Source organism: Rhinolophus sinicus, chromosome 3, assembly GCF_057876585.1.
Source record: "Rhinolophus sinicus isolate RSI-liver-muscle chromosome 3, RSI-T2T, whole genome shotgun sequence".
NCBI classification, from domain to species: domain Eukaryota; kingdom Metazoa; phylum Chordata; class Mammalia; order Chiroptera; family Rhinolophidae; genus Rhinolophus; species Rhinolophus sinicus.
Genome location: NC_142503.1, coordinates 130,671,944 through 130,726,289, shown reverse-complemented (window position 1 = coordinate 130,726,289; position 54,346 = coordinate 130,671,944). Strand labels below are relative to the sequence as shown.

The following is a 54,346-nucleotide window of genomic DNA, read 5'->3' as shown; positions in this document are numbered from 1 at the left end:
GCCATATCTGAGTCTCCATCAACCTAGCTAACACTGTTTGACCCATGCTGGTGATTCCCTGAGACACTACTCCACCCAACTTTCAAGCACACACAAGCTTCTTTCAGTGGCTTTTCCATGCAAATGGCCTGTCTTGGCTCATGCTATGGAGTTTCCTAAAATCTCTCAAAGGTTCACATAACCCAAACAAGCAGCAGCTGACTTCAGTATGCCCTGTTTCTCTTGCCAAGCAGGCTCAAGCACAGCACTAGTGACAGCTGACCTCAGTTCATAGCTTGGCTTCTCGAGGCACCTCCAAGCCTAGTACAGGTGGTGGCCACCTGTGAGCTGCTTTTTGGTTAATGCCATGTGGCCCTAAGCAGGGGACAGGCTATGGCTCAACTTGGCTTAGGGTGGGACCCCTCCCAGGAGGGCCTGGAGCTGGCACACCCACTGGCCAGCTTTGGACCAAGCCAGAGCATCACCAAACCACTTCCAAAGATGACACACCTGAAGGGCAGACTGGGAAGGCACCAGAGCCCTGTTAAAGCAAATCCTGCTCTGCATGTTCAGCTACTGCACAACAGCTCCTCCACTTTAGTCTCAGCCAGTTCTCATAACAAATAAGCCTGAGGGTCAATCCCTCCCATTAACATGCAAAGAAAAACCAAGGCTCAACTATAACAGGAGGACAAGCACAACCTACACAAAAGACACACCCTGGAGCTCAGGTAACCAGAGAGACTATGCCACCGAGCCCCACAGCACACCTACCACACAAGAACGGTGTACTAAGACTAGGAGACATAACAGCCTTACCCAGTACATAGAAACAAACACAGGAAGGCAGCCAAAATGGGGAGACAAAGAAACATATCCCAAATAAAAGAACAGAACAATGCTCCAGAAAAAGAACAAAACAAAATGGAGACAAGCTATCTACCAATGCACAGCTCATAATACTGGTTATAAGGATGCTCAGGGGTATCAGTGAGAACTTCAACAAAGAGATAGAAAACACAAAACAAAATTAATCAGAAATAAAGAATATAATAACTGAAATAAAGAATATGTTAGAGGGAATCAACAGTTGAATAGATGAAGCACAGGATCAAATCAGCACAATAGAAGATAAGGAAGCCGGAAACACCAATCAGAACAGCAAAAAAAGAAAAGAATCCAAAACAATGAGGAGAGTGTGAGGGGCCTCTGAGACAACATCAAGTGTACCAACATTTGCATCATAGGGGTACCAGAAGAAAAAAAGAGAAAGCAAGAAATTGAAAACCTAAGTGAGGAAATAATGATGAAAATCTTCCCTAACCTGGCAAAGGAAATACAAATACAAGTCCAGGAGGCACAGAATCCCAAACAAGATGAACCCAAAGAGGCCACACCAAGACACATCATAATTAAAATGACAAATGTTAAAGACAAAGAGAGAATCTTAAAAGCGGCAATAGAAAAGGAGTTAGTTATCTGTTAGGGAGCGCCCATAAAACTGTCAGCTGATTTCTCAGCAGAAATGTTGCAGGCCAGAAGGGATTGACATGAAATATTCAAAGTGATGAAAGGAAGGATCTACAACCCAGCAAAGCTATCATTTAGAATTGAAGGACAGATAAAGAGCCTCCCAGAAAAGATAGGGCTAAAGGAGTCCATCACCACCAAACCAGTACCATAAGAAATGCTAAAGGGATTGCTAGAAGAAGGAAAAGGAGGAGGAGCAGGAAGAGCAGGAGGAGATTTAAAAATATGAATAATAAAATGGCAATAACTACATATCTATCAACAATTACTTTAAATGTAAATGAAATAAATGTTCCAATCAAAAGACAGCATGGCTGAATGGCTTAAAGAAAACAAGATCTGTACATACGCTGCCTACAAGAGACTCACTTCAGATCGAAAGACACACATAGACTGAAAGTAAAGGGATGGAAAAAGACATGTCATGAGAATGGAAATGAAAAGAAAGCTGGGTTAGCCATATTTATACCAGACAAAATAGACTTTTAAACAAAAACTATAACAAGAGACAAAGACCCAGTAATCCCACTTCTGGGTGTTTATCTGAACAAACCCAAAACACTACTTCAAAAGGACATGTGCCTCCATATGTTCATTGCCACATTAATTACAATAGTCAAGATAGGGAGGCAACCTGGATGTCTATCAATGGATCAATGGATAAAGAAGAGGTGGTACATATGAGTATATACAATAGAATGTTACTCATCCATAAAAAAGAATGAAATCTTGCCATTTGCAACAACATGAAAGGACCTAGAGGATACTGTGATGAATGGAGCAAGTCAGACAGAGAAAGACAAATGCCATATGATTTCACTTATATGTGGAATTTAAAGAACAAAATAAACAAGGCAAAAACAAACTGATAAATACAAAGAATATTTTGGTGGTTGTAAGACAGGAGGAAGGTTGGGGGGTGCAAAAGGGAAAGGGACAAAGAAGTACAAATTGATAGTTAGAAAATAGTCATGGGAGTGTAAAGTATAGCATGAGGAATATGGTCAATAATTTTGAAATAATTGTGTATGGTTTCAGATGGGTACTAGATTTATTGGGGTGATCACTTTGTAAGTTATATAAATGTCTAATCACTATGTAGTACACTTGAAACTAATCTAATATTTTATGTCAGCTGTAATTGAAAAATAAAAATTTATCAAAAAAACAATCCAAACATTCAAAAAATAATAAAATTAATAAAATAGAGAATAGAAAATCAACAAATAAACAAAATAAATCAAAATAAATTAAAAATAAATAAAACCAAGTGTTGGATTTTTTAAAAGGTCAACAAAATTGACAAACCTTTTGTCAGATTGACTAAGAAAAAAACAGAGAAGACGCATATAAAATCAGAAAGTGGGGACTTCACAGCTGATTTTTTTTAGAGATAAAAATAATTACAAGAGAGTACAATGAACAACTGTCCATTTTTAAAAAATGGTGAACCTAGATGAAATGGACAAATTCCTGGAAATACACACCTACTAAGATGAATTATGAAGAAATAGAAAACTTGAATAGACATTAACCAGTAAGGAGATTAAATCAATAATCAAAAATCTCCTAACAAACGAAGCCCAGGTCCAGATGGTTTCACTGGTGAATTCTATCGAACACATTTTTTATGGTGTTTGCCAGGAGCTGGTAGGAGGGGGCAAATTAGGAGATGTTTAATGATGGGTAGAGCTTCCAGTTTTCAAGATAAATAAATTCTGGCAATGAATATACTTAATACTTTAATAATACTGAACTCTGTACTTAAAATTGGTTAGGATGGTAAATTTTGTTATGTGTATTTTAATCACAATAAAGGACAAACAAAAAACTGAAAGCTAGTGGGAATTGGGACAGCCGCTATGAAAAACATAAGGACATTCCCCCAAAAATTAAGAACAGAATTACCATACAACCCAGCAATCCCTCTTCTAGCTATTGAGCAAAAAAATCTAACAAAATTTATACATAAAGATATATGTATCCCTATGTTCATTGCAGCGTTATTCACAGTGGCCAAGACATGGAAACAACCAAAGTGTCCTTTGATAGATGACTGGATAAAGAAGGTGTGGTACATATATACAATGGAATACTACTTGGCCTTAAGAAAAGATGAAATATTGCCATTTGCAACATGGTTGGATCTTGAAATTATCAGGCTAAGTGAAATAAGTGAGACAGAAAAAAATCAAGAACCATCTGACTACACTCATATCTGAGATATAAAAATCTACCAAATATTTAAAGAAAAATTAACAATAATCTTCAAACCATTCAAAAAACTGAAGAGGAGAGAATACTTTCAAACTCATTCTATGAGGCCACCATTACTCTGATATCAAATCCAAAGACACTACAAAGAAAGAAAACAACAGACCAATATTCCTTATGAATACAGATTTGAAAATACTAGGAAACCAAAATAAACGGCATATTAAAAGAATTATACACCATGACCAAGGGGGATTTATTCCTGCAGGGTTCAATACATGAAAATCAATCAGTGTAATATATCACATTGACAGAATGAAAGAAAAATAATGTAATTCTGTCAATTGATGAATAAAAGGCGTTTGACAAAACTCAACACACTTTCATGATAGAAACCCTCAAACAAACAAGGAATAGAAGGAAACAACTTTAACATAATAAAGCTCACATAGGAAAAACCCACAGTAAACATAATATTCGATTATTTAAAAGGACAAACAAAAAACTGAAAGCTTTTCTTGAGATCAGGAACAAGACAAAGATGCTCAGTTTCACCACTTCTATTCAACACACTATTGAAGTCCTAGGAAGAACACTTAGGCAAGACAAAGGAATAAAAGGTATCCAAATTGGAAAGGAAGATATAAATGTATCTCTGTTCACAGAAGATGTGAACCTGTATGTAAAAAAACACACATACAAAAAGAAAAGTGTTAGGACTTGTAAACAAATTCATTAAAGTTACAGGATACAAAATCAACAAACAAAGATTAGTTGCATTTTATACACTAACAGTGAACAACTTGAAAAGGAAATTAAGAAAACAATTTAATCTATAATAGCAACAAAAAGAATAAAATACTTAGGAATGAACTTAACCAAGGAGGCAAAAGACATTTACACTGAAAACACCAAAATATTGCTGAAAAAATTAAAGATGACACAAATAAACGGAAAGACATCCCGTGTTCATGGACTGCAGGACTTACTATTGTTAAGATGTCAATACTACCCAATGTGACTTACAGAGTCAATGCAATCGCTATCAAATCCAATGAAGTTTTTTGTAGGAATAGAAAAATCTATCCTAAAATTCATGTGCAATCTCAAGGGGCCCCAAAAAGCCAAAACAATTTTGAAAAAGAAGAGCAAAGTTAGAGGCCTCACACTTTCTGATTTCAAAACTTACTACAAAGCCACAATAATCAAAACGATGTGGTACTGGCATAAACACAGACATGTTGACCAATGGGATAGAATAGAGATCCCAAAATAAACCCTCACACATATGGTCAAATGATTTTCCACAAGGGTGCCAACACCCTTCAATGGGGAAAGGACAGTCTTTTTTGCAGATGGTGCTAGGAAAACTGGATGTCACTTCTAGGTATATACCAAAAAGAACTGCAGAGAATCAAATATATATTTGTACTTAGCAGTGTTATACACAATAGCCCAAAGGTGGAAACCACCCAAGTGACCTTCAACAGATGAATGGATAAACAAAATGCAATAAATATATACAATGGAATATTATTCAGCCTTTAAAAGGAAGGAAATTCTGACACATACTACAACATGGATGAACCTCGGTAAAAATAAACCCATCACAAAAGGACAAATTTCGTGTGATTCTACATATATGAGGTACCTAGGGTAGTAAATTTACAGAGACGGAATGTAGCATGGTGGTTGCCAGGGGCTAGGGGAGAGTGGAATGGAAAGTTATTGTTTAATGGGTAAAGTGTTTCAGTTTGGAATGATGAAAACTTCGGGAGGTGAATGGTGGCGATGGCTGCACAACAATGTAAATGTACTTACTGCCACAGAACTGTACACTTGAAAATGGTTAAAAAGGGTAATATAGGGAGATTAAATAATAAAAGTACTTAAATAGTAGAGAAGAAAATAAATAAAAAGAAATAAGGAAACAAAAAACAGGACAAATAAAATACAAATAGTCTACCTATCAGTAGCTAAGGACTGGAAACAAAAATTAACAGATGGCAAGTGTGAGAAGAAAATACACTCTTAAGGAGCATAAACAATATACATTGTAAACTTTCTCTATATTTCACAGTGAAAAAGACTTTTCATGAAAACAGAAATTCTCTGAAAATTCACACAGACATCTCACTGTTGTCTTTAAGACACTATTCCTGCCATTGCTCTGGGAGCCAATCTAACCTACACTATATGAAAACTATGGGTAAGGAAAGGATGTTACACCAAGGAGTCTTGAGTGAGTCTTAAACCAGCCTAAGGGGAGACTGAAGACTTCACAATAATCTCTAAGATGAAACTTTAATTGCACCCTTGAGAGTCTCAACAATACATCCCTCCCCTTCGTTCACCTGCACCCCCTTTTTGGAAATCTCCTCATAAGGTTCATACCCCCATTTCTTTCAGCTACTCTATAGGAAAAGTAGCCAATATATAAAACTCACTCGTTGAATTTTCTCTACTGGGTGAGATAAGTGAAATATCTGGGTGCCTGGGGGGTGATTGAGTTCTCTTATATAGCCCTTGATGAAGATATCACTATGTCAAATGAGCTCATGCCTCAAGGACTCGTTACAGGGCTGTGCTGCTTTTCACTGCTTATCATATTGCCCAGCAGATATACCCTGTGCTATAACCGTTTCTTTTGAGCACTTGAGGAGGGGAGGAAAGAGAGTTTCAGCAGTTTAACTTTGTGTGTCATAGGTGTCTCAAGGTCAGGCCCCTGGGCTGTGATTCCATATAAAGGAAAGAGAACCATCAATGAGAAGATACAGACTCAGTGTTTATTCCCAGCTTTGTACACACTCAGCCCTACTATGAAAGGTAAGTAACTTGTCTCCCTGTCTAGGCATCACTGCATTTCTTCTATGACATCTACAAACGGATCCTTGCTCTGGTGGAATATCACTTAAATAATAATATATTTTTGCAAACTTTTGTGGGTTTTATGTTTCTGAGTATTTGGTTTCACCCAATGTCTCCAGTAATATAACAATAAGTTATGTTATATGAACTGTTGACTCCAGTGCCCCACTACTCAGATCTCCCTCAGCTTAATAATCCCTGAAACTGTCTTCCCTACTGATTCACACAGGAATGCCTCATTATGCATACATTTGATAAATTACATCACTTAGTATTAGAAAACTATTTACTGTTGTGCTCAGTAGCTCATTTTCTACAATGCCTCCAATTAAATAGAACTTATTCCCACTTATCACATAAGTAATACAATGCTTTTTCTTTAATAATTTAGTTTCTGTATCTTGATTGTTAACATTGCTATGTTTTAGTGTCTTCTTCCTTTCCATCAGACCAAGCTGTATGTTCTTAAGTGCCAGAATGTAAGCGGAGGTCAGTAAGATAAATCTAAGCAACCAACGAGAGCTGCTCATAGCTTCACTACGTGATACATTAGAACGGAGTGGCTTTTTAACCAGTGTTTTCGGTTCACTTAAATTTGTTTTTCATTTAACTTTTTAAATTATTATGCTACAGTATTTTTATCCTTGTTACTTTGTAATCATATTTGTTGGCACTATTATTATTAACAACAACAGCTATGAATTTTTCCAGGTCCAGTATATTCCAGGAACTGTGCTAGGTATATGTATTCAACAGTGTTTTCACAAGAGCCCTGAAAAATATGTGTTAACTTACCCAAAGGCACGCAGTATTTGAACCCAAATCATTGTGACATTATCGTTTATTTTCCTTTAAGTACAGTGCTATAACAGGACTACTCAGTTAAATATTACTGGATTGAGTCAATCAGTTGTGAACCTGATCCAACTGTGATATGCCAGACTGCCAAACCAAACAGATTGCCTGAGTGGATGTTCTCTTCTGTCCTCACCAATCCATGTGCTTTCCCCCTAAAATAACGTTCTCAGTCCTTCCTAAAAAGGCCCATTTTTCTTTCTAGGTTATATGTGTAGCTGCTTCACTCCACTACTGGACCATGCAAACAAAGAATTTACATTGATCTTCTGTGTGCAGGACAGATATGACAAACGTTTGGGAGGGAAAATCAGGAAGATTTGTGATTGATTGCATATGCGAGGTGATAGAATTAGAAACTGCCTTGAATGACTCTCAAATTTCTGGCAATGACTTTAGCAAATGCTAAACCGGTTGCTGAATTCACCAAGAAACAAATACAAAAGGGAGAGGGAGCTCTTATGAAGGGAAAGATAGAATAAGAAGTACTGAGCAGAATGGTGATTAAATATAAAAGACGGTAAATGTCTAGGGAGGCTTATGTTTACAATGGACACTCAAACGTGACAGGGATATGAGGCAAGGTGGGATTAGTGCGCCACGGGTTGAAATGTGGCCTCGCTACAAGTTTGGTCAGTACACTGATAACAATCTAAATCTATACTAGGGAGTTGATTAAATCTATAGAAAACAATACAGCCATTGAATTGATGAGGTAGAGCTAAATTTTTGACAAAAATATATTAAGTTAAAGAACAGGTTATAAAACTGCATGTTTTGAAAATCTCATTTTAATTTTTAAGAAGAAATGCAATTAGTTCCCCCAAAGAGTTCAAACTTGTTTGCTCTGTGAAATGGAATTATTTTTTTCTGTTTCTATATTTTCCATGTATTATTTTTTAAAGTATTTTTACTATGGAAATAAATTTCACTTTGGTAAATTTTGAACATTATAGCATTAATAAACAGCTCAGAGTGCACAATGGACATTCACAGCTCTAGAGTATCTGAGAAGTCAAGTACTTTCCAGTTGTGGGGAGATGTCAAAAAAAATAGTTGTTCCACTCCTAATTCTTTTGTTTGTTTGTTTGTTTGTTTGTTTGTTTTTCAAAGTTTATTGGGGTGACAATTGTTAGTAACATTACATAGATTTCAATTCTGATTTCAATTCATAGTGTACACTTCTGTATTACATCATCTATAAATTCCATTGTGTTCACCACCCAGAGTCAGTTCTTCTTCCATCAACATATATATGTTCTCCCTACCGTCATCTTCCACCCCGCTCCCCCCTTACCCTCTGGTAACCACTAAACTATTGTCTGTGTCTATGAGTTTTTGTTTCTCATTTGTTTGTCTTGATTTTTTGTTGTTTTTGGTTTACATACCACATATCAGTGAAATCATATGGTTCTCTGCTTTTTCTGTCTGACTTACTTCGCTTAGCATTATACTCTCAAGATCCATCCATGTTGTCACAAATGGTCCGATTTCATCTTTTCTTACCACCAAATAGTATTCCATTGTGTATACATACCACAACTTCTTTATCCATTCATCTATCGAAGGACATTTGGCTTGTTTCCATGTCTTGGTCACCGTAAATAAAGCTGCAATGAACATTGGAGCACACGTGTCTTTATCTCTAAATGTTTTCAGATTTTTGGAGTAGATACCCAGGAGAGGGATTGCTGGGTCATATAGTAATTCTATTCGTAATTTTTTGAGGAACCTCCACACTGCCTTCCATACCTGCTGCACCAGTCTGCATTCCCACCAACAGTGTATGAGGGTTCCTTTTTCTCCACAACCTCTCAAAACACTTGTTACTATTTGTCTTGTCAATGGTAGCCATTCTGACTGGGGTGAGATGATATCTCATTGTAGTTTTTATTTGCATTTCTCTGATGATTAGTGATGTTGAGAATTTTTTCATATGTCTATTTGCCATTTGTATGCCCTCTTTGGAAACATGTCTCTTCAGGTCCTCGGCCCATTTTTCAATTGGGTTGTTTGTTTTTTTGTGGTTGAGTTGCATGAGTTCCTTATATACTTTGGATATTAGCCCTTCATTGGAGGTACTGTTTGCAAAAATCTTCTCCTATTCAGTTGGTTGCCTCTTTATTTTGTCGATGGTATCTTTTGCTGTGCTGAAGCTTTAAGTTTCATATAGTCCCATTCGTTTATTTTAGCTTTTACTTCCCTTGCCTTTGGAGTCAAATTGATAAAATGCTCTTTGAACCCTAGGTCCATAAGTTTAGTACCTATGTTTTCTTCTATGCAGTTTATTGTGTCAGGTCTTATGCTTAAGTCTTTGATCCATTTTGAATTAATTTTGGTACATGGTGACAAAAAGCAGTCCAGTTTCATTCTTTTGCACCTGGCTATCCGATTCTCCCAGCACCATTTATTGAAGAGGCTGTCTTTTCTCCATTGTATGTTTTTTGCTTCTTTTTCAAAAATTATCTGTCCATATTTATGTGGTTTTATTTCTGGGTTCTCAATTCTATTCCATTGGTCTATGTGTCTGTTTTTCTGCCAATACCATGCTGTTTTGATTATTGTAGCTCTGTAGTACAAGCAAAAGTCAGGGAGTGTGATACCACCAGTATTGTTTTATTTTCTTAAGATTGCTTTTGCTATTCGGGGTCTTTAGTGATTCCAAACAAATCTGATGATTTTTTGTTCTACTTCTTTAAAAAATGCCATTGGGATTTTCATGGGGATTGTGTTAAATCTGTATATTGCTTTGGGTACTATGGCTATTTTAACTATGTTGATTCTTCCAATCCATGAGCAACGAATGTCTTTCCATTTCTTTGTGTCTCCTTCAATTTCTTTCAAAAATGTCATAGTTTTCAGCATATAGGTCCTTCACATCCTTGGTTAAGTTTATTCCTAGGTATTTTATTCTTTTTGCTGCAATTGCAAAAGGAATTGTTTTTTGTATTTCTTTTTCTGAGACTTCATTGTTAGTATATAGGAAGGCAATGGACTTTTGTGCGTTGATTTTGTAGCCGGCAACTTTACTGTATTCGTTGATTGTTTCTAATAGCTTTTTGGTGGAGTCTTTAGGGTTTTCTATATATAGCATCATGTCGTCTGCAAAGAGTGATAATTTAACTTCTTCATTCCCAATTTGGATGCCTTTTATTTCTTTCTCTTGCCTGATTGCTCTGGCAAGGACTTCCAACACTATGTTGAAAAGCAGAGGTGATAGGGGACAGCCCTGTCGTGTTCCTGAACGTAGAGCAATGGGCTCCAGTTTTTCACCATTAATTATGAGATTAGCTGAGGGTTTGTCATATATGGCCTTTATTACGTTAAGGTATTTTCCTTCTATACCTATTTTATTAAGTGTTGTAACCATAAATGGATGTTGTATCTTGTCAAATGCTTTTTCTGCATCAAGTGATATAATCATTATTCTTGGCTCATAATTTCTGTCTTTTAATAGTTTGAATATTTGGTTCCATTCCCTCCTGGCTTGTAGAGTTTCTGCTGAAAAATCTGATGATAATCTAATGGGCTTTCCTTTGTAGGTTACCATCTTCTTTTCCCCGGCTGCCTTGAGGATTCTTTCTTTGTCGTTGATTTTAGACAGCTTCAATACAATATGCCTTGGAGAAGGCCTGTTGGGATTGAGGTAATCAGGTGTTCTGTTTGCTTCTTGGATTCGAGGATGCAGTTCTGTCCACAAGTTTGGGAAGTTCTCATCGACAATTTATTTAAATATATTCTCTGTTCCCTTCTCTCTTTCTTCTCCTTCTGGTATGCCCATTATTCTTATATTGCTCTTTCTGATGGAGTCAGAAAGTTCTTGTAGAGGTTTTCGTTTCTTTTAAGTCTCAAGTCTCTTTCTCTGCCATCCATGTAATTTCCAGGTTTCTATCTTTGGTGTCACTGATTCTTTCCTCCATCTGGTCAACTCTACTACCTAAGCTGGCTATTTCACTCATAATTTCTTCTATTGAGTTCTTAATCTCCAGAAATTCTATTTGGTTCTTTTTTAAAATTTCAATCTCTTTCGTAAAATGCTCATGTTGTTCGTTGATTGTGTTTCTGAGTTCATTAAACTGCCTATCTGTGTTTTCTTGCATCTTGTTGAGTTTTTTCAGAACTGCAATCTTGAATTCTAAGTCATTTAAGTCACATATTTCCATATCTTTAAGTTCCTTTTCTGGAGACTTTTCACTTTCTTTCTGAGCTGTCTTGTTGCCTTGGTTATTCATGGCAATTACCGATTTATTATTTCTCTTCCTAGACATCTACAGGAGTGGCTTCTGCAACAGGTTGATAGGAAGAGGTCTTTCTTTTGTTTGCCAGTAATTATTGGTAGAAATTTTTTTTTTCTCCGACTGCTGCCTTTTTTTTCTCTCCCACACGGTAGTGCTATATTTTCTCTGCACTATTCCAGCTTCTCATACAATGGGGGGATTACATTGGAGACAGGCTTCTCCTCTGTTAATAGTTTGCCTGGGTCACAGGGCACAGTGTACGTGTGGGTATGCGGAGAGCTTTTAAAGTTCCAAAGCTCTTCCTGCACCAGATTCGGAGCTTGTATGTTTAAGGAGTTCTGTTGACTCCTGCAGGGATCCACCCAGATAGGTGGGGTAAGGGGCGGGGTGAGTTGTAAGACGTGGCCCAGAGCAACGGCAGCGACCACCACCACAGCAGATCCTGCTTCCACAGCTCCCTCCCCTTTGCCAGAACTAGTTGGGCTGCGAATCCGTATCTGTGCTCCACAGTTGTCAGAACAGCAAATATTGTGTTCGTTTGATCTGACACTGCTACTGTTCCGCTTCTGGCACCGGGCAGTTGGGGGCGGGGTGAACTCTGGGAGGGTAGGGAAGGGGCGGCTGGTCTCAGTGCCTAAGGCTTCCATTCTCTGCTGGGCAGTGAGGGCTTAAACCACCATTTTCAGCCTTCTTCCCTCAGTCTTTTCTCCGAGGTCTCTGCTGTGAGCGTTGGGTTCAGCCGTGTTATATGCTGTCCCCTCAGCCCTGTGGGCCATAAACAGAGCACAAGCAGTCCAAGTTCTTCCCTCTCCTGCAGCTGCGGTAGTTCTGGGATGCAGTGAGCTCGGAGCACTGAGCTAGGTCTGTGTCCTGCACCTGCGTGGCTCCGTCTCCGCACTTCAACCTTTCCTCCTCCCCTGCTCATGCGATTTGCCCACCTTTAGGTGAATTCAGTAGTGTGCCTCTTCGTCTTGCCTGTCGGCTGTGCAGGGAGTCCTTTGTGGAGTTATAGTTTCCATTTGTTGTTAATTCCCGGGGAGATTAAGGAGGCTCACCTCATGCTGCCATTTTGATGACGTTCTACTCCTAATTCTTGGTTAAAAAAAATTAATTCAGACTGTTAATTCAGTTGTTAATTCAGCTGTTCTATCAGAAATAATTAACTATGAGTGGGTAAAAGAAATACAAACTGATAACCACTTTGCTGTCTTTCATAAAATGCATTGCTTCTAAATTTCCAAATGTCAAAGGGAAGAGAGGATTTTTTGAACCTAACCCATTGATAAGGAATATCCAAGTATCCAAAGATATTTCTATATTTAAAATATTGATGGTAGCCCACCTGGTCAAATATCTTGAACTTTAAACAAAAAAATTTTAGGACATAAGCGAACTTTAGAAATAAACCTGGACCAGTAGTTCTAGGAAGGTAATAGGAAAAATCCAACTTTTTATAGTGTTGTCTCAACTCCTAATTCAGCCAATATGAGAAAGATCTTTCTCGTCTTGGCATATCCTAAAGTAACCCCTCTATTCGTTATTTACTTTAGGTAAAAGCAAGATGATGAATTGACAAGTTATGGTGTTTAGGCTTCATTCCCAGCCAAAGATGAAGGCACATACTTTTATATACTCATATGTGGTGATGGGAGGAGAACTGACTCTGGGTGGTGAACACGTAATGCAATATGTAAACGATGTGTTATAGAAATGTACACTTGAAATCTATATAATTTTACTAACAAATAACATCCAAATAAATTTCATCAAAAAGATTTTTGTTAAAGTATAGCTAACACAAAATATTATACTACAAATATTTGATTCCCTTTTCCCTCTTCTACGCTTCCCCTTCCCCCCAACCCTATGGTAACCACTAAACTGTTATCTGTCTGTAAGTATCCCTAGCATAACAATAAACATCTCAGAGATAAAAATTAAAAGTTATGTAATGCAACTCCCATTTTATATTTAAGAAACTAAAATTTAGAGAGGTTACTATTTTAATATGGTCAGACTATGATGTTAACATTATCTTTCATGATATATATCCAGGTGGCCTTATGTGCTATTTTTTAAGGTAGTTTTTTTCTAGCAAACTTAATGGTTTTACTCATGAAATTGACACACAATGGTATTAGAGAGAATGAATCAACAGTTTACGTTGATTCAAATAATTTGAATCAACTGTCAAATAATTTTTAAGTGATATCAAAAGTCCCACATTTTCCCTGCTCCAGAATCACAGGATCTAACAAGACAACTGCCTAAAAGCAGTTGCATTAGGTGATTGCTCATGGAGAACTTAGGAAATGCACTTACCCATTCATCCATACATAGATATACAAGGTGTGACCACAAACTATGGTGAATGTTTAAATTCTTAAAGTTTTTATTACAGTAAAAGACACATTACCATTAATTCCCCACAAAATACTTCCCCTCACTTTGAACACACTTATCCCATTGTTCTTGCCACTTTCTGAAGCAGTTCTGGAAGTCCTCTGTCATGAATTTCTTGAGTTGTGCTGTCGCGGCTGCCTCCATGTCCTAAATTGACTCAAAACGTTTACCTATCATGGTCATTTTTTAGTTTGGGGAAGAGCCAGAAGTTGCACGGTGACAGATCCGGCAAATAAGGTGGATAAGGACACACCGTAATGTTTTTATTTGACAGAAATTGCCATACCAGAAATGATGTGTGACACGGAGCGTTGTCATGATGGAAAATGAAGTAAAGACACAAAAGAGGACTTCCAGAGCTGCTTCAGAAAGTGCTAGAATGATGGAATAAGAGTGTTCGAGTGAGGGTGTGTGTTTTGAGGGGGATTAATGGCAATGTGTCTTTTACAGCAACAATTTTTTTTAATTTAAGCATTCACTGTATTTTTTAATCACACCTCATATATTATAGAAACCCTTCTAAGTACAAGGATCATGTGTATCCCAGTCACCACTGTGACACTGCTGTTTGACATAGCAATAACCCAAGCCTCCGCTCAAAAAGATGTTTGCCAAGAAGAGAGCTAATCCAGTATATTTAGTTTAAAAGAAAAGAAAAAGAGAATGATACAATGTAATGTCAGTTTACATTGCATTCTCCTGCCTGAAGTAAGCAAGCGAGGTACGGATCTATTTTGTTCACTGCTATATCCCCAGTAGCTTAAAAAGAAATACCTAGCAAATAGTAAACATTCAATAAATATTAATTTAATAATGAACAAATCAACAAATGTCAGTTTCTTGTTTGGACAAAGCAAATGAAGTCCCTGTGCTACTCCAGGGATATTCAGTAATTATGGGCCTTTTCACAGCTCACAGACCCATGAAAATCGCCAGCAACTCCAGCACCATCACTGGCTTCATCCTCCTGGGCTTCCCTGGCCCCAAGGAGAGGCAGGTCCTCCTCTTTGTGCTCTTCTCTGTTGTCTACCTCCTGACCCTCATGGGCAATGGTACCATCATCTGTGCTGTGCGCTGGGATCAGAGACTCCACACCCCCATGTACATCCTGCTCGCCAACTTCTCCTTCCTGGAGATCTGCTATGTCACCTCCACTGTCCCCAACATGTTGGCCAACTTGCTCTCTGATACCAAGGTCATCTCCTTCTCTGGGTGCTTTCTCCAGTTCTACTTCTTCTTCTCCTTGGGTTCCACAGAATGCTTTTTCTTGACTGTTATGGCATTTGACCGATACCTTGCCATCTGCCGGCCTCTACATTACCCCACTCTTATGACTGGACATCTCTGCAACAATCTTGTCATCAGCTGCTGGGTACTTGGTTTCCTCTGGTTCCCAGTCCCGATCATCATCATTTCCCAGATGTCCTTCTGTGGATCTAGGATTATTGACCACTTCCTGTGTGACCCCGGTCCTCTGTTAGCCCTCACCTGTTCTAGAGTCCCAATAATGGAGTTGTATTGGACAATCATAATTTCTATGATCCTATTTATTCCTTTCCTCTGCATCATGGTGTCCTATGCTTTGGTCCTAAGAGCTGTGCTGAGGGTCCCTTCAGCAGCTGGCCGAAGAAAGGCTTTCTCCACCTGTGGGTCCCATCTGGCTGTGGTTACACTCTTCTACAGCTCAGTGATGGTCATGTATCTGAGCCCAACATCTGAGCATGAAGCTGGAATGCAGAAGCTTGTGACTCTGTTTTATTCTGTGGGAACCCCATTCATTAATCCTGTGATCTATAGTCTAAGGAACAAAGATATGAAACATGCCCTGCAGAAGCTTCTGGGAATATGAAAATCAGAACCTTCATCAAAAAAACAAAAGAAAAAAAAGAAGAAGCAGGAGGAGGAGGAGGAGGAGGAGGAGGAGGAGGAGGAAGAGAAGGAGGAGGAGGAGGAGGAGGAGGAGGAGGAGGAGGAGGAGAAAAAGAACTATTATCGCTAAAGTTTTCAAGAATTGGAACCTAAAGGACAGTCCCCCACAATTCATGGGTTTCTTGGGGAATCTATGAAGCAGTCTGCCTTTTCACAACTATTATATTTGTATTCTTTATTGTTCTTTTATTTAGCAAAATTTAATAAATACCCTCAATATTTCAGGTACAGAGCTAAAAAAATGAATCAGATAAAGTGGGTAAGTCATATTTCAGTCCCTCATGAAGTTGACAATGTAGGATAGGAAAAAAATTCAATTGTGACAAGTCCTATGTCCAAAAGAGTGTCAACCTAACAAAAGCTTCAGGCTGTTATAAAGAATAAAAAGCATTTATTTGAGCAAAAGAGAGACTGCAATCCTGGAGACACAGATTCAGGTAGCAACTCAAATTGTGCTATAAAGAGAACAAAAAGGTATGTTTTATAAAGGCAAAAAGCTACAAGTACTATTCCCATTTAGGCCCTCTATTCAAATGAAGGATGCTGGTTAGGTTAACAGGGGTTGATTAGTTTTCTTATGCAAATAATGATGCTAGTTGGTGAAGCAAATTGGCCCCTTTCAAGGTGAAGAATGACCCCATATAAGGAGAAGGTGAAGTCCAAGATGTGGTTACATAGCTAGCTTGAAAGTTCAAAAGTTTGTGGGCGGAATGTGTGTAATGCAGACATCATTATGGCCTCTATTATGGTTCCCTTGACATAAATGACTTTATCGTGGCAATTTCCAGTCCCAAATTGAAGGGGAGAAGATTTAGTTAAACCAACAATAATGGGATTTAAAACCAGAAAATGTTGATGGGGAACCTGATACCAGAAGAGAATATGAAAAATAGGTGGTATCATTCTATAGTTGATAGTCTCGAACTAATCAGTAACACAGACATTCTAGGAAGAAGGTCTGTAAAATCCTGACTTGGAAGCTCACCCGCAATCAGCTTGGATGCAGAATGAGCTAATGTCTCCTGCACATTCTCTACTAGAAAATGGTTTTATGTCTGAGACATCTCTGCCACTGAGCAGTACTGGAAAATGTACATAGCAGAGTGATCTTTGTGGTTCTAAGTGTAGTGGCCCCGTTGTGCTCAACAGTGGAGAGCGTCAATCAAGCTGTGTCCTCAGAAGGTATATTATCTTCTTAAACTTCTTTCCCACTAAGAAAGCTTATTGCTGATAACCAATTAAGAGAAAGAATCAGAGATGTGTCAGATGAATTCATTATTTCTTTACCTGGAAAGTCTTCACACATGCTTCATCTTCCACAGTTACTAGTCCTTATTGCCTTGATCACAGCCTTGTGGCTGTGAAAGAAAGCGCACAGGGTATATTTTTTCCATGTTGCTTCTATTAAGTCTAGGTGGTTGATATGAAAGATGATTTTGGAATGAACTAAATTCACATTTTCCTTTAGAGTATGTACAGTGTATACTCATATAATAACATCACAACAGGACTATGCTTTTTGAACCATAAAAGGAGACGACACAAAATCTCAGTCATATTGGGGATCCCCTCTTATAGCTTAGGAATGATGCAACTACGGAATACCACTCTTTGTGTTCTCAATTTCTATTTTATTTAGCTTTCCCTTTTGCCACATTAAAATGGTTTTGTTTAGCTTTATCTACCCATGGTGCAATTTTAATATTCTGCAGCTTATATTTTTAAATTAAGACTTAAAATGCTTCAACATGACCACTCCTTATCAGTGTTAGAGTTACCAAAGCTTAAATCAAACATCCTTTTGGAATAAATGCCTAGATTTCTATGTAATTATGCTTGTTAGGTAGAAGAGGAGAAGAAATTGAAGGTACAGTTGTGATGACTTGGGCCATCACACATCACAGATGTAACGGAGCACTACCGTACAGATTCCTGCATACTTACTGGGAACTCTCTAGAACAACATTTCATTAGACTAAAAAGCACATTTTCACCATTTTATATCTCTAAAAGTTACATGCAGTTTATAATTGGTGATGTGTCATAGTTTCATTGGCAGAAAGGTTTTTCTATCTTAGGGACGTATAAAGTAGTGTTATGTGTTACAATTGATTGTGTTTTAGATCTGAAGAAATACTGCCAGTGTGTTTCTTATTTTGTGAGGTTTTTCCTATGACAATATTATGATGAGAAGGTAACATGTGTGAAATAATATCACTTGAAATTTAAAACTCTAAAATGCATTTCCTAATTTTATTATTGAAAGGTTATATTTAAACTTTGAAGATTGTTTTAATAATCATTTCTTACATACCTTAATTCTTCTAAGACTGCATAATTGTTTAACCTATAAAACTTCAATAAACTGTTTCACTAAAGAATCCAAACTTGTAAGGCCTATTTTCTGTTTTCTTGTTTTAAAATTTCTTGGATATATATGTGTCTTTTATATCTGTAGGCGGAGGCGCAAAGAAGTTGAAGTTCTTCCGTTCTCTGTTAAATGAACACCATTAACTCTAAGGTCTGCTAGGTGTTAGAGAATGCCAAAACTATAAATAATGCACTTTCAATTTACTGCTCATGAAAACACTTTGGAGAAAAAAACCTTGAACTAGACTTTTTTGAATGTTCCTATTCTTTAAAACAGCCTTTAGAGTAAATATAAATAAACAGGTTCCAGCTAAAGAAACATCATGAAAGAAGGCATGAAAGGAATTGTCAGATTTCAGGAAAGGCCGTTACTCAAGTACTTATGCTTTGCACAAGTGATTTATTGGTGAATAGAAGTTTTATAAACTGTAGTTCAGTGGGAGAGTTTAAATACATGTGGTGCGGATTTATTTGATAAAGCAAAGAATCTTGGTGATATTGATCAGTGCTCTATAATGCATATATGTTTGTGTCTATGTTCATACATGTTGACTTTCCTTAAAATTACATGCAACTTTAAATAGAGGCAACATAGCAAGGTCAATGATTATGATCTTGGACTCTAAAGCCAGACAATCTGTGTCAATTGGACAAGTTTCTTATCTTTTCTGGAGAGTACATGGGAATTGTTTTACTGTGTTTTAAATGATTTTCTAAGTTGGAATTGTTTCAAAATGAAAAAGAAAAAAGAACAATAAAATAAGAGCTTACTCTAAAAGTGATCTTGAGGCACTGAAAATGAAAGTTCTTCATCTCTTAATAAGTGTTAGTAATCTGACTGTTTTTCATGTGAAATAGGCTTTTATACGAGAGTAAAGTGACAAACTCAATATACTAAAGTAGTTTTCTAAAAGTCAAATCACTCCTTGAGTAAATAAGGAGTGATTTGACTTTCTCGTTTTATTTTCTTTTAAAAATAAGTAAACAAAATTTGTTTACTTATTTTTATAAGGACAATAAAACAAATTATTTTCAGTTGTTACCCAGAGCTTATTAATAAACACTAATCTGAGTGGCTATGCTAGTTTAGTATCATAATTAGCAATAAGAATACAAAAACAGAAAACTTGTCCATGATCTGATCTTTTCCACCTATTAACATCAATGAAAAGGAGACAGCAGAAATGGTAGAGCAAAAGTGTTTTGTATTTTCTCCTAAAAGTGGTGGGGTGGAAAATGTGAAGAATATGTATAGATGATATATTTATAGACATTTTTAAGAGTGAAATAGTTGTTGATGTTTTTGTTTCACAAACTTTTGTAATTCACCATTCCAAACAAAGTGAATTAATCCCTCCATACTTTGGCTCTGCTTATAATCCCTCCATCCTTCAGCAAACACAAAAATCGTCATCCTATATCTACTCCTTCATTCCTTTACGATTACTGTAGCACCCATCTGACAAAATCAATATTTAAATTATTCAGAAGTTTAATTGGAAAAACAAAAGTTTAACTGGTTGTTTGAAACTTAAAACAAATCTGTTCATCTAAAGTATTACAAATGGTAGTTAGGCTATAATGTACCTGTCCTGGTGTCTTTGTTGGTTTCCCCTGAAGTAAATCCTGAGACTAGCACTAGTTGTTTATTTGGGTCATGGAGGGAACATTGATAGAGAAAAATGAAATGAGGAAGGGAAGTCATCCAACAAAGGGTGCATTGTCAAGCCAGCTACTACTGTGGGTAACTGGAACTAATCCCTCCAGAGAACCCCAGGGTAGTCAAGTAGACATCTCAAGGTTATCCTGCTATAAGGGCAAGGGAGTTGAAATATTGATATCCCAATTCCCATCTGTCCATGTTGACAGCTTCTGGGGGTTGAGGTCTTTAACTTCCCAGCACTTCTGGCCTGGAGGAACAAAGCGCAGGCAAGCAAAGCAGGTTTCCAAGTCAGAGGAAAAGAAAAAAAAAATAACTTAGGTGAACAGACAAGTGTTAACAGGAGCGAGCTTGTAAGCTGGCAGGAGGGAACTTAAACATTAACCGCTTGGCTCTGACGTCCCTAGGCGGCACTGCACTCCTTGGTTCTTATGGTTAGTAAAATAATTAAAATGACATAAGGCAGGGCAACAGGAGAAAATCAGGTTTTAATACTAACACACGGGGAATTCACATAAGCATGAAAACTCCAGAGACAGTAGGCAAAATTAAGTCTCTAAGTCATTCTGGACTGAGACTGAGGAGGTAGGAGTCTGGGACTTCAAAGGAAAATAAGGCAATTCATAAGAAGTTGAAAAGAGTTACTCTTTAATAACAAAATATTTGCTGGGCCACCTAGAAATAATGGGTCACAGAGAAGACTTTGATCCAAGGGGGCCTGCTACCGTGTTTCCCCGAAAATAAGACCTGGCCAGACAATCAACTCTAATGCATCTTTTGCAGCAAAAATTAATATAAGACCCAGTTTTATTTTACTATAAGACCAGCTTTTTAATATAATATAATATAATATAACATAACATAATGTAATACCTGGTCTTATATTAATTTTTGCTCCAAAAGACGCATTGGAGCTGATTGTCCGGCTAGATCTAATTTTCGGGGAAACATGGTAGGTTCCTCCCTATAATATGAACCACACCTAGTTCATGTTATATTATGGTTATCTGTGGTGATATTTCTTCCAGAATAGGACTTATGTCTTAAATTCTTTTAGGTAGTTTAAGGGAAGATCAAAGGTTCTTCCTGAGTCTTTTCTTTTTTGAAAATAAAATAATTCTCATGCCAGAGAGACACTCTTTGCAGTGGTAAATTTTCCTTCCCTACTGGTTAGGCCACAATGTACCTGTCCCTGTGTCTTTGTTACTTTAATAGACTTTCCCTTGGACTTCTGGTAGGTGCTGCTCTAAGTCAGCCTGGAGGTTGATTAGATCTATTTTCTACTCTACAGGAAAACAAAGGCAGTAGACATCAGGGTCAACAAAGAAGGCAGGCCCCAAGGAAAGGGAAGAACTAACACAGAACAGTCTCCTAACACTGTTCTCATTCTGGCAGTGAAAAGTTGAACCCGTGGAGCAGGGCTTACTCTCTGGAGGCTCTGCTTATACTCCCTCCATCCTTCGGCAAACACAAAAATCATCACCCTGTATCTACTCCTTCATTCCTTTACAGTTACTGTTGAGGAGACCACCTCCCCTTCTAGGAAGATCAGACACCAACAGAAAAACTTCAGATTTAGATTCTCCTCTGTCCATAAGAGGAGACGATGTGATGCTTAAAGGAGAAAATAAACAGGAAAGAACTAGAAAAGCTACCACCCTCTAAATAAGGCTTCCTTTCACTTTGCTCTGGCAATATACTATATGGCTAACGATTCCTAAGCATTACTGTGTGCCAGGCCTCGACAAGTAATTCCACATATGTTATCTCATTCAGAGTCCTCAATTCTTTGGTGGAAAGTGTTGCTGTGCCCATTTTACAGTTAAAGGAACTGGGAAATAGTTTATATAATTGACTTGACAAAGTTTCCACAATTGTCAAATATGAGTTGTAATTCAAAACCTAAGCTCTTTACTCCCGATCCTTTGTGCCTTAGCTGCCTACCACTTCTCAAAAATGGGACAATGGTTCTTATTTTCAAGGGCTTTGCAGAATTGGAACAGGTGTAAAAATCTCCTGTCCAGACCAAAAAATGTAGATGTGGTGCTATGAGAGCAGGCCAATCATACTTCCACACCATTGTGCCTTCTTGGACTAGCCTTAGGAAAAAAATAAAATATCAGAGAAATAACTTTCTCCATCTTATATACGAGTATTATAGCTAATAACAAGGCTAACCTAGATTGGGTCTATCCAAATCTTTCCTAGATATAATGGGGGTGAGGATGTAGATTCTTTTGTTTGGCTTTGTTAATTAACTCAGTGCAAGCATCCCGTATAGTAAACACAGCTTTGACGCCATTGTATGCAGATTCTCACTTAGCCACAGTACTTTCTGCAGCTGATTCAGAACTGTCAGTTTGGAGAGCTCTGGCTTAGCCTACTGCCAGGGAAACACCACTAGGGCTCTCTGTACAGAGGAGCCAGGTAACACAAGGTGAATAACAATACTTGTTAGAAATTTTTTTTTTTTTTACCCACTGTCAGGTCCAGCATGCCATGGTGATGGCACACAGAGAATCATTTTTCACATCCGTCTTGTTTTGTAGGGCAGCTTTGTCAGACTCTCAAAGTTAGAGAATTACGGGGAGGGAGTTGGCCTGGATCTTTTGGCTTCTTATATAGGTGACAAACTTATCCAATTGATGTTTTCATCTAAGAAATAAATGTAACTAAAATATCACCTTTAGATCTATAAAGTCTTGATATCATGTGTACCTGTGATGTACCGGCCATAGAAGTAAGCATTTTACAGTAAAAAGTGATTAAAAATCATATAACCCTATTCCTTTTATATAAAGAAAACAAAGCTCATAGAGATTTTAAAACCCCACTAGAGCCACTAAGCAAATTTGTTCTGATGCTCCACTTAGAATTTCCATCCTTCTCTCTCTCTTACTTCAACATCCAGAGCTATGGGACCATAATTCCCTTAAGCAATCAGAGAGGTAACCATCTGGGGTGGACATGTTCTACCACCCAGAGCATTCCATCTCCCATTAATTCCTTTGGATGCAATTCTTCTCAAGTCTGGGCCAACACTCTGATCACCACAGGTCATTTGGACATTCTTACACGTATTATATCCTAAATTTTCATCTTACAGTTTTTTTGAAGTTTAAATTAAGTAACTGGTAAATATCTACTATCTATCTATATTCTCTATGTTTGTAACAATCACTTCTTTAACAAATATTTACAAAATTCCTACTATCTTCCTCAGACTGTGCTGGACACTGCGGATAAAAACTGAACGTGAAAGACAACAAGAGCAAAGACACTGAGTCAGGAAAGTACTTGATTGTTTCTAGAAACTGAAAGAAGCCTAATGTTATATTACTGAAGTGTTGTGTGGAGGAGGGAAGGTGTGTATGAGAGAGAGAGAGAGAGAGAGAGAGAGAGAGAGAGAGAGAGAGGAATTCTGATGGCTTTAGAAACTTCCTTTTGCAATTTAGTTGAAAGCTGGCCCGACAGGAGTGCTAGCTCAGCAGAACAGGCTGATTCCAGCTGCTGACCCCTCGAGGTCTCCTCCCTTCCAATAAGTTCAGTTGCTAACTAAGGAGCTTCCATTATTCCATGGTCAAATGGATGGCCCTTGCTTTCCTGTCTTTATATTACTAAATGCATACAGCAGAACTCAGCAAACTATGACCAGTGGGCCAAATCTGGCCTACTCCCTGTTTTTGTACGGCCAGTGAGCTAAGAATTTTTAAATTTTAAATTTTAATTTAAAAATCGATATAAGCATAACATTCTGTGACACATGTAAGTTATATGAAATTCAAATGAGCACATGTCTATTTATTTCTTCTCTTGGTTCTTCACCATTTGCCCTGTTTCTTAGCATGCCTCAATGTTTTAATTGAATGCTGAACATTGTATTTTAAAATCTGTAAAGACAATGAGTACAGTAACTGAACACAAGTTAGTTTTTCTTCTGGCAATACATAAAGTAGAGGAAGATGACTTTAATCTCATTTAAGGACTACGTTTAGGTATTATAAAAATAGTGTATGCCAGTGTTGCTCTTACTTCTGGGATGTAACCCTTACTCTAAGAAAAGCCTTTCTGAGATCTCACTGCAAGCCTGGACTGTTTTCAGGACGCTTCCATCTCGACAGGCCTTGACTTCCTATTTCTGTACTCCAAGAACACCATGACTCCTGAAACCTCCGCTCAGGTCTTTAGAATCTCAGTTTCTGCTTTCTGCTAGATTTCTTGAAAGTTCATTTTGCACACGAATGGCTTAGAAATCCAAAAATGCTTTGAAAAGAGATTACACCATATTTTGGGCCTCACTTCGCTGTGCTCCTTCTCTCTCCGGGATTTTTTCTCAAAACCCAGCTAGTTTCGCAGCCACAAACACCAGACCCTTTATCTCCTCAGGTCAGCGCTTTCTGCTTTCTGCTGAGACTTTATTCTTCCTTCCTTCCATTCCTTCCCGCATGCCTCCTTATTCCCATACTCTTCCTACCCAGTGAATTGTCATGTCCTCAGGGAAAAACGCCCAAGTGAATGTGGAACTCATCTCTCTGTTCCTTCCTTCTTGAAATTGTATCCCCTCAAGTATTGCTGTCCACTGCCTTCAAATGGTTCTTTATGTATTTTATCCAAATTGTATAGTTACTTTCAGTTAAGGGTTAGATTAATACAATCTGCTTGGTCATGGCCATAAGCAGAAATTCTTTTCTACTATATCAAAATTCCACAAATTCTCACTTTCAGAAGATAATCTTTTAACCATGCAAGATGCACACATCAGAGCAGAGACAAGTGCATATAGGGACTGGTATAAACACAGCCGAGGCCATAGACCTGTTTTTCTTTTCATTGCAATCAGCTCCAGATTCCTGAGGACTCTACCCTTCTAAGCGAGGTTGGGGGTTGGAGAGGGGTGCTTGCAATAAAATGAGAGGTAAAACCAGGACCACAGAGAACAGATTTGGGCCATATGTTTTAATGGGATGTACTCAGCAATTGTAGATCAGTAAAAATATTTTCTCAGGATTTACATTAGTAACCTGGGCTAGTTCTCCTTGAACTCCCTCCCAGGCCTTTAATAGGTCATCCTACTATTGAAGTGTCTTTACCAGTTCAATTATCTGATTCTGCAGATGAAGAAAGTAAGAATTGGGAATCAGGAGTGAGCTACTGAGGATAATAACTTTAATGGTAAAAAGCAAAAATTTCCCATCCACCACCACCACCATTTTCACTAGACCAAGTTGCTTTTCTTTAGTAACTAATCCTATATTTCTATCTATAGGAATTCTCAATTATTTGCCTGTCTTACTTTAAGATTTTTCAATTATTTGTTAGTTAAACAATGTTTGTTTCCTTAAAATACATAAAGCTGTGTAACAGTATGAAAACAGAATATCATCCCAAAAGGAACGTAAGCAAAAGGATATAAATAAATAACATACAGAAAAGATTCTTAAACATATGGAAAGAATAATAACTCTTTATAAATAGATAAACACAGAATAAGCCTATAATGGTATTTCAACTTAACCCATTAGAGTGACAACGATCAACCTGTGTGATAATACACTGTATGGGAGTATAAGTTCTATTAACTATAACGGACAACTAGGCAACTTCTATCAAACTTTAGAAGGCATGGGCCAGCCCGGTGGCTCAAGCGGTTAGAGCTCCATGCTCCTAACTCCAAAGGCTGCCGGTTTGATTCCCACATGGGCCAGTGGGCTTTCAACGACAAGGTTGCCAGTTCAATTCCTCGAGTCCCACAAAGGATGGTGGGCAGCGCCCCCTGCAACTGGCAACGGCAACTGAACCTGGAGCTGAGCTGCAGGGGCCCTCCACAACTAAGACTAAAAGGACAACAACTTGAAGCTGAACAGCACCCTCCACAACTAAGACTGAAAGGACAACAACTTGACTTGGAAAAAAGGCCTGGAAGTACACACTGTTCCCCAATAAAGTCCTGTTAAACAAAATAAATAAATAATTTAGAAGGCATATGCCCTGTAACAAATAAAGCAACTCAACTTCTAACGTATTTAGCCTGTAGATATTCTCATACATTAGGAAATGATGAAAGTACAAGAATATTTACTGTGGCATTGTTGTAATAGCAAAATGTTGAAGAAAATATCAGTTCCCATTAATAGAAGACTAATAAAATAAGCTATGATTCAGTCACACAATGGAATACTATGTCTTCAATTTTATAAAACATGAAGTAACTCTATATGTAATGTTATATAATATACCCAAGACATACTGTTGAATGAAAAAAAAAAACATGGTGAGTAGGAGAGTAGAGCTACCCTTTATGTAAACATGTAGACTAGCTCCTGAAGGGGATCCAAAAATTGCTAACAGGGGTTGCTGAAGGTGAGAATTTGGTGTCTGAAGAACAAAAGAGTAAAGGAGACTCATTTTCCTCATAGCTCCATTTGAACTTATTAAATTCTTTGCCATGTGCCTGTATTATTTCTTTAAAAAATAAGTAATAATACAATTGTTTTTAAATGAAGATTAACTTTCTAGAGGAATTTTCTGATAATTAGATTTAGAAGATCATTTTCTCCCCACAATTCTAGGATTCCTTAGGAGCTTATTCATTTATAGAAAAGTTGAAGCACCGTCCTAAGAACACCTTAACATTATTTCACTCAGACTTTTTGATTCTTGAGAGAAAACATAAGAAATGGCTTTCTTCTCTTAGGTCTTACACAAATACACTGTTACAAGCTATCACTAATTTATCACATTTATATTTAGATAGCCTCTCCTTCATTGTTCAGTTACATATTTTTTGTGTTGTTACTGAGCACCTACAATACCAGACATTGAACCAGGATATACAACAGTATATAAGACACATTTTCTTCCCCCATAAGACTCACAGTCTCATGGTAGAAATGTACAGTAAACTTGCAAGGGTTTTCTTTTTATTAAATAGCACAAATGCAATAAGTGAGGAAAGACTAAATACTATGGGAGATCATGAGAAGCAGCATGTGTGTAAGCATATGTGCCATGTGAAAAAGGACTCAAGCATAGTTAATTACAGGGCATTAGCTTTTGGCAAGCTCACCTTAGAATACACAATAGAAGTGCTTCTAGAAATTCTCTGTGAGCCACTATATCACTAACCACTCCTAGAGATTATTAATGAGTTCCCAAAATAAGTATGACTATAAAATATAATGTAAATTAAAGTCCAAATTGGAATATTATTTTAAATAAACATAAGCTTTAGTAATAGAAAGCTGGGTTACTTCAATCTAGCATCCTGTTAAGAATAAATAAAAATATCAAATTAAAAAATATAAAACTTGAAGTATTGACAAACTGAAGACAGAGTAGGAAAATTATAAGCCAATTTTTTTATAGACATCGAAGTAGCGAGCCCTAAAGTCATTTGTGTTCTGAGAGCACTTGTTTATAATTCCAATCCTTATGTTTTTTGACAATGCCCAGCTGGAGAGATGGAGATGAGCACCTAAGACTCACATGAAGTTGGAGCCCTTAGTGCTCTTCATCCTCAAGTAAGTATGAACCAGAACTAAATCTGACACCACTCGGAAGGACAACTGAAATTTAGCAATCCCTGAAGTTTGTGGCCATGGTTTATCTGGTGCCTAAATTTACACACACCATTTACTCCAATTTCCCCATTATATTGCCTCTTTTGGGTTGAAAGGCATTTAACTTTCCACTAACGACCCTGCAGTTCCTTCCCTTGGTCTCGCTTCATGAATGGGCACACACATACACACACCTCACAATACCATGGTTCTTAATGAAATTTAAAAAATTTTTAATTCTCCAGGATAAATGATATGTCACACCACAAAATAGTCAAAATATTTTGAAAAATTGAAATCATACAACCGTTTCAACTTACAATGTAGTAAAACTAGTATTCAACAGCAGAAAGAAAATTAGAAAATCTGCAAACAAACACAAATTAAAAGGCACACTCTTAAACAAACTATAGGTTGAGGAAAAAATCACAAGAGAAATTGTTTTTTAAATCTTGAAATAAATGAAATTGAAAACACAACATACTAAAACTTATGGGATGCAGAGAAAGCAATGTTAATACACAAATTTAGAATAGTAAAGCCTTACATTAACAAATAAGGTACACCTGAACTCAAAAAACCTAACTTTATACCGTAAGGAACCAGAAAAAGATGAACAAACTAAACCCAAAGCTGGCAAAAGGAAGAAATTAAAGATTAGAGCAGAAATAAATCAAATAGAGAATAGGATTTCCAGTCAAGATGACAAAGTAGGTCAATGCTGTGGTTACCCCCTCTATGACCAAATCAAAATTACAACTAAACTACAGAATAACCATCATTGAGAATCACCTGAAGTCTAGGAGAATCACCTGAAGTCTAGCTGAATCGATTTCTACAGACTACAACTTCAACTACAGACATACAGAAGAAGCCACCTCGAGACTGGTAGGAGGGGCAGAGATATGGAACTGTCTGGGAACAGCCTGGTCCCACACCACAAGTGACCATTAAAAATTTGGAGGGATGTCTCAGCATAGGAATTCCCCACCAGAGGAGCGATGGGTTTCAGCCCCATGCCAGGCTTCCCAATCCAGGGTTCCAGTGCTAGAAAGAGAAGTCCCCATAACTTCTGGCTGTGAAAACCAGCCAAGGTGTGGCTGAGTGAGGTGGATGACAGCCGCAGCCCCAGGTGCTCCTCTTAAAGGGCCCATACACAGACTTACTCACTGATGGACTCATTCACTCTGAGCTCCAGTGATGCAGCAGCAGCTCAAAGGGTACCAGGGACATACGAGGAGGAACTAAGCTCTCTGGCTACAGGGCGAGGGTTGGAGGAGCAGCTTTCTCCCAAACAGAAGTGCTGGTGGAATCCATTGTTTCTTTGTTGATCCTCTCCTCTCCAAGCATGCAGATGCAGGAGGTTGCCATGTCTAAGTCTCCATCAACCTAGCTAACACTGTTTGACCCTTGCTGGTGATTCCCTGAGACACTACTCCACCCAACTTTCAAGCACACACAAGCTTCTTTCAGTGGCTTTTCCATGCAAATGGCCTGTCTTGGCTCATGCTATGGAGTATCCTAAAATCTCTCCAAGGTTCACATAACCCAAACAAGCAGCAGCTGACTTCAGCATGCCCTGTTTCTCTTGCCAAGCAGGCTCAAGCACAGCACTAGTGACAGCTGACCTCAGTTCATAGCTTGGCCTCTCGAGGCACCTCCAAGCCCAGGAAAGGTGGTGGCCACCTGTGAGCTGCTTTTTGGTTAATGCCATGTGGCCCTAAGCAGGGGACAGGCTATGGCTCAACTTGGCTTAGGGTGGGGCCCCTCCCAAAGGGCCTGCAGCTGGCACACCCACTGGCCAGCTTTGGACCAAGCCAGAACATCACCAAACCACTTCCAAAGATGACACACCTGAAGGGCAGACTGGGAAGGCACCAGAGCCCTGTTAAAGCAAATCCTGCTCTGCACGTTCGGCTACTGCACAACAGCTCCTCCACTTTAGTCTCAGCCAGTTCTCACAACAAATAAGCCTGAGGGTCATCCCTCCCATTAACATGCAAAGAACAACCAAGGCTCAATTATAACAGGAGGACAAGCACAACCTACACAAAAGACACACCCTGGAGCTCAGGTAACCAGAGAGACTATGCCACCGAGCCCCACAGCACACCTACCACACAAGAACGGTCTACTAAGACTAGGAGACATAACAGCCTTACCCAGTACATAGAAACAAACACAGGAAGGCAGCCAAAATGGGGAGACAAAGAAACATATCCCAAATAAAAGAATAGCACAATGCTCCAGAAAAAAGAACAAAACAAAATGGAGACAAGCTATCTACCAGATGCACAGTTCAAAATACTGGTTATAAGGATGCTCAGGGGTATCAGTGAGAACTTCAACAAAGAGATAGAAAACACAAAACAAAATTAATCTGAAATAAAGAATATAATAACTGAAATGAAGAATACGTTAGAGGGAATCAACAGTTGAATAGATGAAGCACAGGATCAAATCAGCACAATAGAAGATAAGGAAGCCAGAAACACCAATCAGAACAGCAAAAAAAGAAAAGAATCCAAAACAATGAGGAGAGTGTGAGGGGCCTCTGAGACAACATCAAGGTACCAACATTTGCATCATAGGGTACCAGAAGAAAAAAAGAGAGAGCAAGAAATTGAAAACCTAACTGAGGAAATAATGATGAAAATCTTCCCTAACCTGGCAAAGGAAATACAAATACAAGTCCAGGAAGTACAGAATCCCAAACAAGATGAACCCAAAGATGCCACACCAAGACACATCATACTTAAAATGACAAAGGTTAAAGACAAAGAGAGAATCTTAAAAGCGGCAAGAGAAAAGCAGTTAGTTATCTGTTAGGGAGCTCCCATAAGACTGTCAGCTGATTTCTCAGCAGAAACGTTTCAGGCCAGAAGGGATTGACATGAAATACTCAAAGTGATGAAAAGCAAGGATCTACAACCCAGCAAAGCTATCATTTAGAATTGAAGGACAGATAAAGAGCCTCCCAGAAAAGATAGGGCTAAAGGAGTTCATCACCACCAAACCAGTACTACAAGAAATGCTAAAGGGATTGATAGAAGAAGGAAAAGGAGGAGGAGCAGGAAGAGCAGGAGGAGATTAAAAAATATGAATAATAAAATGGCAATAACTACATATCTATCAACAATTACTCAAAATGTAAATGAAATAAGTGTTCCAATCAAAAGACAGCGTGGCTGAATGGCTTAAAGAAAACAAGATCTGTACATACGCTACCTACAAGACACTCACTTCAGATCGAAAGACACACATAGACTGAAAGTAAAGGGATGGAAAAAGATATGTAATGAGAATGGAAATGAAAAAAAAGCTGGGTTAGCCATATTTATACCAGACAAAATAGACTTTTAAACAAAAACTATAACAAGAGACAAAGACCCAGGATTCCCACTTTTGGGTGTTAATCCGAACAAACCCAAAACACTACTTCAAAGGGACATGTGCATCCGTATGTTCATTGCCGCATTAATTACAATAGTCAAGATAGGGAGGCAACCTGGATGTCTATCAATGGATCAATGGATAAAGAAGAGGTGGTACATATGAGTATATACAATAGAATGTTACTCATTCATAAAAAAGAATGAAATCTTGGCATTTGCAACAACATGAATGGACCTAGAGGATATTGTGATGAATGGAGCAAGTCAGACAAAGAAAGACAAATCCCATATGATTTCACTTCTATGTGGAATTTAAAGAATAAAATAAACAAACAAGACAAAAAAAAACTGATAGATACAAAGAATATTTTGATGGTTGTAAGACAGGAGGATGGTTGGGGCGTCCAAAAGGGAAAGGGACTAAGAAGTACAAATTGATAGTTAGAAAATATTCACGGGAGTGTAAAGTATAGCATAAGGAATATGGTCAATAATTTTGAAATAACTGTGTATGGTTTCAGATGGGTACTAGATATATTGGGGTGATCACTTTGTAAGTTATATAAATGTCTAATCACTATGTTGTACACTTGAAACTAATCTAATATTTTATGTCAGCTGTAATTGAAAAATAAAAATTTATCCAAAAAAAATCCAAACATTCAAAAAATAATAAAATTAATAAAATAGAGAATAGAAAATCAACAAATAAAATAAATCAAAATAAATTAAAAATAAATAAAACCAAATGTTGGATTTTTTAAAAGGTCAACAAAATTGACAAACCTTTAGTCAGATTGACTAAGAAAAAAAGAGAGAAGACGCATATAAAATCAGAAAGTGGGGACTTCACAGCTGATTTTTTTTACAAATAAAAATAATTACAAGCGAGTACAATGCACAATTGTCCGTTTTTAAAAAATAGTGAACCTAGATGAAATGGACAAATTCCTGGAAATACACAACCTACTAAGATGAATTATGAAGAAATAGAAAACTTGAATAGACATTAACCAGTAAGGAGATTAAATCAATAATCAAAAATCTCCTAACAAAAAGAAGCCCAGGTCCAGATGGTTTCACCGGTGAATTCTACCGAACACTTTTTTTATGGTGGTTGCCAGGAGCTGGTAGGAGGGGGCAAATTAGGAGATGCTTAATGGGTAGAGCTTCCAGTTTTCAAGATGAATAAATTCTGGCAATGAATATACTTCATACTTTAACAATACTGAACTGTGTAGTTAAAAATGGTTAGGATGGTAAATTTTGTTATGTGTATTTTAATCACAATAAAAGAATTTTTTAAAGGTTTGAGAACAGCAGTTTAAGTGTTGTGTGTTTTTTCTACTTGTTTTTCAGAACTTAAAATTTTTTAGAGATATATTATTTAATCTATATGAAAGTATGTAACATGCTGGCAGTGTGAAAAGACTGATTCTTAAAATAATAGTGTTTTCAAATGTAGAATTCAATATTTTATACTTCCTTTAATAAAATCAAAAGTATTTAAACTTGACTTGAAAATGTTTTTCGTGGTTATTAAGGAATGTAGCAAAGTTTTTTCACTTTTCACTATCTTTTTTTTAAAAAAAAATAAAAGTAAATTTTGTCTCCTGTACTGTTGCTACAAGGCTAGTGGGAATTGGGACAGCCACTATGAAAAACATACGGACATTCCCCAAAAAATTAAGAACAGAATTACCATACAACCCAGCAATCGCTCTTCTGGGTATTGACCAAAAAAATTTAACAAAATTTATACATAAATATATATGTATCCCTATGTTCATTGCAGCGTTATTCACAGTGGCCAAGACATGGAAACAACCAAAGTGTCCTTCGATAGATGACTGGATAAAGAAGGTGTGGTACATATATATACAATGGAATACTACTTGGCCTTAAGAAAAGATGAAATATTGCCATTTGCAATATGGGTGGACCTTGATTATCAGGCTAAGTGAAATAAGTGAGACAGAAAAAAATCAAGAACCGTCTGACTACACTCATATCTGAGATATAAAAATCTACCAAACATTTAAAGAAAAATTAACAATAATCCTCAAACTATTCAAAAAACTGAAGAGGAGAGAATACTTTCAAACTCATTCTAAGAGGCCACCATTACTCTGATATCAAAGCCAAAGACACTACAAAGAAAGAAAACAACAGACCAATATTCCTTATGAATACAGATGTGAAAATACTAGGAAACCAAATTAAACAGCATATTAAAAGAATTATACACCATGACCAAGGGGGATTTATTCCTGCAGGGTTCAATACATGAAAATCAATCAGTATAATATATCACATTGACAGGATGAAAGAAAAATAATGTAATTCTGTCAATTGATGTATAAAAGGCGTTTGACAAAATTCAACACACTTTCATGATAGAAACCCTCAAACAAACAAGAAATACAAGGAAACAACTTTAACATAATAAAGGTCACATAGGAAAAACCCACAGTGAACATCATGTTCAATGGTTTAAAAGGGCAAACAAAAAACTGAAAGCTTTTCTTGAGATCAGGAGCAAGACAAAGATGCTCAGTTTCACCACTTCTATTCAACACAGCATTGAAATCCTAGGAAGAACAATTAGGCAAGAGAAAGGAATAAAAGGCATCCAAATTGGAAAGGAAGATGTAAATGTATCTCTGTTCACAGAAGATGTGAACTTATATGTAAAAAAACACACATACAAAAAGAAAAGTGTTAGGACTTGTAAACAAATTCATTAAAATTACAGGCTACAAAATCAACAAACAAAGATTAGTTGCGTTTTATACACTAACAGTGAACAACTTGAAAAGGAAATTAAGAAAACAATTTAATCTATAATAGCAGCAAAAAGAATAAAATACTTAGGAATGAACTTAACCAAGGAGGCAAAAGACATTTACACTGAAAACACCAAAGTATTGCTGAAAAATATAAGATGACACAAATAAACGGAAAGACAGCCCATGTTCATGGACTGCAGGACTTAATATTGTTAAGATGTCAATACTACCCAATGTGACTTACAGAGTCAATGCAATCTCTATCATGGCCAATGAAGTTTTTTGTAGAAATAGATAAATCTATCCTAAAATTCATGTGCAATCTCAAGGGGCCCCAAAAAGCCAAAACAATTTTGAAAAAGAAGAGCAAAGTTAGAGGCCTCACACTGTCTGATTTCAAAACTTACTACAAAGGCACAATAATCAAAACAATGTGGTACTGGCATAAACACAGACATGTTGACCAATGGAATAGAATAGAGATCCCAAAATAAACCCTCACACATATGGTCAAATGATTTTCCACAAGGGTGCCAACACCCTTCAATGGGGAAAGGACAGTCTTTTTTGCAGATGGTGCTAGGAAAACTGGATGTCACTTCTAGGTATATACCAAAAAGAATTGCAGAGAATCAAATATATATTTGTACATAGCAGTGTTGTTACACACAATAGCCCAAAGGTGGAAACCACCCAGGTGACCTTCAACAGATGAATGGATAAACAAAATGCAATAAATATATACAATGGAATATTATTCAGCCTTTAAAAGGAAGGAAATTCTGACACATACTACAACATGGATGAACTTCGGTAAAAATAAGCCCATCACAAAAGGACAAATTTCGTGTGATTCTACATATATGAGGTACCTAGGGTAGTAAATTTACAGAGACGGAATGTAGCATGGTGGTTGCCAGGGGCTAGGGGAGTGGAATGGAAAGTTATTGTTTAATGGGTAAAGTGTTTCAGTTTGGAATGATGAAAACTTCTGGAGGTGAATGGTGGCAATGGCTGCACAACAATGTAAATGTACTTACTGCCACAGAACTGTACACTTGAAAATGGTTAAAATGATTATATATATATCCATCAAAAAGGGTAATATAGGGAGATTAAATAATAAAAGTACTTAAATAATAGAGAAGAAAATAAACAAAAATAAATAAGGAAACAAAAAACAGGACAGGTAAAATACAAATAGTCTACCTATCAGTAGCTAAGGACTGGAAGCAAAAATTAACAGATGGCAAGTGTGAGAAGAAAATACACTCCTAGGGAGCATAAACAATATACATTGTAAACTTTCTCTATATTTCACAGTGAAAAAGACTTTTCATGAAAACAGAAATTCTCTGAAAATCCACACAGACATCTCACCGTTGCCTTTAAGACACTATTCCTGCCATTGCTCTGGGAGCCAATCTAACCTACACCATATGAAAACTATGGGTAAGGAAAGGATGTTACACCAAGGAGTCTTGAGTGAGTCTTAAACCAGCCTAAGGGGAGACTGAAGACTTCACAATAATCTCTAAGATGAAACTTTAATTGCACCCTTGAGAGTCTCAACAATACGTCCCTCCCCTTCGTTCACCTGCACCCCCTTTTTGGAAATCTCCTCATAAGATTCATACCCCCATTTCTTTCAGCTACTCTATAGGAAAAGTAACCAATATATAAAACCCACCTGTTGAATTTTCTCTACTGGGTGAGATAAGTGAATTATCTGGGTGCCTGTGGGGTGATTGAGTTCTCTTATATAGCCCCTGATGAAAATATCACTATGTCAAATGAGCTCATGCCTCAAGGACTCGTTACAGGGCTGTGCTGCTTTTCACTGCTTATCATATTGCCCAGCAGATATACCCTGTGCTATAACCGTTTCTTTTGAGCACTTGAGGAGGGGAGGAAAGAGAGTTTCAGCAGTTTAACTTTGTGTGTCATAGGTGTCTCAGGGTCAGGCCCCTGGGCTGTGATTCCATATAAAGGAAAGAGAACCATCAATGAGAAGATACAGACTCAGTGTTTATTCCCAGCTTTGTACACACTCAGCCCTACTATGAAAGGTAAGTAACTTGTCTCCCTGTCTAGGCATCACTGCAGTTTTTTCTATGACATCTACAAACAGATGCTAGCTCCGGTGGAATATCATTTTAATAATAATATATTTTTGCAAACTTTTGTGGGTGTTATGTTTCTGAATATTTGGTTGCACCCAGTGTCTCCAGTAATATAACAGTAAGTTATGTTATATGAACTGTTGACTCCAGTGCCCCACTACTCAGATCTCCCTCAGCTTAATAATCCCTGAAACTGTCTTGCCTACTGATTCACACAGGAATGCCTCATTATGCATACATTTGATAAGTTATATAACTTGGTATTAGAAAACTATTTACTGTTGTGCTCAGTAGCTCATTTTCTACAATGCCTCCAATTAAATAGAACTTATTCCCACTTATCACATAAGTAATACAATGCTTTTTCTTTAATAATTTACTTTCTGTATCTTGATTGTTAACACTGCTATGTTTTAGTGTCTTCTTCCTTTCCATCAGACCAAGCTGTATGTTCTTAAGTGCCAGAATGTAAGCGGAGGTCAGTAAGATAAATCTAAGCAACCAACGAGAGCTGCTCATAGCTTTACTACGTGATACATTAGAACGGAGTGACTTTTTAACCTAGTGTTTTAGGTTCACTTAAATTTGTTTTTCATTTAAGTTTTTAAATTATTATGCTACAGTATTTTTATCCTTGTTACTTTGTAATCATATTTGTTGGCAGTATTATTATTAACAACAACAGCTATGAATTTTTCCAGGTCCAGTATATTCCAGGAACTGTGCTAGGTATATGTATTCAACAGTGTTTTCACAAGAGCCCTGAAAAATATGTGTTAACTTACCCAAAAGCACGCAGTATTTGAACCCAAATCACTGTGACATTATCGTTTATTTTCCTTTAAGTACAGTGCTATAACAAGACTACTCAGTTAAATATTTCTGGATTGAGTCAATCAGGTGTGAACCTGATCCAACTGTGGTATGCCAGATTGCCAAACCAAACAGATTGCCTGAGTGGATGTTCTCTTCTGTCCTCACCAATCCATGTGCTTTCCCCCTAAAATACGTTCTCAGTCCTTCCTAAAAAGGCGCACTTTTCTTTCTAGGTTATATGTGTAGCTGCTTCACTCCACTACTGGACCATGCAAACAAAGAATTTACATTGATCTTCTATGTGTCCAGGACAGATGTGACAAACGTTTGGGAGGGAAAATCAGGAAGATTTGTGATTGATTGCATATGCGAGTTGATAGAATTAGAAACTGCCTTGAATGACTCTCAAATTTCTGGCAATGACTTTAGCAAATGCTAAACAGGTTGTTGAATTCACCAAGAAACAAATACAAAAGGGAGAGGGAGCTCTTATGAAGGGAAAGGTAGAATAAGAAGTACTGAGCAGAATGGTGATTAAATGTAAAGGAAGGTAAATGTCTAGGGAGGCTTATGTTTAGAAGGGACACTCAAACGTGACAGGGATATGAGGCAAGGTGGGATTAGTGCGCCACGGGTTGAAATGTGGCCTCGCTACAAGTTTGGTCAGTACACTGATAACAATCTAAATCTATACTAGGGAGTTGATTAAATCTATAGAAAACAACGCAGCCATTGAATTGATGAGGTAGAGCTAAATTTTTGACAAAAATATATTAAGTTAAAGAACAGGTTATAAAACTGCATGTTTTGAAAATCTCATTTTAATTTTTAAGAAGAAATGCAATTAGTTCCCCCAAAGAGTTCAAACTTGTTTGCTCTGTGAAATGGAATTGTTTTTTTCTGTTTCTATATTTTCCATGTATTATTTTTTAAAGTATTTTTACTATGGAAATAAATTTCACTTTGGTAAATTTTGAACATTATAGCATTAATAAACAGCTCAGAGTGCACAATGGACATTCACAGCTCTAGAGTATCTGAGAAGTCAAGTACTTTCCAGTTGGGGGGAGATGTCAAAAAAAATAGTTGTTCCACTCCTAATTCTTTTGTTTGTTTGTTTGTTTGTTTGTTTTTCAAAGTTTATTGGGGTGACAATTGTTAGTAACATTACATAGATTTCAATTCTGATTTCAATTCATAGTGTACACTTCTGTATTACATCATCTATAAATTCCATTGTGTTCACCACCCAGAGTCAGTTCTCCTTCCATCAACATATATATGTTCTCCCTACCGTCATCTTCCACCCCACTCCCCCCTTACCCTCTGGTAACCACTAAACTATTGTCTGTGTCTATGAGTTTTTGTTTCTCATTTGTTTGTCTTGATTTTTTGTTGTTTTTGGTTTACATACCACATATCAGTGAAATCATATGGTTCTCTGCTTTTTCTGTCTGACTTACTTCGCTTAGCATTATACTCTCAAGATCCATCCATGTTGTCACAAATGGTCCGATTTCATCTTTTCTTACCACCAAATAGTATTCCATTGTGTATACATACCACAACTTCTTTATCCATTCATCTATCGAAGGACATTTGGCTTGTTTCCATGTCTTGGTCACTGTAAATAAAGCTGCAATGAACATTGGAGCACACGTGTCTTTATCTCTAAATGTTTTCAGATTTTTGGAGTAGATACCCAGGAGAGGGATTGCTGGGTCATATAGTAATTCTATTCGTAATTTTTTGAGGAACCTCCACACTGCCTTCCATACCTGCTGCACCAGTCTGCATTCCCACCAACAGTGTATGAGGGTTCCTTTTTCTCCACAACCTCTCAAAACACTTGTTACTATTTGTCTTGTCAATGGTAGCCATTCTGACTGGGGTGAGGTGATATCTCATTGTAGTTTTTATTTGCATTTCTCTGATGATTAGTGATGTTGAGAATTTTTTCATATGTCTATTGGCCATTTGTATGCCCTCTTTGGAAACATGTTTCTTCAGGTCCTCGGCCCATTTTTCAATTGGGTTGTTTGTTTTTTTGTGGTTGAGTTGCATGAGTTCCTTATATACTTTGGATATTAGCCCTTCATTGGAGGCACTGTTTGCAAAAATCTTCTCCTATTCAGTTGGTTGCCTCTTTATTTTGTCGATGGTATCTTTTGCTGTGCTGAAGCTTTAAGTTTCATGTAGTCCCATTCGTTTATTTTAGCTTTTACTTCCCTTGCCTTTGGAGTCAAATTGATAAAATGCTCTTTGAACCCAAGGTCCATAAGTTTAGTACCTATGTTTTCTTCTATGCAGTTTATTGTGTCAGGTCTTATGCTTAAGTCTTTGATCCATTTTGAATTAATTTTGGTACATGGTGACAAAAAGCAGTCCAGTTTCATTCTTTTGCACCTGGCTATCCGATTCTCCCAGCACCATTTATTGAAGAGGCTATCTTTTCTCCATTGTATGTTTTTTGGTTCTTTTTCAAAAATTATCTGTCCATATTTATGTGGTTTTATTTCTGGGTTCTCAATTCTATTCCACTGATCTATGTGTCTATTTTTCTGCCAATACCATGCTGTTTTGATTATTGTAGCTCTGTAGTACAAGCAAAAGTCAGGGAGTGTGATACCACCAGTATTGTTTTATTTTCTTAAGATTGCTTTTGCTATTCGGGGTCTTTAGTGATTCCAAACAAATCTGATGATTTTTTGTTCTACTTCTTTAAAAAATGCCATTGGGATTTTCATGGGGATTGTGTTAAATCTGTATATTGCTTTGGGTACTATGGCTATTTTAACTATGTTGATTCTTCCAATCCATGAGCAACGAATGTCTTTCCATTTCTTTGTGTCTCCTTCAATTTCTTTCAAAAATGTCATAGTTTTCAGCATATAGGTCCTTCACATCCTTGGTTAAGTTTATTCCTAGGTATTTTATTCTTTTTGCTGCAATTGCAAAAGGAATTGTTTCTTGTATTTCTTTTTCTGAGATTTCATTGTTAGTATATAGGAATGCAATGGACGTTTGTATGTTGATTTTGTAGCCAGCAACTTTACTGTATTCGTTGATTGTTTCTAATAGCTTTTTGGTGGAACCTTTAGGGTTTTCTATATATAGCATCATGTCATCTGCAAAGAGTGATAATTTAACTTCTTCATTCCCAATTTGGATGCCTTTTATTTCTTTCTCTTGCCTGATTGCTCTGGCAAGGACTTCCAACACTGTGTTGAAAAGCAGAGGTGATAGGGGACAGCCCTGTCGTGTTCCTGAACGTAGAGCAATGGGCTTCAGTTTTTCACCATTAATTATGAGATTAGCTGAGGGCTTGTCATATATGGCCTTTATTATGTTAAGGTATTTTCCTTCTATACCTATTTTATTAAGTGTTGTAACCATAAATGGATGTTGTATCTTGTCAAATGCTTTTTCCTCATCAAGTGATATAATCATTATTCTTGGCTCATAATTTCTCTCTTTTAATAGTTTGAATATTTGGTTCCATTCCCTCCTGGCTTGTAGAGTTTCTGCTGAAAAACCTGATGATAATCTAATGGGCTTTCCTTTGTAGGTTACCATCTTCTTTTCCCCGGCTGCCTTGAGGATTCTTTCTTTGTCGTTGATTTTAGACAGCTTCAATACAATATGCCTTGGAGAAGGCCTGTTGGGATTGAGGTAATCAGGTGTTCTGTTTGCTTCTTGGATTCGAGGATGCAGTTCTGTCCACAAGTTTGGGAAGTTCTCATCGACAATTTGTTTAAATATATTCTCTGTTCCCTTCTCTCTTTCTTCTCCTTCTAGTATGCCCATTATTCTTATATTGCTCTTTCTGATGGAGTCAGAAACTTCTTGTAGAGGTTTTCATTTCTTTTAAGTCTCAAGTCTCTTTCTTCTGCCATCCATGTAATTTCCAGGTTTCTATCTTTGGTGTCACTGATTCTTTCCTCCATCTGGTCAACTCTACTACCTAAGCTGACTATTTCATTCTTAATTTCTTCTATTGAGTTCTTAATCTCCAGAAATTCTATTTGGTTCTTTTTTAAAATTTCAATCTCTTTCGTAAAATGCTCATGTTGTTCATTGATTTTGTCTCTGAGTTCATTAAACCACCTATCTGTGTTTTCTTGCATCTTGTTGAGTTTTTTCAGAACTGCAATCTTGAATTCTAAGTCATTTAAGTCACATATTTCCATATCTTTAAGTTCCTTTTCTGGAGACTTTTCACTTTCTTTCTGAGCTGTCTTGTTGCCTTGGTTATTCATGGCAATTACCGATTTATTATTTCTCTTCCTAGACATCTACAGGAGTGGCTTCTGCAACAGGTTGATAGGAAGAGGTCTTTCTTTTGTTTGCCAGTAATTATTGGTAGAATTTTTTTTTTCTCCGACTGCTGCCTTTTTTCTCTCTCCCACACGGTAGTGCTATATTTTCTCTGCACTATTCCAGCTTCTCATACAATGGGGGGATTACATGGGAGACAGGCTTCTCCTCTGTTAATAGTTTGCCTGGGTCACAGGGCACAGTGTACGTGTGGGTATGCGGAGAGCTTTTAAAGTTCCAAAGCTCTTCCTGCACCAGATTCAGAGCTTGTATGTTTAAGGAGTTCTGTTGACTCCTGCAGGGATCCACCCAGATAGGTGGGGTAAGGGGCGCGGTGAGTTGTAAGACGTGGCCCAGAGCAACGGCAGCGACCACCACCACAACAGATCCTGCTTCCACAGCTCCCTCCCCTTTGCCAGAACTAGTTGGGCTGCGAATCAGTATCTGTGCTCCACAGTTCTCAGAACAGCAAATATTGTGTTCGTTTGATCTGACACTGCTACTGTTCCGCTTCTGGCACCGGGCAGTTGGGGGCGGGGTGAACTCTGGGAGGGTAGGGAAGGGGCGGCTGGTCTCAGTGCCTAAGGCTTCCATTCTCTGCTGGGCAGTGAGGGCTTAAACCACCATTTTCAGCCTTCTTCCCTCAGTCTTTTCTCCGAGGTCTCTGCTGTGAGCGTTGGGTTCAGCCGTGTTATATGCTGTCCCCTCAGCCCTGTGGGCCATAAACAGAGCACAAGCAGTCCAAGTTCTTCCCTCTCCTGCAGCTGCGGTAGTTCTGGGATGCAGTGAGCTCGGAGCACTGAGCTAGGTCTGTGTCCTGCACCTGCGTGGCTCTGTCTCCGCACTTCAACCTTTCCTCCTCCCCTGCTCATGCGATTTGCCCACCTTTAGGTGAATTCAGTAGTGTGCCTCTTCGTCTTGCCTGTCGGCTGTGCAGGGAGTCCTTTGTGGAGTTATAGTTTCCATTTGTTGTTAATTCCCGGGGAGATTTAAGGAGGCTCACCTCATGCTGCCATTTTGATGACGTTCTACTCCTAATTCTTCGTTAAAAAAATTTAATTCAGACTGTTAATTCAGTTGTTAATTCAGCTGTTCTATCAGAAATAATTAACTATGAGTGGGTAAAAGAAATACAAATGGTAAATACTTTGCTGTCTTTCATAAAATGCATTGCTTCTGAATTTCCAAATGTCAAAGGGAAGAGAGGATTTTTTGAACCTAACCCATTGATAAGGAATATCCAAGTATCCAAAGATATTTCTATATTTAAAATATTGATGGTAGCCCACCTGGTCAAATATCTTGAACTTTAAACAAAAAAATTTTAGGACATAAGGGAACTTTAGAAATAAACCTGGACCAGTAGTTCTAGGAAGGTAATAGGAAAAATCCAAGTTTTTATAGTGTTGTCTCAACTCCTAATTCAGCCAATATGAGAAAGATCTTTCTCGTCTTGGCATATCCTAAAGTAACCCCTCTATTTGTTATTTACTTTAGGTAAAAGCAAGATGATGAATTGACAAGTTATGGTGTTTAGGCTTCATTGCCAGCCAAAGATGAAGGCACATACTTTTATATACTCATATGTGGTGATGGGAGGAGAACTGACTCTGGGTGGTGAACACGTAATGCAATATGTAAACGATGTGTTATAGAAATGTACACTTGAAACCTATATAATTTTACTAACAAATAACATCCGAATAAATTTCATCAAAAAGATTTTTGTTAAAGTATAGCTAACACAAAATATTACATTACAAATATTTGATTCCCTTTTCCCTCTTCTACGCTTCCCCTTCCCCCCAACCGTATGGTAACCACTAAACTGTTATCTGTCTGTGAGTATCCCTAGCATAACAATAAACATCTCAGAGATAAAAATTAAAAGTTATGTAATGCAACTCCCATTTTATATTTAAGAAACTAAAATTTAGAGAGGTTACTATTTTAATATGGTCAGACTATGATGTTAACATTATCTTTCATGATATATATCCAGGTGGCCTTATGTGCTATTTTTTAAGGTAGTTTTTTTCTAGCAAACTTAATGGTTTTACTCATGAAATTGACACACAATGGTATTAGAGAGAATGAATCAACAGTTTACGTTGATTCAAATAATTTGAATCAACTGTCAAATAATTTTTAAGTGATATCAAAAGTCCCACATTTTCCCTGCTCCAGAATCACATGATCTAACAAGACAACTGCCTAAAAGCAGTTGCATTAGGTGATTGCTCATGGAGAACTTAGGAAATGCACTTACCCATTCATCCATACATAGATATACAAGGTGTGACCACAAAATATGGTGAATGTTTAAATTCTTAAAGTTTTTATTACAGTAAAAGACACATTACCATTAATTCCGCACAAAATACTTCCCCTCACTTTGAACACACTTATCCCATTGTTCTTGCCACTTTCTGAAGCAGTTCTGGTAGTCCTCTGTCGTGAATGTCTTGAGTTGTGCTGTCGCGGCTGCCTCCATGTCCTAAATTGACTCAAAACGTTTACCTATCATGGTCATTTTTGAGTTTGGGGAAGAGCCAGAAGTTGCACGGTGACAGATCCGGCAAATAAGGTGGATAAGGACACACCGTAATGTTTTTATTTGACAGAAATTGCCATACCAGAAATGATGTGTGACACGGAGCGTTGTCATGATGGAAAATGAAGTAAAGACACAAAAGAGGACTTCCAGAGCTGCTTCAGAAAGTGGCTAGAATGATGAAATAAGAGTGTTCGAGTGAGGGTGTGTGTTTTGAGGGGGATTAATGGCAATGTGTCTTTTACAGTAACAATTTTTTTTAATTTAAGCATTCACTGTATTTTTTAATCACACCTCATATATTATAGAAACCCTTCTAAGTACAAGGATCATGTGTATCCCAGTCACCTCTGTGACACTGCTGTTTGACATAGCAATAACCCAAGCCTCCGCTCAAAAAGATGTTTGCCAAGAAGAGAGCTAATCCAGTATATTTAGTTTAAAAGAAAAGAAAAAGAGAATGATACAATGCAATGTCAGTTTACATTGCATTCTCCTGCCTGAAGTAAGCAAGCGAGGTACGGATCTATTTTGTTCACTGCTATATCCCCAGTAGCTAAAAAAAAAAATACCTAGCAAATACTAAACATTCAATAAATGTTAATTTAATAATGAACAAATCAACAAATGTCAGTTTCTTGTTTGGACAAAGCAAATGAAGTCCCTGTGCTACTCCAGGGATATTCAGTAATTATGGGCCTTTTCACAGCTCACAGACCCATGAAAATCGCCAGCAACTCCAGCACCATCACTGGCTTCATCCTCCTGGGCTTCCCTGGCCCCAGGGAGAGGCAGGTCCTCCTCTTTGTGCTCTTCTCTGTTGTCTACCTCCTGACCCTCATGGGCAATGGTACCGTCATCTGTGCTGTGCGCTGGGATCAGAGACTCCACACCCCCATGTACATCCTGCTCGCCAACTTCTCCTTCCTGGAGATCTGCTATGTCACCTCCACTGTCCCCAACATGTTGGCCAACTTGCTCTCTGATACCAAGGTCATCTCCTTCTCTGGGTGCTTTCTCCAGTTCTACTTCTTCTTCTCCTTGGGTTCCACAGAATGCTTTTTCTTGACTGTTATGGCATTTGACCGGTACCTTGCCATCTGCCGGCCTCTACATTACCCCACTCTTATGACTGGACATCTCTGCAACAATCTTGTCATCAGCTGCTGGGTACTTGGTTTCCTCTGGTTCCCAGTCCCGATCATCATCATTTCCCAGATGTCCTTCTGTGGATCTAGGATTATTGACCACTTCCTGTGTGACCCCGGTCCTCTGTTAGCCCTCACCTGTTCTAGAGTCCCAATAATGGACTTGTATTGGACAATCATAATTTCTATGATCCTATTTATTCCTTTCTTCTGCATCATGGTGTCCTATGCTTTGGTCCTAAGAGCTGTGCTGAGGGTCCCTTCAGCAGCTGGCCGAAGAAAGGCTTTCTCCACCTGTGGGTCCCATCTGGCTGTGGTTACACTCTTCTACAGCTCAGTGATGGTCATGTATCTGAGCCCAACATCTGAGCATGAAGCTGGAATGCAGAAGCTTGTGACTCTGTTTTATTCTGTGGGAACCCCATTCATTAATCCTGTGATCTATAGTCTAAGGAACAAAGATATGAAACATGCCCTGCAGAAGCTTCTGGGAATATGAAAATCAGAACCTTCATCAAAAAAACAAAAGAAAAAAAAGAAGAAGCAGGAGGAGGAGGAGGAGGAGGAGGAGAAAAAGAACTATTATCGCTAAAGTTTTCAAGAATTGGAACCTAAAGGACAGTCCCCCACAATTCACGGGTTCCTTGGGGAATCTATGAAGCAGTTTGCCTTTTCACAACTATTATATTTATATTCTTTATTGTTCATTTATTTAACAAAATTTAATGAATACCTTCAATATTTCAGGTACAGAGCTAAAAAATGAATCAGATAAAGTGGGTAAGTCATATTTCAGTCCCTCATGAAGTTGACAATGTAGGATAGGAAAAAAATTCAATTGTGACAAGTACTATGTCCAAAAGAGTGTTAACCTAAGAAAAGCTTCAGGCTGTTATAAAGAATAAAAAGCATTTATTTGAGCAAAAGAGAGATTGCAATCCTGGAGACACAGATTCAGGTAGCAACTCAAATTGTGCTGTAAAGAGAACAAAAAGGCATGTTTTATAAAGGCAAAAAGCTGCAAGTACTGTTCCCATTTAGGCCCTCTAGTCAAATGAAGGGTGCTGGTTAGATTAACAGGGGTTGATTAGTTTTCTTATGCAAATAATTATGCTGGTTGATGAAGCAAATTGGCCCCTTTCAAGGTGAAGAATGACCCCATATAAGGAGAAAGTGAAATCCAAGATGTGGTTACATAGTTAGCTTGAAAGTTCAAAAGTTTGTGGGCGGAATGTGTGTAATGCGGACATCATTATGGCCTCTATTATGGTTCCCTTGACATAAATGACTCTATTGTGGCAATTTCCAGTCCCAAGTTGAAGGGGAGAAGATTTAGTTAAACCAACAATAACGGGATTTAAAACCAGAAAATGATGATGGGGAACCTGATACCAGAAGAGAATATGAAAAATAGGTGGTATCATTCTATAGTTGATAGTCTCGAACTAACCAGCAATACAGACATTCTAGGAAGAAGGTCTGTAAAATCCTGACTCGGAAGCTCACCCGCAATCAGCTTGGATGCAGAATGAGCTAATGTCTCCTGCACATTCTCTACTAGAAAATGGTTTTATGTCTGAGACATCTCTGCCACTGAGCAGTACTGGAAAATGTACATAGCAGAGTGATCTTTGTGGTTCTAAGAGTAGTGGCCCGTTGTGCTCAACAGTGGAGAGCGTCAATCAAGCTGTGTCCTCAGGAGGTATATTATCTTCTTAAACTTCTTTCCCACTAAGAAAGCTTATTGCTGATAACCAATTAAGAGAAAGAATCAGAGATGTGTCAGATGAATTCATTATTTCTTTACCTGGAAAGTCTTCACACATGCTTCATCTTCCACAGTTACTAGTTCTTATTGCCTTGATCACAGCCTTGTGGCTGTGAAAGAAAGCACACAGGGTATATTTTTTCCATGTTGTTTCTATTAAGTCTAGGTGGTTGATATGAAAGATGATTTTGGAATGAACTAAATTCAAATTTTCCTTTAGAGTATGTACAGTGTATACTCATATAATAACATCACAAGAGGACTATGCTTTTTTGAACCATAAAAGGAGACGACACAAAATCTCAGTTATATTGGGGATCCCCTCTTATAGCTTAGGAATGATGCAACACGGAATACCACTCTTTGTGTTCTCAATTTCTACTTTATTTAGCTTTCCCTTTTGCCACATTAAAATGATTTTGTTCAGCTTTATCTACCTACGGTGCCATTTTAATATTCTGCAGCTCATATTTTGAAATTAAGACTTAAAATGCTTAAACATGAAACTCCTTATCGGTGTTAGAGTTACCAAAAGCTTAAATCAAACATCCTTTTGGAATAAATGCCTAGATTTCTATGTAATTATGCTTGTTAGGTAGAAGAGGAGAAGAAATGGAAGGTACAGTTGTGATGACTTGGGCCATCACACATCACAGATGTAACGGAGCACTACCGCACAGGTTCCTGCATACTTACTGGGAACTCTCTAGATAACATTTCATTAGACTAAAAAGCACATTTTCACCCTTTAATATCTCTAAAAGTTACATGCAGTTTATAATCGGTCATGTGTCATACTTTCATTGGCAGAAAGTTTTTTTTTTCTTAGGGACCTATAAAATAGTGCTATATGTTACAATTGATTGTGTTTTAGATCTGAAGAAACACTGCCAGTGTGTTTATTATTTTGTGATGTTTTTCCTATGAGAACATTATGATGAGAAGGTAACATGTGTGAAATAATATCACTTGAAATTTAAAACTCTAAAATGCATTTCCTAATTTTATTATTGAAAGGTTATATTTAAACTTTGAAGATTGTTTTTAATAATCATTTCTTACATACCTTAATTCTTCTAAGGCTGCATAATTATTTAACCCATAAAACTTCAATAAACTATTTCACTAATGAATCCAAACTTGTAAGGCCTATTTTCTCTTTCCTGTTTTAAAATTTCTTGGATATATATGTGTCTTCTGTATCTGTCGGCGGAGGCGCACAGAAGTTAGAAGTTCTTCCGTTCTCTGTTAAATGAACACCATTAACGCTAAGGTCTGCTTGGTGTTAGAGAATGCCAAAACTATAAATAATGCACTTTCAATTTACTGCTCATGAAAACACTTTGGAGAAAAAAACCTTGAACTAGACTTTTTTGAATGTTCCGAGTCTTTAAAACAGCCTTTGGAGTAAATATATATAAACAGGTTCCAGCTAAAGAAACATATCATGAAAGAAGGCATGAAAGGAATTGTCCGATTTCAGGAAAGGCTGTTACTCAAGTACTTATGCTTTGCACAAGTGATTTATTGGTGAATAGAAGTTTTATAAACTGTAGTTCAGTTGGAGAGTTTAAATACATATGGTGCGGATTTATTTGATAAAGCAAAGAATCTTGGTGATATTGATCAGTGCTCTATAATGCATATATGTTTGTGTCTATGTTCATACATGTTGACTTTCCTTAAAATTACATGCAACTTTAAATAGAGGCAAAATAGCAAGGTCAATGATTATGATCTTGGACTCTAAAGCCAGACAACCTGTGTCACTTGGACAAGTTACTTATCTTTCTGGAAAGTACATGGAAATTCTTTTACTGTGTTTTAAATGACTTTCTAAGTTGGAATTGTTTCAAAATGAAAAAGAAAAAAAGCAGTAAAATAAGAACTGACTCTAAAAGTGATCTTGAGGCACTGAAAATGAAAGTTCTTCATCTCTTAATAAGTGTTAGTAACCTGACTGTTTTTCATGTGAAATAGGCTTTTATACGAGAGTAAAGTGACAAACTCAATATGCTAAAGTAGTTTTCTAAGTCAAATCACTCCTTAACTAAATAAGGAGTGATTTGACTTTGTTGTTTTATTTTCCTTATAATAATAAGTCAACGAAATTTACTTATTTTTATAAGGAAAATAAAACAAATTATTTTCAGGTGTTACCCAGAGCTTATTGATAAACACTAACCTAAGTGGCTATGCTAGTTTAGTTTCATAATTAGCAATAAGGAAAAAAGAAAACTTGCCCACGATCCAATCTTTTCCACCTATTATCATCAATGAAAAGTAGATATCAGAAATGGTAGAGCAAAAGTGTTTTGTATTTTCTCCTAAAAGTGGTGGGGTGGAAAATGTGGAGAATATGTATTGATGAGATATTTATAGACATTTTTAAGAGTGAAATTGTTGTTGATGTTTTTCTTTCACAAACTTTTATAATTCACCATTCCAAACAAAGTGAATTAATCCCTCCATATTTTGGCTCTGCGTATAATCCCTCCATCCTTCAGCAAACACAAAAATCGTCACCCTATATCTACTCCTTCATTCCTTTACGGTTACTGAAGCACCCATCTGACAAAATCAATATTTAAATTATTCAGAAGTTTAATTGGAAAAAAAAAAGTTCAACTGATTCTTTGAAACTTAAAACAAATCTATTCATCTAAAGTATTACAAATGGTAGTTAGGCTATAATGTACCTGTCCTGGTGTCTTTGTTGGTTTCCCCTGAAGTAAATCATGAGACTAGTACCAGTTGTTTATTTGCGTCATGGAGGGAACATTGATAGAGAAAAATGAAATGAGGAAGGGAAGTCATCCAACAAAGGGTGCATTGTCAAGCCAGCTACTACTGTGGGAAACTGGAACTAATCCCTCTAGAGAACCCCAGGGTAGTCAAGTAGACATCTCAAGGTTATCCTGCTATAAGGGCAAGGGAGTTGAACTATTGATATCCCAATTCCCATCTGTCCATGTTGACAGCTTCTGGGGGTTGAGGAGGTCTTTAACTTTACAGCACTTCTGGCCTGGAGGAACAAAGACCAGGCAAGCAAAGCAGGTTTCCAAGTCAGAGGAAAAGAAAAAAAAACTTAGGTGAACAGACAAGTAAAGAGTTTGTGAGCTGGCAGATGGGACAGGCAAGGAGTTTATAGGAGCGAGCTTGTAAGCTGGCAGGAGGGAGCTTAAACATTAACCGCTTGGCTCTGACTCCCTAGCCAGCACTGCACTCCTTGGTTCTTATGGCTAGTCGAATAATTAAAATGACATAAGGCAGAGCAACAGGAGAAAATCAGGTTTTAATACTAAGACACGGGGAATTCACATAAGCATGAAAATTCCAGAGACAGTAGGCAAAATTAGGTCTATAAGTCATTCTGGACTAAGATGGAGGAGGTAGGAGTCTGGGACTTCATAGGGAAATAGGCAATTCATAAGAAGTTGAAAAGAATTACTATTTAATAAAAAAACATTTGCTGGGCCACCTAGAAATAATTGGTCACAGAGAAGACTTTGATTCAAGGGGGCCTGCTACCGTGTTTCCCCGAAAATAAGACCTGGCCAGACAATCAGTTCCAATGTTTCTTTTGGAGCAAAAATTATTATAAGACCAAGTTTTATTTTAGTATAAGACCGGCTCTTTAATATAAGATAAAATAATATAATTAATATAATATAATACAATACAATACAATATAATATAATACAATACAATATAACATAACATAAGTCCTAAGCAGGGGACAGGCTGTGGCTCAACTTGGCTTAGGGTGGGGCCCCTCCCAGGAGGGCCTGGAGCTGGCACACCCACTGGCCAGCTTTGGACCAAGCCAGAGCATCACCGAACCATTTCCAAAGATGACACACCCAAAGGGCAGACTGGGAAGGCACCAGAGCCCTGTTAAAGCAAATCCTGCTCTGCATGTTCGGCTACTGCACAACAGCTCCTCCACTTTAGTCTCAGCCACTTCTCACAACAAATAAGCCTGAGGGTCATCCCTCCCATTAACATGCAAAGAAAAACCAAGGCTCAATTATAACAGGAGGACAAGCACAACCTACACAAAAGACACACCCTGGAGTTCAGGTAACCAGAAAGACTATGCCTCCGAGCCCCACAGCACACCTACCACACAAGAACGGTCTACTAAGACTAGGAGACATAACAGCCTTACCCAGTACATAGAAACAAACACAGGAAGGCAGCCAAAATGGGGAGACAAAGAAACATATCCCAAATAAAAGAATAGCACAATGCTCCAGAAAAAGAACAAAACAAAATGGAGACAAGCTATCTACCAGATGCACAGTTCAAAATACTGGTTATAAGGATGCTCAGGGGTATCAGTGAGAACTTCAACAAAAAGATAGAAACACAAAACAAAATTAATCTGAAATAAAGAATCTAATAACTGAAATGAAGAATACGTTAGAGGGAATCAACAGTTGAATAGATGAAGCACAGGATCAAATCAGCACAATAGAAGATAAGGAAGCCAGAAACACCAATCAGAACAGCAAAAAAAGAAAAGAATCCAAAACAATGAGGAGAGTGTAAGGGGCCTCTGAGACAACATCAAGGTACCAACATTTGCATCATAGGGTACCAGAAGAAAAAAAGAGAGAGCAAGAAATTGAAAACCTAACTGAGCAAATAATGATGAAAAACTTCCCTAACCTGGCAAAGGAAATAGACAGAATACGGGAAGCACAGAATCTGAAACAAGATGAACCCAAAGATGCCCACACCAAGACACATCATAATTAAAATGACAAATGTTAAAGACAAAGAGACAATCTTAAAAGCGGCAAGAGAAAAGCAGTTAATTATCTTTTAGGGAGCTCCCATAAGACTGTCAGCTGATTTCTCAGCAGAAACGTTTCAGGCCAGAAGGGATTGACATGAAATACTCAAAGTGATGTAAAGCAAGGACCTACAACCAAGATTACTCTACCCAGCAAAGCTATCATTTAGAATTGAAGGACAGATAAAGAGCCTCCCAGAAAAGATAGGGCTAAAGGAGTCCATCACCACCAAACCAGTACTACAAGAAATGCTAAAGGGATTGATAGAAGAAGGAAAAGGAGTAGGAGCAGGAAGAGCAGGAGGAGATTAAAAAATATGAATAATAAAATGGCAATAACTACATATCTATCAACAATTACTTTAAATGTAAATGAAATAAATGTTCCAATCAAAAGACAGCGTGGCTGAATGGCTTAAAAGAAATAAGATCTGTACATACGCTGCCTACAAGAGACTCACTTCAGATCGAAAGACACACATAGACTGAAAGTAAAGGGATGGAAAAAGATATGTAATGAGAATGGAAATGAAAAAAAAGCTGGGTTAGCCATATTTATACCAGACAAAATAGACTTTTAAACAAAAACTATAACAAGAGACAAAAGACCCAGTAATCCACTTCTGGGTGTTAATCCGAACAAACCCAAAACACTACTTCAAAAGGACATGTGCATCCATATGTTCATTGCCGCATTAATTACAATAGTCAAGATAGGGAGGCAACCTGGATGTCTATCAATGGATCAATGGATAAAGAAGAGGTGGTACATATGAGTATATACAATAGAATGTTACTCATCCATAAAAAAGAATGAAATCTTGCCATTTGCAACAACATGAATGGACCTAGAGGATATTGCAATGAATGGAGCAGTCAGACAGAGAAAGACAAATGCCATATTATTTCACTTCTATGTGGAATTTAAAGAACAAAATAAACAAACAAGACAGAAAAAAACTGATAGATACGAAGAACATTTTGATGGTTGTAAGACAGGAGGAAGGTTGGGGGGGTGAAAAAGGGAAAGGGACTAAGAAGTACAAATTGATAGTTAGAAAATATTCATGGGAGTATAAATTATAGCATAAGGAATATGGTCAATAATTTTGAAATAACTGTGTATGGTTTCAGATGGGTACTAGATTTATTGGGTGATCACTTTGTAAGTTATATAAATGTCTAATCACTATGTTGTACACTTGAAACTAATCTAATATTTTATGTCAGCTGTAATTGAAAAATAAAAATTTATCAAAAATGAATCCAAACATTCAAAAAATAATAAAATTAATGAAATAGAGAATAGAAAATCAACAAATAAATAAAATAAATCAAAATAAATTAATAATAAACAAAACCAAGTGTTGGATTTTTTAAAAGGTCAACAAAAGTGACAAACCTTTAGTCAGAATGACTAAGGAAAAAAGAGAGCAGACGCAAATAAAATCAGAAAGTAGGGACTTCACAGCTGATTTATTTAGAAATAAAAATAATTACAAGAAAGTACAATGCACAATTGTCCGTTTTTAAAAAATGGTGAACCTAGATGAAATGGACAAATTCCTGGAAATACACAACCTACTAAGATGAATTATGAAGAAATAGAAAACTTGAATAGACATTAACCAGTAAGGAGATTAAATCAATAATCAAAAATCTCCTAACAAAAAGAAGCCCAAGTCCAGAGGGTTTCACTGGTGAATCCTACCAAACACTTTTTTTATGGTGGTTGCCAGGAGCTGGTGGGAAGGGGCAAATTAGGAGATGTTTAATGGGTAGAGGTTCATTTTGCCAGATGAATAAAGTCTGGCAATCAATATACTTCATACTTTAACAATACTGAACTGTGTAGTTAAAAAATGGTTAGGATGGTAAATTTTGTTATGTGTATTTTAATCACAATTAAAGAATTTTTTTTAAAGATTTGAGAACAGCAGTTTAAGTGTTGTTGTTGTTTTCTACTTATTTTTCAGAACTCAAAATTTTTTAGAGATATATTATTTAATCTATATGAAAATATGGAACTTGCTCGCAGTGTAAAAGACTAATTCTTAAAATAATAGTGTTTTCAAATGTAGAATTCAATATTTTGTACTTCCTTTAATAAAATCAAAAGTATTTAAACTTGACTTGAAAATATTTTTCATGGTTATTAAGGAATGTAGCATAGTTTTTCACTTTTTACTATCTTTCTATTTAAAAAGATAAAAGTAAATTTTGTCTCCTGTACTGTTGCTACAAGGCTAGTGGGAATTGGCACAGCCACTGTGAAAAACATACAGACATTCCCCAAAAAATTAAGAACAGAATTACCATACAACCCACCAATCCCTCTTCTTGGTATTGACCAAAAACATCTGACAACATTTATCCATAAAGATATATGTATTGTTATGTTCATTGCAGCATTATTCACAGTGGCCAAGACATGGAAACAACCAAAGTGTCCTTCGATAGATGACTGGATAAAGAAGCTGTGGTACATATATACAATGGAATATTACTTGGCCTTAAGAAAAGATGAAATATTGCCATTTGCAACATGGATGGATCTTGAGATTATCAGGCTAAGTGAAATAAGTGAGACAGAAAAAAATCAAGAACCGTCTGACTACACTCATATCTGAGATATAAAAATCTACCAAACATTTAAAGAAAAATTAACAATAATCTTCAAACTATTCAAAAAACTGAAGAGGAGAGAATACTTTCAAGCTCATTCTATGAGGCCACCTTTACTCTGATATCAAAGCCAAAGACACTACAAAGAAAGAAAACAACAGACCAATATTCCTTATGAATACAGATTTGAAAATACTAGCAAACCAAATTCAATGGCATATTAAAAGAATTATACACCATGACCAAGGGGGATTTATTCCTGCAGGGTTCAATACATGAAAATCAATCAGTGTAATATATCACATTGACAGAATGAAAGAAAAATAATGTAATTGTCTCAATTGATGCATAAAAGACATTTGACAAAATTCAACACACTTTCATGACAGAAACATTCAACAAACA

General features: G+C 37.2%; 2 protein-coding genes across 2 annotated transcripts; both read left to right on the top strand.

Annotated features, from left to right (window-relative positions):
• The first annotated feature begins 14,976 nt into the window (after window positions 1–14,976).
• On the top strand, window positions 14,977–15,936 carry LOC109438996 (olfactory receptor 11G2-like). Its single transcript, XM_019719184.3, has one exon. The coding sequence runs from the start codon at window positions 14,983–14,985 to the stop codon at window positions 15,934–15,936; it is 954 nt and encodes a 317-aa protein (XP_019574743.3). The 5' UTR covers window positions 14,977–14,982.
• A 28,356-nt stretch (window positions 15,937–44,292) lies between these two features.
• LOC148758649 (olfactory receptor 11G2-like) lies at window positions 44,293–45,246 on the top strand. Its single transcript, XM_088796396.1, has one exon. The coding sequence runs from the start codon at window positions 44,293–44,295 to the stop codon at window positions 45,244–45,246; it is 954 nt and encodes a 317-aa protein (XP_088652522.1).
• Window positions 45,247–54,346: the final 9,100 nt, after the last annotated feature.

Excerpts from the sequence above, each read along its gene's own strand:
- LOC109438996 (XM_019719184.3), top strand. The coding sequence starts at position 14,983 with ATGGGCCTTTTCACAGCTCACAGACCCATGAAAATCGCCAGCAACTCC.
- LOC148758649 (XM_088796396.1), top strand. The coding sequence starts at position 44,293 with ATGGGCCTTTTCACAGCTCACAGACCCATGAAAATCGCCAGCAACTCC.